Source organism: Heteronotia binoei, chromosome 4 (assembly GCF_032191835.1).
Source record: "Heteronotia binoei isolate CCM8104 ecotype False Entrance Well chromosome 4, APGP_CSIRO_Hbin_v1, whole genome shotgun sequence".
NCBI lineage: Eukaryota > Metazoa > Chordata > Lepidosauria > Squamata > Gekkonidae > Heteronotia > Heteronotia binoei.
The window spans coordinates 133,111,390-133,183,478 of record NC_083226.1 but is presented as its reverse complement, the minus strand read 5'-3'; the positions used below and the strand labels follow the sequence as shown (position 1 = coordinate 133,183,478).

Genomic DNA, 72,089 nt, shown 5'->3' with positions numbered 1-72,089 from the left:
TCTAATTGACATAGTCCTCTTTTTTTGTGGTCCAAAGGTAATTCTTATGTTAGCATGGCTCTATTCTGCCTTATAGCTGCTGTGACACAAACCAAAGTTTGTGCCCTGAACTGCTACATTATCAAGATGTAAGAAAGCGAGATAAAGACATCCATATCAGATACAGTACCATCGCTATCATCTGGAATGTAGATCTTAGAATACTCATTTAATAAATGAACAATAAAGAACTTGGATATAAAGAATATCCTGCTTCCAAATGTCATATGTAATAATAGCATCACCCTTGAAAATAGACAGACCAAAGTCTATCTAAAGCCAAGTAGACTTTCTAACACTCAGCTAGTTTAAGACAGAAATTCTGAAGCAAATCATCAAAAGTGACAGTGGGTTTTAATTGTCTCTAATTAAGAATCCATGGATGTCATTTGCACCAACCAAATACATTCCCCAAAGGCAGTATGAGCCAATTCATTTAAATGAGCACAGCTTGCAGATAGATGCCTTAATTTGCTGTGCATTTGGGTGGCAGGCAGCATCTGGATAGTGGAATCAAATGTTCTAGTTGTTCAAATCAGCAAGCCAGCCTGAGAAGTTGTTGTAAGGACTGGAGGAGTATCAAGGGACTCATTCTAGTCTATTGCTGTGAAAAGGTTTCTTTGGCTAGTATCTCTGTAGCCCTCTCCATGAGATTGATGCTGGCATTACCAGTTCAAGCCCTGGCACCAATAGGAATTATTTTGAAAAGTTCTATCCTACTCTGCTGTTTCTCCAAGTTCTGCCATGGTGGGGGTTCACAGTTACTGTTTGAGGATTACCTCTCAGTTTACCAGCCTTATTTGAATTCCACTTCTGTTATATCAGAAGTATATAAAAACACACATACATTTTAACAGTACTCATTTGCCACCTTCTCATTAACATATGAACCAATTTTGGCAGTACTGAATCTGTCATTAGACAGCCATTTAAAGTCATTTGTAATATCTGCTAAACCAACAGAGTCTTGTGGCACCTTAAATATTAAGGGAGCAATTCTAAACAGTATACTCAGAAGGAAAACCAGCACTGGGCTTGGGTGAACCCCCTCTTCTTCCTATTCTAAGAGAAACTATTTGTATAATGCTGATTGGGAAGCCTTTGTGTTAATCATAAAGCAACTTGCTTGTGTGTGTGTGTAGTGCTGTCAAGGTCGCAGCCAACATATGATGCCCCCATAGGATTTTCAAGGCAAATGATCAAGCAGAGGAAGTTTGCCATTGCCTTCCTTTGCAAAGGCTTCCTTGGAGGTCTTGCATCGAAGCACCAACCCTGCTTAGCTTCCAAGATCTGACGAGATTGAGCTATACTATACCATTCCACATCCCTCCATTCTTCTCAGAGCCAGGTCATATACAATGACTGACTATCATTTCAGTCCTGAAGCTCCCTCTTTTCCTTAAGTTTCACAAATAAAAATATAAAATACTAAACAAACATTTAATTGGTTAACCATGCAAGGGAAGGTTGTGGTGGGGAGGAAATCCCAGAACAAAACAGACTTTGCTTCTCCTCACTTGATGCAGTCATCTGTCACTTTAGAGTCAGGTATTTAGGCTAGTACAGGAGCTGCAGGAAATAACAAGAAACCACACACTCGATTTACATCTGTATGCACCTATTTTAAACAGCAAAAGGCATCTACCTCTCTGAAATTCTGGCAATGTTTAGCACTTCTTTCTTTACGACTTTATAAATAATTTATTCATTGTATACTGAAATTGTACTTAGTGGAACTGTATGTCCTTTCTAAACATCCAGATTAGGAGAGATTTTAATAAGCTTGTAGAAGTATGATCTAGGGCAATGAAACTGGTGAGGGGTATGGAGACTTTGAGGACAGGCTGAAGGAGTTGGGAATCTCTACGCTGGAGAAGAGATGCTTGCAAGGTGATATGATTGCTACCTCCCAATACATAAAGGGATGCCATATGGAAAATAGGGCAGATATGTTTTCAGTAGCATTGAATGACAAGACTAAGACTAATAGATATCAACTACAGCGAAAGAGGTTTCATCTAAATTTAAGGAAGGACTTCCTGATGGTGAGGTGTACTCGACACTAGAAGAGTCTCCTTCATGGGGTTGTTGATTCTTCATCATCTGAGATTTTAAAGTATCTATTGGATGCCTACTTGTTGGGGATCTTATAGCTGTAGTTCCTATGTTGGCAGAGAGTTGCAGCACGCTGTCCCTTCCAAGTCTGAAATTAATTAAATAAAGTATATATTCTCTAAGAAGGACATTTTATAGAGTTCTATGTTATTTCTGCAATGCATTTCTTTGAAAGAAGTAGGAATATTTTAATAAGAACATTACTATTAGAGTTGTATTATAACCTTCTCTCGCTTTGATACATTGTATGTGTGCATATAAAATGCCATCAAGTCACAGCCAATCTATGGCTTAAAAACCATAGGGTTTTAAGGCAAAAGATTAAGTAGTGGTGGTTTGCCATTGCCTTTCTCTGCAATATCTTCTTCGGTGGTCTTCGATCCAAATAGTGACCCTGCTTAGCTTCCAAGATCTGATGAGTGTGGGCTATACTATACCATTCCACATTCTTCAACACATTAGAAAAAAATATAACTATTAGTTAATTGCTCTTCAGAAACTTTTTTTTCTAAATTACAGCCACCAAAGTTGAACACTAGGTGTCACATTTAGATAACCATCAGCCTTCACTGAGGCTTGAACTCTACCTGCTTGGAGGCAGTAAGCAGGAATGCATGATTAGTAGTATAAACTAGGCTGAGCTAAATATCTGTTTCAATTATCACGTCATAAATTGCATTATTGTAAAATTAGTCTCCCCCCAAGTAGGCAATCTGTTAAAACTATTCTCTGCAGTATTTGTTTTGGGAATGGGGAAGCAGTTTCTAAGCTTTAGAGGGATGAAGTTTACAGAAGACCTAAAAAGATCATTACTGAAAAAAAGGTGAAGAAAGTTTGAATCCAGTGGCACTTTTAAGACCAACAAAGGTTTATTCAAGGCATCAGCTGTTATGTGCATGCACGCTTCTTCAGATACAATGAAATGGAAATTACTAGTCCGTACATATAGATAGAGGGTGAGCAGAAGTGTGTTTGCACACAAAAGCTTATATCGTGAATACAACTCTGTTGGTCTTAAAGGTGCCACTAGACACAAACTTTGTTCTGCTGCTTCAGACCAACACAGATACCCCCCTGAAAAAACAACAACTGTGAAGTCCCCACAGAAGCCTAAACAAGCTCTACTAAAGAGACATGGTGGAAGAAGCTACACAGTCATTGTGTTATGGGGCTTGGAACAGTTTACCAGCTTCAATAGAACTGCTCAATCCAATCTATAGCTCAGCTAAGTTTCTTTTAGTCCGCTCCCAAACTATGTGATCATCAGCAGCTCTGCCCCTCTCTACTCCTAGCCCCACATTTAGTAATCTCTGGTCTTTCCCCAGAATTCTACAGCTCCTTCAGTTGAGACCATCTGACAGCAATGAAGATCCTGTGAATTTAGGCGGAGGTATTTGTGAGTTTCCTACATTGTGCAGGGGGTTGGACTAGATGACCCTGGAGGTTCCTTCCATGATTCTATGAGGTTGCTGTAAGACTTCAACTGGCAGCACATCAAAGGCTGCAGTCACATGAGCAGTTTGTGCTGATATTATCATGGTACCTTTACGGATTTGAAAGAGGATGATCAGACAACCACATCTGCCTTCCATGCCACAGCTGTGGCCACTCTGTTTCCCAACCCAGAGCTGGCTACTCTGCCTGCCAGATACTTGACCAATCTGCACTGAGCACTTGATAAGCTTTCTCTGTATATGTCTTCTATGGAAAATAAGGACTCTGTCATTCCTATTTTATGAACCATTGCATTAAATGGGATCTTACAAAAGAACTCTAACCTTCTGATAATCTAGAATAATATTTATCCTAAGGACACTTTCCTGGGAGTAAGCACCTCTGTGTAGACTTAAGCAGGATTCTGAGTAGAGCAGTTTAGGATTGCTTTATTATTATTATAGTTTTCTACTTCCCTTCCCATCCCTGCAAGCATATTCTCTTGTTAACAACTTTTCACATCTTTCATGCAAGTAGCAACTGGGATGTTTTGTAACATTTTTTTTTTTGGCGGGGGGGGGGTGAGAATACATAATTATTGAATTCAGTGAGCTAAAGGTAGTCTAAGATCACTCTTTCCATCACTTAATTTTTTTGGAACATTATTCCATAATTATTTTTAAATACTGCTCTATTATAGTGTAAAATACTCTATTTCAGGAAATCAGAAAATACCAGAAGACATATTATTTTTAACCAAAGATCTTTCTTCTAGAACTAAATTAGGATTTTAAATAGAAAGCCAGTTTGGTGTAGTGGTTAAGTGTGCGGACTCTTATCTGGGAGAACCGGGTTTGATTCCCCATTCCTCCACTTGCACCTGCTGGAATGGCCTTGGGTCAGCCATAGCTCTGGCAGAGTTGTCCTTGAAAGGGCAGCTGCTGTGAGAGCCCTCTCAGCCCCACCCACTTCACAGGGTGTCTGTTGTGGGGGAGGAAGGTAAAGGAGATTGTGAGCCGCTCTGAGACTCTTCGGAGTGGAGGGCGGGATATAAATCCAATATCTTCATCTTCTTTATTTTGTGTGTGTGTGTTCTGAAACTTGGACAAAAGTTATTATCCTGTATGTGTTTTTACCCCAGTCTAAGCTGTAGTTTTATTAAAATATGCCGGCTTTCTAACTCTTGTGTGTGTTGACTAAGGTTAAAGTCAATAGATGGCACTCTGTCCTTGAATGAACAAGTTGTGACCTGTTGAGATAATTGTTTGCCATCAACTTTGGGAAGTGCTTTCTTTTTCCATGAGATGTTAAAGCAAATATCATAAATAACATGAAAAAGACACTTATTAGTCAGTAACATATCACTTCTCCATACTGCTGAAGTGGAATAGAAAGCAAAAGTGTTTGCTTTTAAAACAAATAAGCCTTTCTGAGCATGAGATTAATCTGAATTACAAAACACAAGCATGGGAAATGCAAAAAGTGACGAGTGAAAATGATGCATGTGATCCTGCGGTACTGTCAGGAAACAACTTGTGGCAAGTCTTAATGAAATTCCAGCCTCATTTTTTACACCCCACTGCACTGACCTACATTTTCTCCTGCAGTTTTGGAATGAATGTTAACTTTTCACTTCCACCTTCCCAGTACATGTTGTGAAGCACTGTGAATGCACTATATTGTTTTTGAGTTCCATAAGAGAGAGAAGAATCTTTTAGTACTGACTGAAATTATCTGTCTGCCTCCTGCCCTACAAGGTTTTAACTTTCAGTACGAGAGAATCTACATAAATATATATCTCCAGCAGTTGTTTGATTCCTTTCCTTGAAGGTGTGGAGTGGCTGTTTTGTTCTTCTTTAAATAAACTGCACCCACACAAGTCCCCACCTTCCCCACCCACCTCTAGAGTCTGGGTGTAAATAAATGTATGCCTGATGTAATTCATTGGAATGTACGTTAAACTGACCCTCTCTGGCAATCCAAGTGCCAAATACTAAAGGCCATTTGCATGGGGTTGTCAGAGTGCATCAGTGTGCTCTTTTCAATAGCAGTAATTAAAGTAGGCTAGCTTGTCTGCAAAATGACTCTATACACATGGCTTTATCTACATCACAGACTAGTAATTCCTTCTCTCCTAGTAACCTTGAGAATTGTAGTTCTGTGAGAGGGAGCTGGAAATCACAAACAGAAAATACCCAGAGGAAATCAGTGACAACAGTCTAATATAAAATGGATATATGTTTCTGGACTGTATCTACTATTAGTGTTCAAAGTGATGTCTGTGAAGACAGCCCAGCACTTAAAGGACAAGTAGAGGGAGACCAAGAACATTCTCAAAACTATTGTTTTTATTAATCTGAAGTACTAAATTGAAAAAGTAATGTGGTTTTGAAAAAGAGCTATGAATTAAAAAGGGATTAGACCAATTAATGGAGTGTATTATGGGTTATCCAGAGACAGCAAACATTCAGAGACAGCAAACCCTTAATACCAGTGCCAGAAGGCAACATCAGAGGAAGGTTTCAGCCTCTGCACCATGTTGTTGCTCCTTCATGTTAACTGGTTAGCCACTGTGAGAGACAGGATGCTGGACTAGATTGACCATTGGACTAGACTGATCCAGCGGGACTCTTCTTATGTTCCTAATTCTCCTTTAGAACTTGTGTTTGAGAACTAAAAGAGTTAAAGAATTCAGGAAACAGTTTCAAGAAGACCCCTGTTCAAATATGAGATCTGCAAGTGGTGACCTTGCAAGCAAGCCATTTTGCTGCCTATCACAAGCACTCTTTGCTTCATGAATGATGTTGATTAAAGTGCTTGAAAATAGACATGAAATTTCAGTCCATGATGAGCTAGGGTTACTAGTCCCCAGTTGGGGGCAGGGGATCCCCCGGCTTCAAGGCCCTCCCCCTGCTTCATGAGTATTAGAAAGTAGGGTGGGGAGGGAAATGTCTACTGGGCACTTCATCATACCCTATGGAGACCGGTTCCCATAGGGTATAATAGGGAATTGACCCATGGGGCTCTGGGGGCCTGTTTTGAGGTTGAGGCACCAAATTTTCAGCATCGCATATGACACCTCTCCTAAACACCCCCCCAAGTTTCAGAAAGATTTGTGAGGAAAAACCCCTTATAGAACATCGTAGTCACCAACTTGGTTGCCAGAGCACCTGGAGAAGTAGCTCACACACGTCTGGCCAGAGTGTGAGTAAACCTATCCAGGGGCGAAAGGGACTTATGCAGTACTAGCAGCCATAATGCTACAAAGGCACTCGAGACTTGTACAAGAGTGCCCACCAGGAGAACAGATGGCTTCCTGTCGTTCTGTATGACGTCCATCTCGGCCGTGGAGCAGAAGAGGTTGCATTTAAAAGGGAAAGCATTTAAAAGGTGTGTAGTCCCCTTAAATGTGATGGCCAGAACTCCCTTTGGAGTTCAATCATACTTGTCACAACCTTGCTCCTGGCTTTTTGCCTCCACCCCCAAAGTCCCAAAATATTTCTTGAGTCAGACCTGGCAACCCTATAATGAGCACTTTCCAAATTCTCCTGGCACTTGAAGTTTCAAAAGAACTTGCTTTCCAAAAGACATATCAATACGTTTCCAATATACTTAAGTACCTGTTTAGCTATCTTCCTCCGCAATGCTTCTCAAACAAAAGGGTTTCCCAGTGACATGATAATTGTAGCAGACAGGTATCATGTGCCAATTATTGTGCCTTTGAGGACAGATCAAAGGTTCCACAGTGTAATTCTTAAGGGATCTACAGGTTACTATGCCTGTTAATGACATTTCATTGCTAGTCTTTGTGATTATTGTCTGTCCTCCCGAGCCATTTGAATAAAGTGGAGGTTTTTTTACAAGTAGACAATAGATGTACTTATGGATTCAGAAAATGTGTGTTCATATCTGACTACTGCTGGAGGAATGCATTTTTCACCAATTAGTAGAAGTTAATTTTCCCCTCTTCTGTATCTAGCACACTGATGCACTGTAACTGTCATATTACATTTCATATATTTTCTATATCATCTATTAACCCATTCTTAACAAGACATGGTGTCATTGTTTGGTTTGTTATATTGTGATTAGTCTGTGGCTTGTGGTTGGCAGGGTTCTTCAGTACTGGGGCAAATTGGTTTTGATTACATCATGAGAGTGCTGTCATTCAGCCTCTCTTTCCTTTTTGCCTTCCTACAGGTTTAGAAATGGAAGCTGACCTAGCAGAACTACTGCCAGCTTGAGTTCTCCACATATCAGGTTACATGATACATGACCCTCTTCTTCCTTTCTTATTGCTCAGCATATTTTCTGCCTCATCTTCTTCTGAGCTTCCTCTGTCACCTCCTCTGGAAGCCCCAGCCTCATTAAATATTGAGAACTTCCCACGGCACTGGTTTTCTCACACAATAATTGCATGTTTTGATCCTGCCCATAATGCTTCATTGTTAGTGTTTTTATCCCAGGAGGTTTAGAAAAACAGTGTTGGACCATGTTGTGGCTTTCCAGATCTCCGCTAATGGAATTCCTCTCCTTGCAGCTACTGATGAACCCATAGCTCTCATTGAATGAGCTCTTACTCCAACTGGACAGGGGACCCCTGCTAATCTATAACGATGGCCAATAATAGTAACCAGCCATCTAGATAAGGTCTGAGAAGATGCTGGAGTTCCTCTCTGATAGGCTTGCCAATCCCCAGGTCCCAGCGGGAGTTCTTCCACTTTCCCAGGCTCCTTCCCGCCCCCAGTCAGCTGGCCAGTGGGGGGAAGCCCCGCCCCCAAAGCCACCATGTGACTTTCCCCCTCCGGAGGCTCCAGTCTCCGATTAGAAAGGCTTCCTCTTGGGAAGGGGGGTCTGTGTTACTTGGAAGAAGTTGGCTGCAACTCATGAGTAGAGAGGCCAATCCCTCACTTCAGAGTCACCAGAAACGGGGTGGGGGTGGGGGGAGGGAAACGTCTGCTGAGCACTTCATTATTCTCTATGTGGAGATCGATTCTCATAGGGTATAATAGGGAATTGATCTGGAGGTTTCAGGGGCTCTGGGGGAGCTGTTTTTTGAGGTAGAGGCACCAAATTTTCAGTATAGTATATAGTGCCTCTCCTCAAAGTACCCCCCTAGTTTCAAAACGATTGGACCAGGGGGTCCAATTCTATGAGCCCCCAAAGAAGGTGCCCCTATCCATTATTTCCTATGGAAGGAAGACATTTAAAAAGGTGTGCTGTCCCTTTAAATGTGATGGAGTTCAATTATGCTTGTTACACCCTTGTTCCTGGCTCCACCCCCAATGTCTCCTGGCTCCACCCCAAAGTCTCCTGGCTCCACCCCCAAAGTCCCCAGATATTTTTTGAATTGGACTTGGCAACCCTACTCTCTGAGAACCCCAATAGCACACAAATAACGTCTTTGTCTTATGAAACTGTCTTGTTTGACTAATGTCCGTTAAACGGGGGTAGTGCAAATGTAGACTGTTTAACGGTGGACCTCCAGGTATCTAGAAGAATTCTAGGCTTGACAATCAACCTCCACAGCAGGCCTGCCTCGTGGCAGTCCCAATGTGGGGATGCACAGCAAGACGGACGATGAATTAATTGTTACATGCTACAGGCATGACTTAGTATGGGAGTTAAATGTTGGCTTTTTGTGAAGATTTTGAAAAAGAGATTATGTATTTATTTAGTGCTAATAAGTCTTGGTGGTGGGAGGGGGAAGACAATTTGTTTAAATAAGCACAAGCACCAATTCAGTTACATGACAAAAGCCCTTGAAAACTGGTTTCTCTCTCTAGCTAGATAAAGAACTTTGTGGGGTAAAAGTTTCTGCACAGGTGTTTTGACCTAGTTACTGCAGTTGTGTACAACTAATATTTAAAGAGCACAGGAAGCACAGAAGCACATTCCATTTTATTCAGCAGGGCTGATTCCCAGGATAGGGCTGATTCCCAGGCCCCATAAGGATAGCAGCCTTATGGGGCCATCCTAAGCAGAGGTTATTGAAATCTATGAGTTAAAAATGGTGCAATTCTGTAACAACTATCCTCACCATTCCTACTGAAATGTGGATCCCACTAATCTCTGTGAGGTTTCCTATATCTTAAATATGTGAAAGAATGGATAAAATGTTACTGGTTAAAATTTTACTTTTGATATACCTTCATTCTGTGGAACATTTGAGGAACTTTTCCACTTAGAGAGGAAATACGAACCTATATCCCCTCACTTTAATTTCCCTGAACTTTAGGGTTGCCAAGTTCAATTCAAGAAATATCTGGGGACTTTGGGAGTGGAGCCAGGAGACTTTGGGGGTGGGGCCAGGAGCAAGGGTGTGACAAGCATAATTGAACTCCAAAGGGAGTTCTGCCCATCACATTTAAAGGGACTGCACACCTTTCAAATGCCTTCCCTTCATTGGAAATAATAGAGGATAGGGGCACCTTCTTTTGGGGCTCATGGAATTGGACCCCCTAGTTCAATCCTTTTGAAACTTGGAGGGTGTTTTGAGGAGAGTCCTTGGATGTTATACTGCCTCAAAAAACAGCCCCCCCCGAGCCCCAGATACCTGCAGATCAATTCTCCATTATACCTTATGGAAATCAATCTCCATAGGGAATAATGGAGTCCCCAGCAGACATTTCCCTCTCCTTTTGCTTCTGATGACCCTGAAGTGGGGGGAGGGCCTCCTAATGGGGGATCCCCTGCCCCCAACTGGGGATTGGCAACCCTACTGAACTTTCTGTAATATTTAGTGATGGACAGAATTTTAAAGATGCTATTTTTCATTAATCTGTAATAGTGAGACATCCAGCTTGGAAAAGCCCAGTGGTAAAACTTCCAGAATTAGTCTGAACTGCTTCCGGTAAACGGAGGTTTTTCCTGTGTTTTAAGGTTCAACAAAACACTCCTCCATTAAACAATGATGGTTTAAGCAAAATATTTATTTCAAATATACCCTCTTTTAACTCCCCTTCTCTGTTGCTTGAGGAAATGCTGCAGACCTAAGAGCGCCCCCCCTCCACAAACTATTCAATTATTCTGGCTGACTTCTTATTTTAACTACTGCCCACAACTTGGACCTCTGTTATTCCATGAACACATAACGTAGCCTAGAAGGGTAGAATGCAGTGAATTTTTTTCAAAATGTCTGCAGAAAAAGGGTGCTGCAATACACCCCCCCCCCCCGACCATCTTCAGACATGCATTCTAATAGGAAAATATATGCCTCACCATGTGGTAGAATTCCATTTATCGAGTCTGAATTGACAGAAAGTTTTTCTCTCTCAGAACAGAAATTAAATTAGCTTAGCAAAGTGAAGTAGCCCATTGGCCAAACTAGACATCATAAATATGGGTAGAAACCAGATATCAGGGAGAAAGGTTTTTGCCAATATGCTAAATTTCTAGATCCATATTTTAAATTTTTATGTCTAAGGATTTTTTTCCCATAGGGCAGCATTTATCTGTGTAACAGACTACCAGCAGGCGTCAGTGATACAATGCAGGAATCATTTTTGAAGTGATGAACTGTTTGTCAGTGTGATTTGTTACATGCCTTCCAAATAATATTTACTATTCAATTCATCCAGCTTCTTTAACTCAAATATAGGTCCCTATTATATCACACATAAAACTCCATTTTGAAATTAATGAAAAAAATCTTAATTAAGTAGTGATTACATAACATATTATTGCAAATCTCTTTGTGACAAGCTTCACAGACAGAAATTTGACAGGCAAAACCATTAGGCTTCAAGACTGATCTTTCCAGAATTCTGCCAACTTATAGTGTTCAATTCAAATTAAATATTTAAGAGAAAGACGAGGTGAACTATATCACATTGACTTGTGAAATAAAATTAGATTTCTCATTTGTTAAAGATTTTATTATGCCTTCTTTTTATATTTTAATTTTAATTGACTTTATTTATAGTTCACTGTATAGTGCCACAAGTGTAATAAGTTCAGAATACCAAGATAGCAAGATTAATCTTTATACAAAACTAGGACTAAGGCCCATTGTGAAGAAGAATACATTGGGCTCAAGAAAGAGACTGTGGGTGAGTGCCCGCCCCCACCCTTGCTATCTTCCCACCCACCCAAGTGAAGGCATTCACTCCCCCCCCCCCCGCCTCAAGGGGAGCTGATCTCTGCCATCTGGAGAACAGTGGTAATTCTGAGTGATCTCCAGCCCTCACCTGGAGATTGACAACAGTGATTCCCCAGGAGGAAATTGTATTATACATGTCTGAGGTCCCACCCCTCCTCAAACCCCATCCCTTGAATCTCCAGGAATTTCCTAACCTGGAATTGGCAACCCTGCAGCCTCTATGTAGGAAAAGGATAGTCTTTCTTCATGGGGGGGGAACCAGAGCAGCTTACATCATTCTCCTCATTTCTCTCTCCCTGCTTTGATCTTAACAACAACCCTGTGAGGCTTTCCTATCTCCTTCTCAGGCAACCATCCTGGGGTGAGGCTGATGGAAGGAGGGAGAAAGGGAGCAACAGGAAAGAGGCAGGAAAGACAGCAAAAGTGGGACAGCCATTCCTTCTGAGGAAACACCCGGTGGTGCCAGGCTCTCTGGTTATTTCAGTGGCCTTCAGAGGCTGCATGTGTGGGACATTGTCTGTGTGAGCTGTTGATAGGGTGGCAGAGGTCTGTTGCCAGTGGCAACCATGATGCCTTTCATGAGGCAGCAGTAGAGCTGCAGGCTTTTCTGAGGCCTGTTGACAGAAAGGGTAGAGAGAAGCATCAGAGATATGTCTCTCTCTGAGGTAAGACTTGTGCATCAGCTATTAGTTGTAGACTGTTTTGATGGTTTGTTCACCATTCCTGGGCCTGCAGTAGGCAAAGACAGGAGATTCAGCCAATGGGAGGTCAAAGACAGTGACAGACGGTTCATTAGTCAATAGTTGATACCCCACATCAAACAATTGAGGGAGCTGGGATTTGCCACCATGCCATGGGTTTTATATCTATAAGATAATGCAATTAAATGTCAGGGAAAAAATGTACATTATGGCCATGGGAACAAATGTTGTTACGGGTCACAATATGTAGAATACCAGTTATCCTTCTGTAGGATTCAGAGGAGAAAATACAGCATCATGTACTTTCCTTGGGCCATGCATGTCAGGAACTACCTTCCCTAGACTGGGAATAGGGTTGCCTGAACAAGGCAAGCATTGGGGCTCCTGCTGGTGACAGAATGACATTCCAGGTGATGCACTGACATAACTTCCGGTGCAACCAGAAGTGATGTCAGTGTGTTGCTAGGAATGCACTAGTATTTAGGCAAATTTATATGATTTAACCACAGAGGTTTGCTTGAATCCTGGAGCATTTCCATGAATGCACTGATAGCCCATCTGAACAACAGCAGGAAGGGTAAGCCTAGTCAGGAAAGACTCAGGCCTTCTCAGAGCTACCTTCCCTGGGCCCGGAGCCATATTTCGCAGGCTAGTGTGGTGGTTGTACCCTGAGCTGGACTGGTCCAAGTGAGGGCAGATCACCAGCCCATTAAGAAATTTCCCTGTGGTTATAATAGCCAATTCACCCCAGTTGGTCCTACTCCTTGTCAAATATTTCAGATTTCCAGTAGACCTGTGCTACAGGTATTAGCTGAAGAAGCAGCTGCAGTGAATGAAGTGCAATACCATGTGATCAACTGCTTTCAAGTCCGTTTTTACAGACCACTTCCAGTGCATCTGTTTACATATATCATTGACTACAACTGATCTATGCCTATTCTCAGTAATCCTAAATATAACAGACTCTGCACATTATAATCAACACTCAGCCATGATGCAGGCCAGTTTGGTGTAGTGGTTAAGTGTGTGGACTCTTATCTGGGAGAACCGGGTTTGATTCCTCATTCCTCCACTTGCAGCTGCTGGAATGGCCTTGGGTCAGCCATAGCTATTGCAGGAGTTGTCCTTGAAAGGACAGCTGCTGTGAGAGCCCTCTCAGCCCCACCCACCTCACAGGGTGTCTGTTGTGGGGGAAAAAGATATAGGAGATTGTAAACCACTCTGAGTCTCTGATTCAGAGAGAAGGGCTGGGTATAAATCTGCAGTCTTCTTCACATAATTTCCATCTGTGCTGCCAAATTTACATGAAAAAGTATACAGGCAGTATTCACCTGTGCTGCCCCTACCCAGGAGTGTCCTTTCAAAGTGTAAGTAAGCAGTGATTCAGTAACAGCTATGGTCAAAGGCCATCAGAAGATTGCAGTCCTCATAGGAAGAACACTACCACAAGGGGAAGATCAGCCCAACAACATCAGCCATCTGCCAGAAAACGTACCACCACAGAATGCTTCTTCCCTCCATGGCACAATGAACTCTGCTTTAATTGCCAGCTGCACAGAACTGCAGAAGCAAGGGGAAAGTAATAGTCATTTATCTGTTTATTAGTGAACTTATGTTCTGCCTCTCTTTTAAAAACTAAATACTCAAGGCAGCCCATAATATAAAATCCATACAAAACAGTTAGAACAGGGAATTGACTAGATGACCTGTGTTCCCCTTTCCAACTCTATGACTCTGTATCAGTTGTTAAACATTTATGAGGACTGGGAACAGATCTCCCTGAAAAAGTTCTTCAGGAATACTCAGCTTTCAGGTGATGCCAGACGGTCTTTAAAGAAGAAACCCAAATATCTGCTGGGGGGTGGGGGAGAACACAAATTCCGAAGAGCAGGGCTGCAAGAATAGGTCTTGAATTTCGTTGATGGAGTTCCTGCAGTAAGTCTTCCCTGATGACTGAATATTAGCCAGTGTGTATGGGTAGGGGCACTAGGAACCCATTTGGATGTAAACTCTTTAGAAACGTAAAGGTTTGCACAAGCACTTTGTATTGGACTGTGACCCAACTGTTACAAGGTAGGAATGATCCGCTTGCTGTGTACAGTTCCTGTAAATACAGTCCCTGAAACAACTAAAACTTCTAAACCACCTTCAAAGGCAGCCCCCCCCCCCCCATACAGTATGTCACAGCAGTCCAACCTGGATGTTAGCAGGGCATGTGCAGCTGTGACATCCCACCCTTTAAGACATGCCTTTTCCAGAAAAGGCTGCAGCTGATGAATCAACCCAAACTGGAAAAAAGCATACTCCTTACTATTTCTATCCAGCCAGATAAGTAAGCATAATAAAAAATTTAAAATTATTTAAAAAACAGCCAGCACAATGCAGTAATCTATATGCTGCTGTACTGCCATCAAGTCAGTAAACTGTGACTAAATGACCAGCTTTGAAGAGTAAAATTCTGCAGTTTAAATTTTTCTATGTGTCCCCATGGCAGCTTCCAAACCACATAGTGCTGCTGTAGATGGGAAATGGCAGACAGAAGGCCTGCATGGGGGTGAACTACACATTACATACCAATGCACCTTTATTCTCCTCCAAGCTCCAACCCCGCCCCCCCCCCCCCCGATAAAACATCTGACAGCCTGCGATTTAAGAAATTAGTAAAATGCCATTGGGGTTTATAAAATATTCTTATATTCACTGTTTTATTGATTTTAACTTTATTTTTTAAATTTATATCCCGCCCTCCCCACCAAAGGCAGGCTCAGGGCGGCTCACAAGGGTCGACACTAACACATTAGTGTGACTGATACAATAAACAACAATAAAAACATAGAACATAAAAACAATTTAAAATATTTGCATGTGCTACTATCATAATTTCAGGCAGCAATTTAAATTCTGGTGGTTAGCTATACTCAGAGGTCTCAGTATTGCCATAGTGTAATGCAGTAGGCCATTGGTGGTGTTCTTATGGACCAGTCCCATTGCTGCAGATGTTACCATTCATGTAAATGTCTGGTGGAAGAGTGCTGTTTTGCATGTCCTGCAGAACTGTAAAAGCTCTTGCAGGGCCCTAACCTCCTCCGGCAACTCATTCCACCAGCTAGGGGCAGCAACGGAAAAGGCCCTGGCTCTCATTGTTTTGAACTTCGCTTCTCTGATACTGGGAACTGTCAACAGGTTTTGAGACCTGAACCAAAGTGCTCGCTGGGATATGTGCAGGGAAAGGCGGTCCCTAAGGTATGCAGGACCCAGGGCTTTAAAGCTAATGACCAACACCTTGAAGCGAATCCGGTACCCTATCGGTAGTCAGTGCAGCGCTTTCAGCACAGGCTGGATGTGTTCCCGTAAAGGATCTCCCATTAACAGTCTGGCTGCAGCGTTCTGCACTAGCTGAAGTCGCCGGATTTGGACAAGGGCAGCCCCATGTAGAGAGCATTACAGTAATCCAGTCTCGAGGTGACTGTTGCATGGATCACTGTTGCCAAGTCGTTGTGTTCGAGAAAGGGGACCAACTGCTTTGCCATCTGCAGATGGTAAAAGGCTGACTTGGCAGTAGCAGCTATTTGGGCCTCCATTGTTAAAGAGGGATCCTAAGCTTTTAACCTTGGCGCCAGCGTGAGCTGGGCTCCGTCGAATGTCAGTAAACGGACTTCTGGTCCCGGAAAGCGGCGACTCAGATACAGGACCTCCGTCTTCATTGGATTTAATTTCAGTCTACTCAGCCTGAGCCACCCCTTCACAGCTTGCAATGCTGCGGACAGATCTTCCGAGGTGGAGTCAGACTGGCCGCCCATCAACAGATAGAGCTGGATGTTATCCGCATACTGGTGACAACCCAGCCCATACCTCTGGGCAAGCTGGGTGAGGGGGCACATGTAGATGTTGAATAACATCAGAGAAAGAACCGCTCCCTGCAGCACACCACATATAAGTGGGTGTCGTTGGGATAGTTCTTCTCCTAGCGCCAACCTCTGTCCCTGACCCTGGAGGAAAGCCTGTTCAAGGCCAACCCCTGAATCCCAGCGTCCACTTTGTAATAATCTTGTATTATTTGTAATAATCTTTGTAATAATCTTGTATTATTGATGCAAATCTCCATAGTCCTACACTAGTTGGGATGGGGCAATTAATATGAGGAGGAGGACGACGGCGACGACAACAACAATGATGCAAACATACTGACAGGGAGTATAATTTGAATTTTAAAAGCAGCTGGGTTGGGTCTGATGCTTCTTACACCATGAACCACTTTCCCCTGATACTCCTCCCAAGCCACTTCCCCCCAACCATGGGAGTCCAGGCAGGTATTTGTGAGGTAAAATGGTCAGTGATGATTGCAGGAGGATAGATATATACTGTCTGAACATGTGTGCCCCTTAAAAATTGCTATCTGGAATTCAGATTCTGGATGCATTCCTAATCTACATAATCATAATTCATAATTATCTGGTTTTATATAAATGTATCAATTTAAGTCACAATTTAATTTGCATATTATCTAATAAATTTATAATTTATATAATATGATGTTTCGGTATAAGTCACAAAAACCCATCTTCTTTATTATATACATGTATATTTTACAGACCTGAAGGCTATTAGTTTTATTTGTATCTGAGGAAGAGAGTGTTGGTGTGGAGAGCCAGTTTGGTGGAGTGGTTAAGTGTGCGGACTCTTATCTGGGAGAACTGGGTTTGATTCCCCACTCCTCCACTTGCACCTGCTAGCATGGCCTTGGGTCAGCCATAGCTCTGGCAGAGGTTGTCCTTGAAAGGGCAGCTGCTGTGAGAGCCATCTCCAGCCCCACCCACCTCACAGGGTGTCTGTTGTGGGGGAGGAAGGTAAAGGAGATTGTGAGCTGCTCTGAGACTCTTCGGAGTGGAGGGCGGGATATAAATCCAATATCTTCTTCTTCTCCATACTCTGAAAAATATTATTGGTCTCTAAGACTACTGAACTTGAATCTACCTGTTCTACTGCAGACTAGCACAACCAACTTTCGAAATTAGTTTCATTTGTGTGGAATCTTTGAATCTGCCTGATTCCCCCCTGCCCCCCACATGTGTTCTTTTCACTAAGGCAGTTAAATGTCTTCCGCTTTGGGCATCTTATTCTGAAAGCAAGACTACTTTTGGAACATTTTGTTTTGATGGCATTCACCCATCAAGTGACAAATTATATCTTATGAAAGCCATCACAAAGATATAATACTTGAGGAATTTCTTTTGGTTTTGTGATATTTATTTTTCCAAACATTTTGTTTGAGAGAAAACGAGATGGCTATCTGTCGTTTCCTTATTTTTCTGCAGGAAAGCTAAGGGTTGTTGACTTCCTCTCCCCTCCCTTCCTTCCTTCTTTCTGAAGGTACAGAACTTATCTGAAGGGGGAAAAAAAGAGAACGAAGTGATTGTTCCTGTTCTCTTTCTTAAGTTATTTGGAACACTGACCCTCTTCATTTTCATAATTCACTGCAGTTGCTACCCAAGAAGCAACAGAGATTGCCAGTTAGGGAGCAGGTTTAGATCTTGGTCAACCACCATTCCAGTGTCAGCAGCTGGTAAGTTTATCTTCCAAGCATACTTAATATAACATGTGAAACTTGAAAAAATGTAATATTTCCCACAATTAGTGACATTCTGGTTTTGTAGATACTAAAGCAAGTGCTTTGAAATGTGAGAAAGAGAAAGGTTGATCATAATTTGCAAAGGTGAAAGATTAAGAATTCTTGGAGTGCATTTATGATTGCCAGAGTCTCTTAATTTAAGAGATTATTCCTATTCCAGGACAGCACAGCCACATAAAACACACTTCATATTTTATTGCTGAGAATTATAATGCCATAGATATATAATGGAATAGTTGTATAGCACTAAAATATCCCTCATTTCTGAAGGTCTGATCTGGCAAATCTTATAAGAATAGCTGCTCTGCTTCTCTGAAACTCCGGGTTTCAGTTATAAATTTACTGTGTCCAAACACTGGGAAATTAGAAGAGATTTGTATGAAGTGCAGTGAATCCCCCAGTTACTTGGGGAGCCCATAAAGTAGATTTTATACATGTTCAGGGTCTTGCTTGCTACTTTTGGTATGGAAAAATGTCACTGACTAACTACAAGTTCAAGTTTCTGTGCTTTTTCATATGTTCTGCTCGTATAATATGATTTTGATAACCTTTTAATGTCATCCAAGTTTATTTCTTGGGGCAATGGGGGAGAGGGGGCTAGTCCCAGGCTGTGATCTGAATTCTGCAAGATGAACAGCAGGGTATAGGAACAAAATTGCCTTTCGATCCCTACCAATTCTAGGACAGAAAAGAAGGCAGAGGCTATATGTGTCTTAATGTATCACACATCTTCACTGTTCAGAGGACACCAAGCCAATGAATCCACCAATTTGCATTGTGAACACTGAAGGGCTTTTAGGTTTCCTTTGATTATATATATTTGTTGCCTTAGTATGCATTTATCTTCATGCACAAACAATAGCCTGCAAGTTGGTTACATTCTTAGCAAGTTCTAGCTTTAGTTTTAAAAGCCTTGAGGTTACCAGATACTCTGTGCTTAAAGCCATTAATCATGCTTCATTAAGATCTTAATTTCTACAGTTTTCAGCTAGCAAAAGCAAGTACATGTTATCAAGCCATCAAATTTCACTTCATCACAGAGGTACAATAATGCCTGATATCCTTTAACAGACTGATTGGAAAAAATGACATTATAGATGACATTATATAAAACACCTATGCCCTGTTCATGTGACACTGAAGTCCTACATTCCTCAGCTCTAAGGCACTTAGGGTGTCAGATTTACAATACAATCCTGAACAGAATTGCATCTGATTTAGAAGGGCATATCTTTATGATTGCTTTTTGGCCATTGAATACTATTGGTGTTGTGTTGTATTCTTATTAAGTGTAAATTCTCTGCCCCAGTGCAATTCTAAACAGATGTAAACCCTTCAAAGTCCATTGAAGTCACCCTTCTAATAGTATAATCCTAAAACAATTTCCTGGGATTAAGCCTCATTGAGTAAACTTGAATGGGATGCTGAGTAGACTTGGGTAGGATTGCACTGTAGAAGGATGTAATTTGTTTCAAGTAAGCTAAACTTTATGATGGTGTCTTTTGCTCTGGTATTAGATAATGCTCACATAGCTGTACAGTCAAAGGGTGGTTCGGCCACCTGGACTGGTTGCATGCACAAGTGATCAGCTTTCAAGGCTCTGTCATGTGACACTCTTAGATGCTAGGTTAAGACCTCCTTTTGTCAGCCTTTATGCCTCTCCAGGACCTCACATTTCCAAAGCTGCAGGATAGTTAATTAACAGCTCCTCAAAGTGCCACTCTTTGAAATTAGGTTTTTATAATATTGATTTTAATTATGTTTTAGGATTCTTTGAGAGCTTTGTTAACTGGGACGGAATTTTAGAAATATGAAAAATGAACCCATGAGCCATAGCTGCTGCTCAGTAGGCATCGGTGTTTTTACGTCAGTGGTTGCTTGTAGTCTTGAAGGGGTACAGCTGTGCCTCATAGGAGCAATTATACTATTGGTTTGGGCATGAGCAAGTAGCCAGGAGGGAGCAGAGTTACTCTTAGCCGTTAACAAACCATCCCATGAATCTGTTTTCCCCATAATAACCTTTTACAAACCAACCGAATGGCAAAAGTCCTTCCATTTCAGAGACTTTCCTTGGGAAGAGCAGGATCAGTGATGAGCTGTAACAGTGAAAGTTACTACTGCTGCTGCTGTAGCCAAGATCTAGAAGTGTATGTTCTGATAGACTTTCAGAGTCTTCAGATCAGGACCTAAGAGCTAAATCTTGGTTTAAAGTTGCACCTAACCTTTAAGACCAGCATCATAAGTATCCATATTTTCTGTTGCTTTCTGCTTTTCACTCTTTTGTCATTATTATCTAATAAATCTGCAAAACTCACAGATTGAACAATTGACTGGCATTTAGTTATCTTTGGCCAAGGCAATATAAAAAAAATTGCATAGATACATTGGTAATGGCACAGATACGCTAGGAAACATTATGAGACATGCATAGCTTCAAACCCATGATAAAATATGAGCATATTAATAAATCAACCAAACAATCAAAATGGGCATATCTAGTATAAATTGACATTGATAGCAAGAGCTGTGCTATACAGAGCTATTTTTGAACAACATAAATGTTAATATGAATGGCACCTTTTAAAAATATCACTTAAGGGATCTGTAGATCACACAGCTGAAATGTTTTCCAGATTGTCTCATACATTTTCTTCATTTACCAGATTTCTATTCCATTGTAGTCCTTCAGGTGGTTTACAACAAATATATAAAACAAAATCACCATAAAATAATCAATCATTCTTGAAATCTAGCAGGAGATCTCTATTACATTCACATGCCAACAATAACACCAGCCCAGCTCCAGTAACATCAATGAAAGCCACTAAACACCATTAAATGTCAGTTTTACTTATCAGTTTTACTTATCATCTAAGAGCTGTCATAGTACACACCAGCCAAATAGAGAAGCAGTTCTATAAGTGAGGCAGGAACACAGAATATCGGGGCACTAAAACAGGGACTCTGATTAATGTGTTAAAAACTGAGCATTATTGTTGTCATCAGTTCCAGCTATTATCTCTGAAACATGTTTCTGATTAATATGAATGTACTTCTTCACCCAAAGGGTGATTAACACATGGGATTCACTGCCAAAGGAGGTGGTGGTGGCTGCAAGCATAGACAGCTTCAAGAGGGGATTGGATAAACATATGGAGCAGAGGTCCATCAGTGGCTATTAGCCACATGGTATAGATGGAACTCTCTGTCTAGGCCCTGGGGCAGTGATGATCTGTATTCTTGGTGCTTTGGGGGGGGGGGCACAGTGGGAGGGCTTCTAGTGTCCTGGTCCCATTGATAGAACTCCTGATGGCGTCTGGTTTTTTTGGCCACTGTGACACAGAATGTTGAACTGGATGGTCCATTGGCCTGATCCAACATGGCTTCTCTTATGTATGTAGTATGTTCTTATGATGCTAGAGTAGAAAATTTACTCCTAAGTAGCAATTTGATTGAGAAAAGAGCTACACAAACCATAGCACAAGGTAGAGAAATGGACTTCCTTAGCTTGATTATCAGTAATCTTCTCAAGCCTGCTGGGCTGGATCCAAACTAAATTTTCCATTCATGCAAAGCATTTCTGTCAGTGGAACAAAACATTCCTGCCTCTACCCCTCCCACTGCAGCCCACTGATTTCCCCAAAATGCTCTTTCCTGGGGGACAGGGGACCTTCCAGAATAGCATGAGTGGCAATAGCAGAATAGCATGGGGGGCTGCAGCAGGAAGAGGGAACTGGTGGAATTTATCTCATCTCTTCCATTAGAACAACATTTAGACTGGATCTGATCCACAGACTTTAGAGGTTCTGCAACTCTAATGGAACTGTGACCCCAGTGTAAATTATACTTAAAGAGCCTGAGAGTGGTTAAAGGAAGAGTTCAGCCTAACCCTCTTTCCCATTGTCCATCCCTTTCTAGGTGGGGGAAGGAAGGAGGGAAAAGGGGGAAAAAAGAGGAAGAGTACAAGCCCCCTGAGGCACTCTGGGTCATGTTTAGTAGAACAAGCAGTATTTTTGTTGGCACTGGCCCTTTGAGGAGATGCAGTTGAATGTCAGCCGGTTTTGAAAAAATCTGGCTTGGGTAGACAGTAAAAAACCACACAGAAAAGAGCATGGATAATAAGGGGGAGAATGAGGGACTGATTACAAGGGAACAGGAAGATAACAAGTATTCATCCTAGCGAACACATAGAATCACAAATTAATCTTGGCAAGATATTCATAATGTTGGGAATTCTTGTGATAGCATCCCTTCCATCAGAACCTCAGACAGAGGGAGGCAGTGGGCAAACAGGCCATATATGTTTGGTTTTTTTAAAGTGGTGTTTTAAATTTGAGCCAACTTTCATTTAATGATTGAGAATCTTGGTTTCGGTACTAGAATATTTCTGATTTGAAAACCACAAATCATAGCAGTGTTACATGTACCCAGTTCTGACCAACCTTCCAGGCTGGGTTTTCAAGGTCATTATTACTCTTACCGTGTTTAAGTGATCGGGGAGGGAAATCCTTTATCTACTATGGTTTTGAGTATGGTAGAATTCTCAAGGAGTAATGTATGGAAATTGTTCTTACAGTTTAAAATAATTTTTGTTGTTCAGCTTACAGACATTGTTATAAACGTGGGCTTTGTGAGAGGATATCTGTTGTTGATGAAGGAAGCATTGATTTTCTATTAATGTCTTTAAGTGTGAATCCAATAGTACCTTTTAAGTCCAACAAAGTTTTATTCAAGGTATGAGCTTTCATGTTCACACACACTTCCTTAGATGTACACAGAGGCTCATACCTTGAATAAAACTTTGTTTGTCTTAAAGGTGCCACTGGACTCAAACCTTGTTCTGTTGCTTCAGACCAATACAGCTGCTCATCTGAATCTAAGTGTGTTTAAAGTGCTCTCACATCACAACCAATTTATGGCAACTCCATGGGGTTTTCAAAGCAAGTGATTAAGCCAAGGTGGTTTGTCTTGAAGTACTACCTGCAAATATGGCATCACACAAAGGAAGACTGAATATAGCTCTGCCTCCTCTGTAGTACATGGATGTATATTAGCAGTAAATTGCAGAATAATGTGGTTGTACTGTAGTGGTCAAACCTGCCCTTTTGAGATGTTGTAGACCAATTTGGTCTCTAACAGTTCACCTTCACCCCCATATTCCACCAGGCCTGTTACTCACAAATAAGAGCCCTCTTCTACTACTGTGGAATGCATTCAGTGTATCAAATAATTTAATTTAATTTAATTTTCCAGTTTATATCCCACCCAATCCCGCAAGTGGGCTCTGGGCAGCTTACAATATTAAAAAACTTACAGAAACATTAAACAAACCACATCCAGATTAGATAATATCATTATTACAGAATTAACAGAAACCATGATCCACATCATTGGCAACAAGTCATAAACCATCTATAGGCTGGTAGTATTCAGCATAGTACCCAGATGGTAAATATGTACACACAGTAATTGTGCCCCAGAATTTTGAGTTTTTGTAGAACGTACTAGGTGTGTTTGTGTGTGTCAGGGGGTGAACGGTAGTCACACTGGAAACTGAGCAAGTGCCTAGACTGGCATGAACTGGCAGTCTGTTCAAGGGCTTATTCAGTGATAGCCTCAGAGTTATGGCTGCTAACTGAAGTTGAGACTATACCACCCCTTTCTATATTATGCAAGATGTGTAAATCAAACCTGTTTTAATTTAAATTAACCAATTGACTTGATTGTTCTTATCTGTTAGGTTGCCAGCTGAAGTTTTAAAACTGATGTCTTTTAAAATTGGCTGTGTTACTGCAGAGTGCCTGATTTCACTGGAAGTGAAGACAAGTAGCTTATAATTATTTTAAAAAATACAAAATGAACAAGTGAGCCCCAGAAACAGAGTGAAAGCAATGTTCTCAATATTTCTGGTGTCAAAGAAATGATTTAGGGGTAAACTCCTGCTGCTCATCTTTTTTACAGCTTGTTTATTTTGTGACATTACCATGTGGCAAGTCTGCTTGGTGACATCATGGCATCATGAAGCCAATTCAAAGTGAAGGCATGAAGATGTACCTTCATTCTGAATTAGGGATGGAACCACAACATGAACATGTCCACTCCTGTTTGCAACCCTGTCACTCTCCCCCCATACCACAGGGGTGCTTTCTGTAGTGGAGGAAAGTGTTCATAAAAATAGCCCCTGTGGATTGGCCCAATCCTACTTAGAAATGAAATCCTTGTAATATTTCAGATTTGTACCATTTCATGCAGCCAATATCTACAGAGAGACGGCTAGAAACAGTAGAAGGACTGAGGTGTGTGCATTGTTTCTGGAATGGCATATACTTACTTTATTCGATTTATATCCCGCCCTACCCCACCGAGGTTGCCAACCTCCCAGTGGTGTCTAAAGATCTCACACATACTGTAGTCACAGTGGAAATAGTGTGACTATAGTGAAGCTGCCTTATATTGACCCGTAGTCCATCAAAGTCAGTACTGCCTACCCAGACTGCCAGCAGGTCTCCAAGGTTTCAGGCAGAGGTCTTTCACATCACCTCCTGCCGACTCGTAATTGGAGATGCCAGGGATTGAACCTGGGATATTCTGCATGCCAAACAGATGCCCTGTCACTGAGCTCCAGCCCCTCACTTCTTCCACTATTACAAGTGATCTCCAGGTGACAGATCAGTTCACCTGCAGAAAATAGCTGCTTTGGAAAGTAAACTCTATGGCATTGTACCCCCTTTCCAAACCCTGTCTTCCTGGGGCTGCAATCTCCCCCATATCTCCAATTTCTCAGCCTGAAGCTGGAAATCCTACATGGCAAACAATGCTTGGATTGCGTCATCCAGTTTGGTTACTCTGCTTGTATGGCACAAACAGTGCGGATAGGAGTTGTGCCTTACTGAAGTCACACTAGGTCTCTCTATCATTGTTTCCAATTCCTGATCAAACCATAAAAGGGTAGTCAAATGAAAACTTCTACTTTAGTGAAGTAGATAGTATTTAATAAAGATAGAGAGGGGTTCTCGGTAGGTATGCACATGAACCTCTCAAAAGTGGTCCAGGGCAATTCCCAAACTGAACCCTGAACTGACCTGACTCAAAAGGCCCCCACCCAAACCAAGTTGGTCCAGTGAGTTTGAGTGGAGACAGCCCTGGAAAGGACTTCCCTTCTACCTTTCTCCCAGCCATGGCTCGCTGGGGCCAGGAGAAAAGGCGGAATGCCCAGGAAGGATTAAATGGCTGCCAGCCATTTAATCCATCAGTTTTGCTTCCCCTGCTTTGAAGAGGGGATTCAAACCAAGGGGTTTAATGGCTTAAGGCCATTTAACATGTAGGTTTCACTTCCCCCTGCTTCAAAGGGGATAGCAAAACTGAAGGGTTTAGTTTGCTGGTCGGCTGTTAGGTTTAAATGGCTGCCCCCAAACAACTGAACTGGCCACAAGTCTGGTAAATGTTCGGGGAAGGCATCTTCCCTGAATATCAGTTCGTGAACTTTGAACCAGTCCAAGTTCAGGCCAAATTTTGGTTTGTGTCCATCCCTAGTTCTCAGTTTGGAAATTGCTGAACATTTTATTCTCTAGCCCTGGTCAGTACTTGATTATTTTTTCCCATTAAAAAATAAATATCAATCAGCCTTCCCATGTTGGAGGATGGGTGGAAGACTCTGCCCTTCTCTGCTTCCTGCATTCAACTCTTTAAGGTCACAGGCATGAGGAGCTGCCTGCTTGTTTCCAGTGTCAATGCTATGAATTATGAAAATAGGGGGTGGGGGAAAGAAGATCAAAATAAGCTGTCTCTGGGGCAGCACAACACATTGCTGTTTTGTTTTCATAGCTGTCATGGCACAGTTAGAAGCTTATGACCCTCTGACTGTGAATAGGTGATAATATTCAGAAACTTGGGTTGGCATGAAGACCAGTCATTGTTTGCAATATTTGCATTCAGGAGCACTGGCACTGCTGGTTGCAGGCATCTAGTGGACAGTGCTCTGGACATCGTGTCTTTTACAGTGCAATCATAAGCAGAGTTATATCCTTCCAAGTCCACTGCAGTCAATGAGTATAATTCTGTTTAGGATTACACTGTCAATATGATAAAGAATGTGTACACAAAACACTCATCTAAATGTATGTGCAACCTAGCAGGACCCTAGCTAAAAAGATGGCTCTTCTAAATTAACTTTAGCAATTGGAGAGATGGGGGTGGTTCGGCTCAATAAATGACAGCACCCTTGTAGCCTGGCAAACAAATATGAAATTGCTTTTTAAAGAAAAAACATTCCAGGTGTTATAGTTTTCAAAGTAACAAACATTAATCATGAACAAGATAACCCTTCAGTTATCTCAAACAAGTGCAGGGCTGCTTCTATGTGCTATTCAACAGTTCCTGCTACTGCTCTTTATGCTTTATTTTTCTGGCTTGGGTCTGCAAAGAATTTAGCAGTTCTTCCACATTCCTTTTCCACCAACAGAAAATCTGGTTGAATCTATCCTATAAGTTTTTTGTACAACTTCTTTTGTTAAAGGATATTGTTCCAACTTGATGAGAGTCCCTCCATGAAAAGATGCGCTAAAGTTATAATAGCCACTATACTTGAGTCAGGTTCATTTAAGGTTTTCATATGCAGTGAAAGAATAGGTAGAAAACACAAAAGAAGCTAAGTCAAGGCATTAGAATCAGTTCACTATAGGTTTGATTCCACCCAGAGTGATTTGTCCATTGTGGTTGTGTTACTGGTGCAATTATCACTCGGTTTGCACTTACCACAGAGATTCCACAGCACAAAGTAATCTTACAAACCCTTTGCCAAAGGATAAATGGGCACAGATCTGATATCAGGAATCACAAGACTGAGAAACCTGTAGGAGAACATTTTAACCTCCCAGAATATTCAATGGGTGACCTCAAAGTAGCTGTTTAATTGCAAATAAACTTCAGGAACAGAATGGAAAGGGAAATTGCTGAATTACAAGTTATTACAACACTCAGAACAAACACACAGACTCCAGGCTTAACAGGGATATTGGTTTCTTATCTCCTTACATATGTTAAACTCAATCTCACCAAGAAGGGCTATAATATTCTCTGTATTTTTATGCATTTCTTTTTTTAAATAATATATTGGAACAGTGTTTGTATTGCAATACAATATATGGGAATAGATTTTTCTGACATAACACCTCTAAAGAACAATATATTGGTATAGTATTTAGAACTATATATAGTGATTGTAATGTAATGCAATGAAAACTGAAATATAGTCCCCTACATGACACTGCACCCCACCTCAACAAATGACAAAAATGCTGTTTGTTACCTTCGTGCTTGGGAAGAGATAGATGGAGCGTTTCAGTTAACTTCCCACAATTAGAAAGAGGTTTCAGTTAACTTCCCACAATTAGAAAGCATTCTCTTACACATTAATCTCCTATTTTGACATATTTATTGCTTCAATGTTGTGCTTTCTTAATTAAATCCATACAACTGCTTACCCTATAAACTCAACTTGTTATTCCCATTTTGTCTCCCCATATCTTAAAAATATCTTCATCACATTACATGCTAATTTGCTGTTCAGACTCTGTCTATAAGTTTGACCAGTTATCTTCCATTTCATTGTATCTGAAGAAGTGTGTGTGCACACGAAAACTCATACCTTGAATAAAACTTTGTTGATCTTAAAGGTGCCAATGAACTCTAACTTTTAAAAACACTTGTTACACATGGGTTAACCCCAGGGCTTTTTTATTGAGCAGGAACGCAGTTCCGACTGGCTTGGCATCAGGGGGTGTGGTCTAATATGCAAATAAGCTTCTGCTGGGCTTTTCCTACAAAAATGCCCTATGCTAAACATTGGTGATGTCAGGGGGTGTGCCTAATATGAAAATGAGTTCCTGCTGGGCTTTTTCTACAAAAAGGACACTGGTTAACCCCTTTCATGCGACATGCAAATTGCATTCCCTCCCCCTGCTGTTATGATGCCATCGTCATGATCCATTTTTGTCTGGTTTTTAAAAAGTAGAGTTTTAGCAGGAAAAAATGAGCTGTTCATGATTTGTGCAGAAATAGAGGATGACATCATGTAGAAACAAAAGCAAGTGTGCAACTAGAATTGCTGAAAGAGACCACCACCACCATATGGAGTCAGTTCCAGGTCTGATGTGGAAGCTGCACTCCAAGAGGCTTTTATTTCTATATTCACCACAAAACCAAAAAATACTGAGGACAGATAAGTCTATGTGATATATGATGGCCAGGAACAAAGGATGAGAGCAGAGCTTCTATCCCTTCATCAGTTCAACTAGTCATGCATTTGTAAGAGGAGCTGCCCACACTGGAATTCCTGCTTTTAGCACAGCTATTTAAAATGCAGGAAGCCTGTCTTCCTTTGCTTGTGCTATCCTAGTTTGCCAGCATGGTCAGCATTTAGCACCTACTACGTATTTAGCACCTACTACATATATTTATAAATGGAACGCCACATACAGAAGCAGAGAGTGGAACTCCTTTTCCCTAGAAATGATAAACGGTGACATATTTTAAAAGAGTTAAACTCACAGGCATTATAAATAGCTGGCACTAAATTTGCTTGTGCCAGCTCTCTTCCCCAGTGATGGAGGTGGGTGATAACATGCTGTTGCCCTTTGGTATTCTCACTCCTGTAATATTGCTTGTGCTTTTTATAGCTTTCTTTGAATGGAATCATTTTATTTATCTATTTGCAGAACTCGACAACCAAGCATGAAAAGTTTTAAGCTAATTGCTGCAGCAGACTTGTACTTCTATTACTGTGTTTAACAATTCACCCCAACACATCCTAATCAATTATATGTATGCTACTTGTCCTTCTGACCTATTGGTCTGCAGCATATCTTTAGAAACTATTTCTCTTTGGCAGTCAATAGATTTGCTCTACCTATTACATTTTTAATGTGTCGAGGTAATACTCGGGTCACAACATCAAGAATGAATATTCTTTCCTTATGCTTATCCTTGTCTGGAAAACCTATTTTTCACAAGACTGGCACTTCCCTCCAAGAGAAATAGGAGCTTATAATTTAAGTATCTTCGACGATCTTCACACCTCCTACACATTCCCAAGGACTATATTATTAATAGCTAGAAGCACATTCAATTACATTAGCATACTAGTGGTTGCAAAGTCAAAGTAGATGTGGAGTCCTAATTTCATTTCATTGTATTGATGCTGGCTCAAAGATGGTGTTACCCAACAAGGTGAAAGCAATGGGAACTAGCTTGGTTACTTTGTATTCAGATGGAATTGCAACCTGATAACACATTGGTATCTATTCTGCATTTGCTTTTTCTGATCTACAATGGAGACTGTATGCAAAACCTTATTTCATAGGGGTACAGAAGTTCCCATTTAAGTATCTGTTAATATCCATTGGAAGACCAATGACAAAGTCGCTGAAATGGAATGTCATCAGGGTAAGCCAGAAAATTTTCCCATTTCTCTTTGTCATGGCTTTAAGTTTATTTTGACCTGAATAGGTATATTTTTGTGTCGTTTCCAGGACTGTGTTCAGTGACATTACATCATAAAGCGCTGACATGTTGCCAGAGAAATCTGGCAATGGTGATCTGTGCTGGAAAATTCCTGTGTACTAGGCCTGACTCTAAGAAAACCGGATTCAAACTATTCTGCAGTGATCTATAAATTAGGACTTCAGCATGATGTGATAACTTTGAGAATAAAGAAATAGACTGTAAACTATATATGCTGCCTATCCAGAGAAGCTGCTCGAAGCATCTTACAAAATATGATAAAATAATAAAACCATGAAAATTATTAGAATAATTAAAAATTAACAATTAAGAACACAGATTTTGTCAGCAATTTTGGAAACATGGTGGAATGATTAAATTTAATGTGATCATTATTAGGGGTGTGCAAAAAAAAATTCGGAATTAATCGGATTCGGAAATGTATGAGGCCAAAATATTCAGAATACCATATATTTCTGAATACCAGTACTCGGAATAGCCATATATACGGTAGATGTATGGCTATTTCCGAATATAAGGCCCCATTATACCCTATGGCCATTGAAATCAATGGCAACATAGGGTATATTGGAAGCCGCCTGGAGGAGAGGGGGTTTGAGGAAGAGCCCTCAAATTGGCAGAGGACCTACAGGGGACTCTCCCCTACAAACCCCCCAAGTCCCAAAAAGATTGGGCCAGGGGGTCCCATTCCAGGGGCACCCAAAGAGGCTGCCCCTATTCCACCATTATACCCTATGGCCATTGAAATCAATGGCAACATAGGGCATAATTAGAGGCTACTGGGGGCAGGGGGTTTGAGGGAGAGCCTCCAAATCTGCAAGGAACCCACAGGGGACTCTCCCCTACAAAACCCCCAAGTCCCAAAAAGATTGGGCCAGGGGGTCTCTGTCTTTGGGCTCCCCAAAAGGCCCATTGCCACCAATGCTGGGGAAAGCCCAATTAGCCACTTCCTCCACTATAATTGCTGTGGTGAAAGTGGCTCTGACCAGAGGGCGGTTTGAGGGAGAAGCTCCAAAACTGCAGGGCAGCTTCAGGGGACTCTCCCACATGCAACCCCACTGGCCCAAAAAGACTGCACCCATCTTTGGGCACCCCAAAAGGAACACTGTTCCGAATGGTGAGAAAAAACCAATTAGAGCCACTTCCCCCACTGTAATTGGCATGGGGAAAGTGGCTCTGGGGAGCAGAGGGTTTTGAGGAGAGCCCCCCCAAACTGTCCCACACAAAACCCACAAGGTCAAAAAAAATTGGACCAGGGGGTCCAATTCCTGGGTCACCCAAAGCCAAACCTAACTTCACACCAGCGAATCTCTATAGGACCCAAATACACTACATCCATCTATCTACTCTATGAACCCTGCTGGCCTGGAACCAATATAAACCTAGTTGCCAACACCACTGCCACACAAAACACAATCTGCTCAAGGCTGCAGCAAACCCAGATGCCAGCTCTCCAGCCCTGCCCCAAACAACACGGGGAGAGCTGGCCAAGCACAACAAGCATGCTGGTTCTGGGTCTCTCACCCAGATGCCAGCTTCCCTGCCACAGAACATGCAATCTACAGATGCCAGCTCTCCAGCCCTGCCCCAAACATCGTGGGGAGAGCTGGCCAAGCACAACAAGCATGCTGGTTCTGGGTCTCTCACCCAGATGCCAGCTTCCCTGCCACAGAACACGCAGTCTACAGATGCCAGCTCTCCAGCCCTGCCCCAAACAGCACAACTTTCAAACAAGAGAAGTGGTGGACCACACCTAGCTCCACATCTTTCTGTATCTGACACAAAGCAAGAAGCATTTAGATTTACCTTGAGTGATGGATGGTTGGCTGGTCCAGGCTCTTTTGCGTTAACCAGGGTGCACCACGAGGAGGCGAGCCAGAATTGCACCCCAAATGAGGAAGATCACTGGGAGGGCCTCAGATTATGTGAAAGGAAGGGAACCATTCCTTCTCTCTCAGCTCAGCAACACACCAACATCACTGTCCCATTAGAGGGACCTCAGCATCGGTATGGCTGCTGGCTGCCTGTCATCATCACTGGCACCTCCTTCTTTCTTCCTCCTGCCCCTGAAAAAAAAAACTGGATTATCCTGGCTGGGCCTGTGGGTGCTGTCAGTTACAGTTGGGGGCTGCAATGGCCTTTTCGGTATTATTAGGCATGTGTGGATGGGGACTGGGGAAATTTGGATTACTTTGCAGATTTTAAACCAGCATTCACTTTTGGTTTGGGGATGGATGAGGGGTGGGGGGGGTGCACTGCCAATCAATTTGTGAGTGAGTTTTTGGGCTGTCTTTGGACTCTAGTCTATGTTTAGTGGGAGAGCGTTTTACAACCACCTTCCAAGTGCGGGCCAAGAGAGGATGCAGGCACAAGTAGGTGCTCACTTCATTCACTCTCAAAGTCTATGTTTGGGGAGCTGAACAGAGGCAAGTTGACCTTCAGGAAGACCAACTGCTCAACTGTCCAGGGTTGCAGGCAATTGCAATGTGGGCAGACAATGTCACCCATATGCGAAAAGATGCACTCGCTCTGCATGCTCGTCGATGGGCGTGAGAGGAATGCTTTGGCCACGGAGGAGAGGGCCGGCCAGACCCCCTCCTTCGCGACACAGTAGTCCAAAGGAGATGTTTCCTGTGACTTGTTGAGCTCTGAAAGATAGTCCCTCACCATCTCAGCACCTGTCTCTGCTCTCAGGGGCCTACCGCTCCCAGTGGGGCCAACGAGCTGCCCGATGAGTGTCATCTCGGCACTCTTCTTGGCGTGAGTCTGGTGGGAAACACTGCCTAGCCATGGAGGCTGGGGATGAACAGCAGTGGAAGTGGCAGATGAACTGCTTCCACCCCCCTCCTCCTCAGCTACCAGCACTGGGCCCGCCCTGACTCTGCAACTCTTGACCTTCTGGGAGAGCTAGTCTCACCAGTGATCAAGCTCGTTGGCCCGCTCGGCGATCACGCCCTTAAGGCACGGGTCTAACATGGTCGCCATCATGTAGACCTTATCCTGTGTGAAAGTCTGAAAGCGGGTCTCAAGCCCTTCCTGCGGCCTAACAACCAGGGCATGCACCACTGGAAGAACGTCAGCACGGCCTTGAGCTGGCACTAGAAATGAGGCCAGGTCTTCACGGGCCATGTGGACCATGGGGATGACCAGTGCGATGCTCGCCGTGTCAGATGAGAGCATTTCTGTGTGGGTCTTGAAGGGCCCAAGAACCTCCATGGTCTGAGAAATGACCACCCAACCCTCTTGGGTGAGATGGTTCTCATCCTAAAAGACCCGCGTCTCAGAGACAAAGGCATCCAGGGCTGCTCTCTGCTCCACCATGCGCTGCAGCATGGCACAGGTGGAGTTCCAGAGTGTGCTGACGTCACCGATCAGGTGATGCCCTGGCATGCCTGTCAGTGTCTGTTTCCCATGCAGCAGATATGAGTCCATATTGCTGCGTGAGAAGTGACCCATGATGTGCTGACACTTCTGGAGCAGAAGTCAGTACTCATGGGTTGGGGCTAGATACCGACGATTCTGGCTTTTCATCTGGCCCAATGCATCCTTAACCATGAGGTGGAGAAGGTGGGCCACGCAAGGAAGGCGTTTTAGGCCCTGATGCTGGACAGCTACCTTGATGTTGGAGCCACCGCCAGTCACCACAAAGCCCGTAGCGACATCCCCATTGCCTACCCAGTCCTCTAACTGCCTTGAGAGAATAGCTCCGAGAATGTCTGCCGTGTGCGGCTCGTCGACTGCTTCGGCATACAGCAAGGCCCTGTGATAGCCAGCCTGGTGGCCCTGACTCTGCCTGCCGCTACTGCCACCCCCACCCTGCAGCTCACTGGGTTGCTACCAATGTGCAGTCAGGGAGAGATACCCCTCTAACGCATGTTGGGAACTCCAGATATCTGAGGTGAAATAAACAGTCCCCCCGGCAGCACGGGGCAAATGCTCCTTCACCACAGATCTGGTCACCCTGAAAACAGATGGCATAATGGTCCTGCTAATTAGGGCATCAGGTACTCGAGCAACCCTAGCACCCCAGGATTCTCGACCACTGAAAATGGAAGCCCATGGGCGACCGACCTGGCAAGGTTCCAGGCGATCACCTTCCTTTCGTACCTGATTCCCTCTCTTTGCACACAGGTGCCACCCCCACCAAACATCTTAAGAAGATATGGCTGGCATTCCTGCCTTGTCAGGGAACTCTCCTGGAGAGCTCTGGAGGTAGTTGCGATGGGACAGACCTCCTGGCTGGGTGGTGCTGGCCACTTGGGCACCCCAGCACCAGCCTGCTTCTCCCTCTTGAGAAGCACTGCCTGGTGGTGCTTCCGCAGGTAGTTCCACATTCCTCCCAGAGTCAGGTGGGCAGGGTCCTGCCCACAACTGACCTGGACACTGCACAGCTGGCACTGTGCGTAGCGTGGATCCTCCGTAAGTCAGAAATGCTTCTAGACTTCGGGGGTGTACAGATGCCCAAGCTGACCAGCAGCTTGGGTGTCCGGAGCTACCTCCTGTGAGGTGCTCGGGGCAGACACACCATGTCTTGGGGTGGCAGGAGGGAAGTGAGTGGTGTAAGGAAATGCCCCTAATTTCCAGAACATTGTAGTCACCCATCTGGTTGCCAGAGTGCCTGGAGACAGAGCTCTCACACATCTGCCAGAAGGATGTGGGTTTGCCTACCAGACGGGAAAGGACTTATGAGTACTAACAGCCACAATGCTAAAACAGCACTCCATGTCTCTGGAAGAGCGCCAGCAAGGAGAACTGATGGCTTCCAGTCGCTTCGGGCAAATGCCATCTCTGTCTTGGAGCGGAAAAAAGTGCGCCATTAGGAGCTATCCAGGCCATGTGGTTTTCAGCCTTGACCATAGAATCCACTTTGGGAGGCTAATACCAGTTATCTTCCAGCAGAGCCAAAACTCCATTTCAGCACAACGGGAAGCACACGTACACAACAGATGTTACCCACCCATGGAGCCATCAAGCATATCCAGGCGTGGACCCTGACAGACCGCCTAAGCCTTTGTCCAATGGAACTCAAGACAAAGACTGGTGGCAAGAAGGACACTAAAGAAGAGGAAGACCATCTTCAGCCAGAGCCAAGTTCCTTTGCGCAAACCGGCTGTTACCTAGGTAGTAATTTGGCCATCTATTGTCACCTTTTTAGATTAGTATAATAATCTTAAGCACCCCTCCACCCAGTAATTTCTCCCATTCTTCTCCCCAACTGTCAGTCTGGAGCCTCCCCCTTGGCCCATGGTTACCTGTACAGCCAATCAGGTAACCCCGGCCCAAGCTTGTTCATTGGACAGTTATGGGTACCCAATTAGGTGCCACCAATCAACTTGCTATTGGCTACTTCAGAAGTCCAGCCCTTATGGTCACTGCAGAGCCTCCCCTTTCTCCTCCCCTGTACCTCCCATCCCCTGAGGGTCTAAGGTAGTCTATTTAACCTCTGACCCAACTCCACTCGTGTACATCTAGCAGTACCCCATTTCCGCTGTTTAGAGCCATCCCCAATTCCTGATCAGTTTTGGGTCCATTTCCCCCGTCCTCTATCGTCGCCATTGGAGCCTTCTTGAAGACTATGATCGGTAATTATCACCCTGTTTGTCTACCCATGTGTGGTCTCTCTCTATATTTTTCTTAGGACTGTTTGTATAATTTTATGAGTATTTTATCTTGTATGTAAGCCTATATTTTCTGGAATAAATTTTAATTGTTTTACTTCATTAGAGTCCCTAATATTTTTAAGCATTAATTTCTGAACGTGGAATCCTGTATACACAGGTAAAAGATCCTGATTAAGCCAGGTGTCCACCTGACAATTCCCCAACTTTGTTTTGAGGGCATTTTGTCTTACAGCGGGGGGAAGTGGGTGGAGATGGAGATGAAGTGGGCAGAGATGGAGGCACCTCATATGTCTCCATTTCTTTCCCCTCCACCCCATGCGGTCTCCCCTCCTGGTCATCCCCTGAAGGACTGCTGGTGCCCGAAGGAACCGAAGAAAGGGGCTGGTCCTCCTCAACTAGCTTCTCCTCCAACTCCTGCATGACACTCTGCACCCTCCTTGGGGTGATCATTTTGGACAGAAAACTGTCCCCAAAGCTCATCTCCAAGGAGGGCTGCTCTTGCTGCCCCTCCTCCAGCTGCTGAGGCTGAGCAACATCAGCTGGAGGAGAGACTTCCCGAGCAGCAGACCCCTGCTCAGTGCCAGCACCTAATGGCACCTCTGCTGGGGACGTTCCAACAGCAGCCTCGATGAAGAACCCAAGGTGGGCCTTCTTCTTCATCACACTCCGGCCAAACCGAAAGCACCCTCAGACTCCAAAAATAACTCTATAAAAACATGAAAGTTACCCACCCCACACAGCCCACACACCAACCTCCACACCAACCAGAGGTAATTAAAAAAACCCCAAAATGTGACAGAAAAAACTTAACTTTTAACCCACCCACCTCCAAAAGCAGAACCAGGAAAGGGACAACAGGACAGGATGTAAAACCAACAACAACAGATCCAAACAGATCACTGAGAAAAGGCCAAGAAACTCAACTGTTAAAAAAGTGACCTTTTCAACAATAAAAAACCTCAGGCCAAATCAGCCAACAACTCCCACTCCCCACAAAACCAGAACCAGGAAAAGGGACAACAGGGCACAATGCAAAACCAAAAGCAACAGATCCAAATCACTGAGAAAAGGCCAACAAACTCAACTGTTAAAAAGTGACCTTTTTAACAATGAAAATTAGGCCAAACAGCCCCCTCCCCAAGAACCAGAGCCAGAAGAGAAAAGGAACAACAGCAGCACAACACAGCAGCAACCACTCAAACACAGAATCCTTTTAAAACAGTAAAAAACTTGACTTTTAACAATACAGGAACTTTACCAACCCCTCCCCCCCAAAAAACCTTCACCCTCCCCCAAGAAATCCAAGCCACCCAAATCAGGAAAAGTAAAAAGACACTGCACTTTTAAAAGTCCTCTCACTAAAGTAAGCTATAGGCAAATTGGCAACCCTCCCATCCCAGGCTCCCACCCCCAGCAGAACCCCTTAACCCTAACCCCAAATAAGCTACCCAGTACCCACCCACCCAAATCTGGATAAGTAAGGGAACTCTGAGTCTTAAAAAGTCCTTTTACTAACTAATATAAAAACAAGAACCACAAGACTGTCTTACCTTAGATGTCTTCTCTTCACCAGGCAGATCAGGCAAGGCTGAGAGAGAGCAGCAGCAGCTGAGGCCAAGGGCCAGCACAGCACACCAACGCCAACACAGCAGCAATGGAATGGAATCCAGCCAGGCAGATTCCTTAAAAAGTTTCTCTGGCCCTACACAGAGCAGTTTCAAAAAATACAACTGCTCTGTGATTGGCCAGAGAACACTGTTTACTTGGATACCCAAGTAAACAAAAGAACAACAATGTTGCTGATGGCTGGGGGATTAGCCCAGCCATCAGCTACACAACAGCCCTGCAAAGCATGCATTTGCAATATATTTTGCAAATGCATGCTTTGGATTGGCTGCTGGGGCTCCTCTCCCCCTCCCTCCCTGATCCCAGGGAGGCCATGGGAGAGGCAAGAAAAGGGTTCCAAAGGCAGGAAAGGAGGCAAGCAGCTCCCCTGAGGCTGCAGAAGCTCCTTTCCCACCTTTTCTATGGAGTTTCATATATTTCTGAATATTGATTCGGAAGTATACGGAGAGCCATATACGGCTCCCTTATAATGGATTCCAATTGGATTCGGAAGTATACGGCACCATATACTTACGAATCAGGGGTTATTCGGAGGTTTCTTCGATTCGGCCGAACCGAATGCACACCCGTAATCCCTGAGTTTAAGTTCTACAGAAATTATCTTTGCCAGATCTCCATCAGTGGCCCTGCTTTGTGTGCCCTCATCTTTAAAACTGAGAAGGGCGGCTACCAGAGACAGGAGTTTTACTGTAGTGAATTTAGAGAATTCCCTCTCTGAACTTGACAACTTCTTTTTGAAATTTCAGGTGCCAGATAAAGACATGTTCTATTTCCATGAACTTTTGATGATGGGTTGTTATTTTTGTTGGATTCTGTGATCTCCATCTATGCTGCTGCTTTTATTGCTATTTGATTGATATATACTGTTAAAATGTTATTGCTGTTCATTTTTATTTTAACATTTTTATTATATCCTAAAATGCATTGTAATTTACCATAAGAACTCATCTTATGGAGTTCAGCTGTAGAGCATCTCACCAGTCTCACCAGTCCCTGGTCTCATCAGTTAAAAAACTGTTTTATTTTTGTTGCTAAGGAAACAGTATTTCTTCCAGCCAATCTTAGCTCAGATACAGAGACCAATCAGACAAGTTGCCTTGACTAATCAATCACACAGTCTTCTCTTGGAGGGAGGGAAAACTGCAGTCATATGACAGGTTGGCCATTTGGGGCCAAGTGTGCGCTGTGTGTATGTGCATGCTCTGTGCTGTACTTGCTGCTTCTTGCATCATGGGAGTGATGCCTTGCTTGTATTATGCTAGACTCTGGCTGGTCACATCCTGTATGGACTGCCTTCTTAACAGACCTGTCTGACTAATTTACTATTACGGCTAGCTAGCCTTTTCTCCCTCCTTTCCCTCAAGCAGAGGGTTAAAAGGGGAGAGGGTGTTTGGTCTCTGAGGGTGGAGGTTGGGGGTGGTATCTTTTTTGTTGTTTTGTGTTCTATAGGGTTCAATATTTGTTTTGCTTTGATTTTATGCCTTTCTTTTTGTGTTTCTTATTTTTCATTATTTTTCTTGGTTTATTGCCTTAGTTGGTTACCTGTTTTCAACCTTTTTGCAGATTAATTAGTGATTTGGAGGCAATTCTGCATTTTTCATGGCTTAGATTTAGACAGGTACAATCTATTTCCTCCACATGACAATTGGCAGGGTAGGTGGGCACCCCATTAGATAGACGTTCTGGAAAGACTACATTTACTTGCAGTTACTAACATGCCTGGCCCTAGAGTGTGTGTCGCCTCAGGCAGACTCACTGCCCGCCCCCCTCAGCACCTGGGAACCTAAGCACGTGCGCACACACCCCAGGCCACCCCACCACCCACCGCCCCCTCCCGTTCCCTTCCTTAGCTCCACAATACTGCGATGCGCTCTGCCGCCCCCCCCCCAGTGCACTCAAAGGAGTGCTGATATTCTTGGCCCTACCTGCTTTGACGTGGGCATCTCAGCATTCTCTCTCAAGAGAGCGCCCAATGAGACTTCACTCCCTTCTTTTCCAGAACTGGAAGTGAGGGGGAGTGAAGCCTCATCGGGGGCTCTCTTAAGAGAGAATGCTGAGATGCCCGCATCAAAGCGGGTAGAGCCGAGGATGATGGTACTCCTCTGAGTGTGTCCTTGGGCTGGGGTGTGTGTGGAAGGTTGCCCGTTGCCAGCCACTGGACAAACAGCAACTGCGGCAGCAGGGGGGAAATTAGGCATTTGTCTTGAGTACCAGGAGGAGGGGAGAGACCAATTTGGCGCCCCCCTCCCAGCACCCTAGGCAAATGCCTAATTTGCCTCGTGGGCGAACCAGCCCTGGTTACTAAATTACTCCCCTTGGGTAAAAAATAACCCATGTTTCAGGAAACCAGCAGCCATTTCTGCATTCTCTCTCACTCTGCAGATGCCTATTCAAGGGACTGTAAAACTGAACTCATTTGAAAGGTGGGCAACGTCTAGAAGAGAAGTTCCCTGATATTTTCATATCATTGGTGGAAAAATATTATCTCAGATAAATCTGCCATTTTTCATGCATTGAAAACAATGGGCAAACATACAGTTTTAATGAAAATGGAAATGAAACCTGATGAGTCTTCACAACACATCATTTCCCAGAATTCTTACAACCAATATGCCCTCACTTTCTTAAATTATGATATAGAATAAAAACAATATTTTTCCAGGATGCATCCCTACTAATCATGAGGAACAAATAGTCTCTTATCAATGTGAAGCAGCTCAATGTGTGAGCCTATCAAAGGTCAAAATGTAATTTTGAGATGGAAATTATGGGCATGCCGCTTCCCCAAGCAATGCTGCAATAATTGGTAATACCAATGATCCTTTCATTTACTAGATAAGTGTACATTCATATTAGAATAAAGGCTATGGCAGCATCCACTGTGGAGGATGCTGATCTTAACCATTTAAACAGAGGGCAGAAATAAATACAAAGTAGGACACTTATGCAAAATGTTATAACTTTATAGATACAGTGATGGGGTATAAACTGATTACTAGGAAAGGGATAATGGGGTGAATAGAATATACAATTCTGTAGTCCCACATACAAAAAGATATCTTAGGTCTGAAAAAGTGCAAAAGGCTATCAAAAAAAATCCTGTTTATATGTATGTATATAAAAGGACTGAGGTTTGTGCAATTTAACCTGCCCTGAGCCTGTTCTTTGGGAAGGGTGGGTTAAAAATCAAATCAAAACAAACAAACAAAATAAGCTGCAGGATGTTGTGAGGTAAAATTTGATTTTGTGAGCAAAAAGACCGACTAGCATTAAACTTGCGAGCAAGCCTACATTTGAGACACTAAGTACACACACAACTTTGAGGGAACACTGCTACCAACTTGAATCTATCTTGAGAGAGAGAGAGAAATGGCAGGTTTGGCTAATCTCTTTGAAAGTCATTTGGTCACAGCTCAAGTTCTCTAATATTGGTTTTCCACTAACATGCATACTGTGAGGCAATCACATTCTAAGTGGAACTGGAGTGAATGTCACACAGACATTTATGATAGAATCAGGTGGGTAGCTGTGCTGATCTGAGCAAAACAAAGTTTGAATCTTGCAGCACGTTTGAGACCAATGAAGTTTTATTCAAACATTTATGATCCAACCGGTTTTCAAGGAGCATTTATTCTCCATATTTAGAGCCATTTAGCACACATTTCAAAAAAGGAAAGGAACTTTATTACTTACTTCCAAATATTACATGCACTTAAAAAAAATCGAAACTCTTAAATATTTTTAGTAGCTTCTTGTCAGGTCCTGTGGGCAGGCCGGGGGAGGGGCAGGGCCAGAATTTCAGGCTCCCACTCTGGATGGGGTACAACTGACACCAGCTTCCTCTGTCAAGAGTTTTTTTGGGGGGGTGGGGGACCCTTGATGCCCCCTTTACTTTGGAGGCACAGGTCACTAATAGGGCCAGGACAGCATTTTTCCATCTTCACCAAGACTGGAAGCTGGTTCCTTAACTGTTCCACACTGATGTAGCCGCAGTCATCCATGCAACAGTGACCTCTAGACTGGATTACTGCAACTCGGTCTATGAAGGGCTGCCCTTGAACTTGCTCCAGAAACTTCAACTTATCTAGAATGCAGCTGTGTGAGTCCTTACGGGTACCACCTTGAGGGTGCATATACAACCTGTGCTCCATCTGCTGCACTGGCTCTAGATTGAATATTGAATCAAATTCAAGGTTTTAGTACTCACGTTCAAAGCCCTAAATAGTCTAAGACCATCATCTCTGCAGGATTGCCTCTCCCTATATACCCCTCAGAGAGCTTTATGCTCAACTGGTACCAACTTGTTGGTAGTCTCTGGTCCCAAAATGGTCTGGCTGTCCTCTACCAGGTTGAGGCTTTTTCAGACCTGGCCCTAGCCTGGTGGAACACTCTTCCTAGTGAGATCCAGGCCATGGGGGACTTCTCAGTTCCACAGGGCCTGTAAGACTGAGATGATCCACCAGCAGGGCCGGCACATGGGAGTAGGCAGGGTAGGTGCCTGACTAGGGTGCTACCCCACCTACTTGGGGTGCTTACTCCCCCTTGCAGAGTGCTCCTCCTAGCCTGACTTTAAGGCAGGAGGAGCACTGCACAGTGCACTATGATCTTCGGATACTTCCAAGGAAGCCTCTGAAGAACATAGCGCAGGGGGAAAGTGGCGCTGCAGCAGCACTCTTGTGCGCTGCCTGTCACTCTCTCGTCCCTGACTCGCCACCCTGCATGAGGATGTCACTTCCAGTGACATCATTGTGCCACGTGTGCTTTGCGCATGCACGCAATGAGCTCCACAAAAGGAGTTTGTGGGATGGGGTGCAGTGCAGGAGCCTGCCTTAAGCAGCAGAACACCTAGCACCGGGGCTGTCCACCAGGCATATGGTTGAGGACAGTGATGGCTAATAAGTTTAGTGCCTTCCAGGTTTCTTTCCCCCCACCTTTTTATTTCCATACCCCATGGTTAAGAACTTTCCCGTCAGTGGTATATGATGTAACACTAGCCACCCCAGTTGCTTGCGGGACAGATATGTGATGCCATCAAATGTGGTGAAATCTGAATATATTGTATGCATTTATTATTTTATTCATATTTATTGTATGTTTTTACTCTGTACTGATATGTTGTGCAGTGCCTTGAACCCAGTTTCAGGAAATGGGCATAATAGGAGTTAAATTTGTTATTGTTTTGGAGGCAGCAAAGGATACTGGAGACAAATATCTTGAAAAAAGCATTTACAAAAAAATACTTAGAACAAAATCCTCCATTCTCCCTGCTAACCACCCTCCTCCTTAGGCTTGCCAATCCCCAGGTCCCAGCGGGAGTTCTTCCACTTTTCCAGGCTCCTTCCCACCCCCTGTCAGCTGGCCGATGGGGGGAAGCCCCTCCCCCAGAGGACCATGTGCCTTTCCACCTCCAGAGGCTTCAGCCTCCGATTGAAAGGCTTCCTCTTGGGATGGTGTGTCTGTGTTATTTGGAAGAAGTTGGCAGCAACTCATGAGTAGAGAGGCCACACCCTCGCTTCAGAGTCGCCAGAAATGGCGGAGAGGGGGGGAGGGAAACATCTGCTGAGCGCTTCATTATTCCCTATGTGGAGATAGATTCTCATAGGGTATAATGGGGAATTGATCTGGAGGTTTCAGGGGTTCTGGGGGAGCTGTTTTTTGAGATAGAGGCACCAAATTTTCAGTCTTGTATCTAGTGCCTCTCCCCAAAGTACCCCCCAAGTTTCAAAACGATTGGACCGGGGGGTCCAATTCTATGAGCCCCAAAAGAAGGTGCCCCTATCCTTCATTATTTCCTATGGAAGGAAGACATTTTAAAAGGTGTGCTGCCCTTTTAAATGTGATGGGCAGAACTCCCTTGGAGTTCAATTATGCTTGTCACAGCCTTGTTCTTGGCTCCACCCCAATGTCTCCTGGCTCCACCCCCAAAGTCCCCAGATATTTCTTGAATTGGACTTGGCAACCCTACTCCTCCTTGGCACGTACATGCTCATGTGCCACCTGCAGGAACTCGCCCCAAGGCCAGAGCAACAATGGCAATGGAGGAGGTGACCCTGGTATTAGGACACAGGTTGGAACAGAGAGTGACTTGTCCAGAGCATCCAACAGCATGGCTGGAGCAGCCAAATGCAGGGTGGACCCAGAAAATGCCCTACAATCAAGCAAAAATCTGTGCATCCCCAGCTAAAAACTTGTGCACTAGCACATGCTAATGCACTTTAGCAGGAATACTGGTTGTGTCTCGCATTAATTTGATTATGTTGCTCTTTCCCAGTGCAGCAAGGGATGTGCACGAACATATTACACTAATGTAACATTTCAATTTTGTTTCTACTTCTTAAAAAAGGCAACAGAAGCCCCATCCACATCTTTTTAAAGGTCTATTTTAAAAACACACACTCACATGCACCAGACAGCACACTGTGTCCTGAGACTATTTTATCCTTCCTTCCAGTTTTGCACAATAAAATGGTAATAGAACTTTAACCCCAAATAAGAATATGTTATATGATTTTTTTAACCTTCCCCCAACGCAGTTTAAATAATTATTTTTTTTTATTCTGTCTATCCCCTTAGACACAAATGCCTTCTGGATCCCAGACAGATGCATTTAAAGCGGAATTTGGCACAAAGGAGATGAATTAATGTAAGTACAAATGCTGCACTATTGATTCTTATGCTAAATGCATATCTGTTCAGCCAGCATAGTACATTAGGCCAAAAAGCTAATGCATAAGCCAAGATTGATTTTAAAAGCTGGACAGAAAACAGCATACCCAGTTTCTGAAGGGCATATGCAGGGGACTTCACTTTAGGGGACTGGACATTTTGTTTCAGCATCAGCCCTTGGTCATTGCATTCTGGCTTACAGAACTCACAGGAGTCCATGTGGGCTCAACATAGCCATGCTGCCTTCTGGTATCATTTGGTTTCACATAGAAGTGGTCTGGGGCTGGGACACTTCCTCCCCTTTTCTGGGAGGAATTGCTGCCGCCTTTTCCTAAGAGACCAATGAGCCACAATTATACAACCTTGGCCCGAATTCCATCCTCTTGGCTGAATGACAGAATTGGAAGGTACACAGCCTGGAAAAAAAAGTCTAGAAAAACTATTTTTGCAGTTAGAGTAGATGGATGAAGAAGCATAATCCATGCATATATGCTAAGACATCCCACGAGGTGGCTGCATTTAGCAGGCTTGTAGGCAATGGGAGTGCTTGCGCATGATGTCTCCATTTAGAGATCCAGCACCATAAGAAGCCATTCTGACCAGTACCAACATACAAGGTCATAAGGCCTATCATATTGCTTGTGCTAACCAACAGGGTTTCCAGTAAAAAAGGATATGAGCGCAAAATCTCCAGGCTGGCCCCTCCCAAGTGTTATACCTGAGACTGCCCCTATCTCAAGAAGATTCTGCACCAGCTTTCCCTGGGCTAGCACCAGTGTTTGCCCAGTGCTAGCACTGATCAAAAGAACAATCTGCCAAATTCTCATTAGATTTTGAAAGCTAAGCAGGGTCAGCCTTGGTTACTATTTGGATGGAAGACCACCAAAGAAACCCAGAGTTTCTAAACAGATGCAGGCAATGGCAAATCACCTCTAAATGTCTCTTGCCTTGAAAACCCTGTGGGGTTGCCATAAATTAATTGCAACTTGAAGGCACTTTCCACTGCCAAGATCTATGCCTTGATCTTATCCAGGACTTTTTTTTGTCAATAAAGCCCCACAGGGACTCATTTGCATATTAGGTCACACCCCCTGTCACCATTGTTTCACACAGGGCTTTATTTATAGAAAAAGCCCAGCAGGAACTCATTTGCATATCAGGCCACACCTCCTAATGCCAAGCCAACTGCATTCCTGTGTGTTCCTGTTAAAAAAAAAAGTCCTGATGTCTTCAGATCTCAGAAGCTAAGCAGGGCTGTCCCTGGTTACTACTTGGCTGGTAAACTATCAAGGAAGTCCAATGTTGCTAGGCAGAAGCAGGCAATGGCAAATTACTTCTGAACACCTCTTGCCTTGTACCCAACAGGCTTGCAATAAATCAGCTGCAGTTTGATGGTACTTCACACCCACACAGGGCACGGAGCCTGCTAACTTTGTAATGCCACTGTAAAGGACCGTGCAGTTAGTAAATTAGTTCGGTTTATGAGTTACAGACTCAATATATAGATTACAAGGTATTCAAAAGTACTAGATAAACCTATATAACAAAGCTAGAGTCCAGTGGTACCTTTAAAACCAACAAAATTTTATTCAAAGTGTGAGCTTTCATGTGCCAAGCACACTGTGGGCGTTTTCGCACTGACCTTAATCAGCAGCGACGCCCCTCTTCACCGTGCAGGATCGGCGCGGATTTCGCACTAATTGCCGCGGAGCACCCGGAAGAGCCGGAAAGTCCCGCGGCTTTTGCGGCACAAATGGAAACCGCCAAAAACCAGTTTCCGCGCCGATCCTGCGTGGTGAAGCGGGGCGTCGCTGCTGATTAAGGTCAGTGCAAAAATGCCCTGTATGTTGCACAAGACTGGGCATCAGTGCTCAAGTTTGTACTGTGGAAGTGGTGTAGCGGTTAAGTGCACAGACTCTTATCTGGAAGAACCAGGTTTAATTCCCCACTCCTCCACTTGCACCTGCTGGAATAGCCTTGGGTCAGCCATAGCTTCCGTAGGAGTTGTCCTTGAAAGGACAGCTGCTGTAAGAGCTCTCTTAGCCCCACATACCTCACAAGATGACTGTTTTGGGAGGGGGGGGAGGTAAAGGAGATTGTGACCGCTCTGAGACTCTGAGATTCAGGTTATAGGGCGGGATATAAATCCACTATCTTCTTCTTCATCAACAGACTCCCTTAAAGCAATGTTTTCTGGTCAGGAAACTTTTCCTCCTAATCTATGCACAGGGCCTTCTATGGGTATGTAATAGAAGGATCTCTGTACATTTTAGGACTCAGTCCTTTGATTCATAACAGACTGAAATTCTGGGAATTCCAGTTAACACTATAAAGCAGTAAACAATTGGTATATAGCTTAGCAAGCAGGAAAAAGACAGCATTAAAAGATTATTGCTTTTTATTTAAAGGATGCAGGAGGAATTAAATGTGATGAAGAAAGAGGATGCTCATTTCAATACAGACAGTATACAAACTTTCCCTTTTTTCCACTGCTTGAATCCTGTTGCCAAGTCAGATATAGCTTCACCACTTGATGAAGAATTCAGATTCAGAACTCAGCTTGCACAGTTTGGATATGGCCCTACATCAGATATACAGAGCTTGCACGGGTCATTAGAAGGAGGATCCCGTAAACGTAAAAGCATGCCTACAAAAATGCTTTCTGCCATCCCATCAGGAGATGCTTCATCCCCAGTGCTCAGTTCCAAAGAAAACACCACTGGAAGTTCTCCCAGCCTTCCTTTAATATTCCAGCACCACACACAGCCAAAGTACAATTCCCACATGATTGACCTGTGTAACATTAGATTTCAGTTCTACAGGACTCTGGAACACTTTAGAGTGAAACCTGTAAAGGAGGAACCAATAAAGCCCAATGTGATATGGCCCCAAACCACTGCCTTTCTGCAGTCTCCCTATCCATACTATCCCAAAATTCATCCTGGTCTGATGTATCCTTTTATTATGCCTCCAGATTTTCATTTCAGAAGTCCCTTCCCACTGAAAAGGCCCCCAGAGCCCCCTTTCAGGAGCCCCGAGTCAGGAGAACAAGATGAAAAAGAAAAGGTGGAAAGGGTGGATGTCAACATTCAGATAGATGACAGCTATTATGTTGATGTAGGAGGAGAACAGAAACGCTGGCAGTGTCCTATGTGTGAAAAGTCCTACACATCCAAGTATAACCTGGTCACTCACATCTTAGGGCACAGCGGCATCAAGCCTCATGCTTGCTCTCGGTGTGGCAAGCTTTTCAAACAGTTGAGTCACTTGCACACCCATATGCTGACCCACCAAGGCACCAGGCCTCATAAATGCCAGGTGTGTCACAAGGCCTTCACCCAAACCAGCCACCTGAAGAGACACATGATGCAACACAGTGATGTGAAACCCTACAGCTGTAGCACCTGTGGGAGAGGTTTTGCCTACCCCAGTGAGTTGAAAGCCCATGAATCCAAGCATGAGAATGGCCGGGAGAATATTTGCATTGAGTGTGGTCTTGACTTTCCAACCTTGGCTCAGTTGAAGAGACACTTAACAACCCATCGAGGCCCTGTGCAGTATAACTGCACGGAATGTGATAAAACTTTTCAGTACCCAAGCCAACTGCAGAACCACATGATGAAGCACAAGGACATCCGCCCTTACATCTGTACTGAATGCGGCATGGAGTTTGTGCAGCCTCATCACCTCAAACAGCATTCTTTAACTCATAAGGTAAGTCTGCCTGGATTCTCAAAGGGTAGGCTGAGAGAAATCTCACTGGTGAACAAACATGTGGACAAAGGAGACCCAATAGATGTTGTTTACCTTGACTTCCAGAAAGCTTTTGATAAAGTTCCTCATCAAAGGCTCCTTAGTAAGCCTTAGTATGTCTTAGTAAGTCATGGAGTAAAAGGACAGGTCCTCTTGTGGATCAAATACTGGCTAATTAATAGGAAGCAGAGAGTATAAATGGGCAGTCTTCGCAGTGGAGGGCGGTAAGCAGTGGGATGCCGCAGGACTCAGTACTGGGTCCCATGCTCTTTAACTTGTTCATAAATGATTTGGAGTTGGGAGTGAGCAGTGAAGTGGCCAAGTTTGCGGATGACACTAAATTGTTCAGGGTGGTGAGAACCAGAGAGGATTGTGAGGAACTCCAAAGGGATCTGTTGAGGCTGGGTGAGTGGGCGTCAACGTGGCAGATGATGTTCAATGTGGCCAAGTGCAAAGTAATGCACATTGGGGCCAAAAGTCCCAGCTACAAATACAAGTTGATGGGTGTGAACTGGCAGAGACTGACCAAGAGAGAGATCTTGGGGTCGTGGTAGATAACTCACTGAAAATGTCAAGACAGTGTGCGATTGCAATAAAAAAGGCCAACGCCTTGCTGGGAATTATTAGGAAGGGAACTGAAAGCAAATCAGCCAGTATCATAATGCCCCTGTATAAATCAATGGTGCAGTCTCATTTGGAATACTGTGTACAATTCTGGTCACCGCACCTCAAAAAGGATATTATAGCATTGAAAAAAGTGCAGAAAAGGGTAACTAGAATGATTAAAGGGTTGGAACACTTTCCCTATGAAGAAAGGCTAAAACGCTTGGGGCTCTTTAGCTTGGAGAAACATCGACTGCGGGGTGACATGATAGAGGTTTACAAGATTATTCATGGGATGGAGAAAGTTGAAAAATAAGTACTTTCCCCCCTTTCTCACAATACAAGAACTTGTGGGCATTCAATGAAATTGCTGAGCAGTCGGGTTAAAACGGATAAAAGGAAGTACTTCTTCACCCGAAGGGTGATTAACATGTGGAATTCACTGCCACAGGAGGTGGTGGCGGCTACAAGCATAGCCAGCTTCAAGAGGGGGTTAGATAAAGATATAGAGGCTGCATTGGTTACAGAAACAGACAATGCTTGTGTTTCTTTGTTCTGCAAAATGTTTCTTCTAAAATGCAATGAATTTTTACTAAGTTGTATCCTACTGCTTTTGTGGAGACAACTATAGTGTCTCTTCCCTCCGTTGTACGTCATATCAACATACCAGATTGGACTGTTAGTCTGTCTAGACCTCTGATCTGACTGGCAGCAGTGCTCCAGGCTGTCAGGAAGAGAAAGGTCTTTCCTAACAGTATGACTAAAAAGCCTTCGGGGCTTTGGCCTGGTGTCTTTTGCATGTGAAGCCTGTGCTTCACCAGTGATCTACAACTCCTATAGAAATAATATGTCTAGAATAATATTTTTTTCATTTGTCATTATTTTTTCCTAACCAACTTAAATGGTGGTGGTTGTATGCATTCCACAAACCACTACTAATGGATTTATATGAACACAAAGACACAGGGCTGTACTTGTCTGCATGATTGCTTTGGTCCACTGCAGACATGTATGTTAACCTTGTATTTTTAGTCCCATTTTTTTTTCTATACTAGGAAGCTTTATGCCATATAGGGGAACCTTTCCAGGCTTAATATCTGCTATTCAGACATGTCTATATTTAATTAATCAAAAATATCCTCCTTGTAATTATTCTGTAGCCTCTGATAGAACTAGATTTATTTATTAATTGAGGTACTTTTAAAAAACAAACAAAGCAGGAATCAAATTCTCCAGACTTTTTAAAAGAAATCTTTGTACCTTCATATTTCAGCCATAGGCAAAAGGTTATATTGGCTAACATTTTGATAGCCACCACAGGTACAGGAGTTATGCAGTTTTTAACGAGAAGATAATGGTGTGATTGTTGGCCATTCCTTTTAGAATGACTACTACTTGCACTACTGATATTAGAAATAAATTGCCAAGATAACCATAATCCTCAGTTTCCTTATTTTTCTGTCCTTCAAGGGTGTGAAAGAGCACAAGTGTGGGATCTGTGGGCGGGAGTTCACACTACTTGCCAATATGAAGAGACATGTTTTAATTCATACCAACATCAGGGCTTACCAATGCCACCTGTGCTTCAAGAGCTTTGTGCAGAAGCAGACTCTCAAGGCCCACATGATTGTCCACTCAGATGTCAAGCCTTTCAAATGTAAGGTGAGTGCTTCGTATGCAGACAGCCAAGTGAAACAAAATGGTACCCAAGTATTTATAAGGCAGTATAAAATTAAAAAGGAATGTAAAATTCCTCATATGTTGCTAGATACAGTCAGAAAATGATATTATATAAATAACAAATATTGTATAGTAATAGAGTATCTCTAGTTAAATCATTGGTGCATTGCTATCACTTCCACAATAGGGCATGACCTATTGTACATTTAGTGCGGGTCCAAGTAATTTTGTTGTCTAAAGTGGAAAGTTCAGCATAAAAATTGCATGGTTAAACATCTGCCATCCTTTAATGATGCTAGGCCTTGCTGAAATGTAAAAGAGTAGACTTAACCAAGGAAGAGCTAATCATAGCTGTTAGCAGGGCCAGCCCTACCACTAGACAAACTAGGACCTATTTTGCACTCACCTTACTCCGCTGTCACGTTTGTCTTCTCAGTGCGGTGTCCTTCAGATTTCCCATTATCTGCGCCAGGGCTGCAGCAAACATCACGGTTTTCATGCAGCAAACAGAAACTGGTTTTTAGCGGTTTCCATTTGCCATGCGAAAACCATGATGTTTGCTGCAGCCCCGGCACAGATAGTGGGAAATCTGAAGGATGCTGCACTGAGAAGACGAATGTGACAGCGGTGTAAGATGAGTGTGAAATCAGGCTAGGTGATTGCCTAGGGCACTGGTTATATGGGGGCGCAAAATTGGGCACCCCCCATGTGACTTGGTGACATTATCAGTGCAGGGGGACTGCTAGCATGGTCATTTTGTGAAGTGCATGCATATGTATTTTATCTTCCTGTGCAAAGAAAGTATTAAGAGTTTTAATAAAGTGGCTAACTACAACTGCATCAGCACATCCAGCCTCTGCTCTGCTCTCAAACATCTGACATTTTTCTATGTGGCTCTTACGTTTAGCGAGTTTGGCCACTCCGTGATAGACTTATTCATTTCTTTTTGGTTTAATCCCTCATCTTAAGATGCACTTTCTCTTACACAGCACTTAGAGTAATTGCTAGACTGCTGATGATAAATATATCTGGCATTTGCATAGCAGGTTTCATCCCCAAGGGGGTCAAGGATGCTTAACAACTTGATACCAGCTAGATGCCTGAATTGATCCATATATACTTCGGGGGGGGGGGGGGTTCCATCAGTGCACAATACAAATGATGCCCACATATTATGGCATGAATAGCTTTTAGCTTGGACTGTATTAGACTTCACTGTTCCAGGGATACATTTGTGTCTTTTGAGGGAAATGTTCCAGGGATACATTTTTTTGAGGGAAATGTTCCAGGGATACATTTGTGACTTTTGCTTCCATATAATGTCAGTGACCTGGTGGTGCTGGGCTGGCAGTTGTGCCAGAAATAGATTCACCTGTGGTATTTTCTGGGCAAAGGCCATGCACCTTGGCACTATCTGCTGTGTGGCACAGCATAGCCTGGATTGTTTCAGTCTGAGAACTATAGTTGGCTCAATTCTGTTGGTTCTGTTCATCATGAATCTGCCATGGATGGCCAACTGGTGGACTGCAGGATTAATCTGGCTCACTAAACATTTTTCTCTCACCCCTACCAGTAATTCTACCAAATTTTAATAACGGTATAATTAACCTCCACCTCTAGTTACACCTGTAGGGGGGGGGGGGAGAGAGAATTGGCTTCAAAGGTTGTGACAGAATCAGTCCTGATTCACTAGTTTTAAAATATCCTACAAGATGCAACCCATTATTTATTTACTTTATGTGTTTTAAGGGGGGGGAGATGTATACCCCACAGTCTCCACCTTTCCAAAGATACTCAAAGTGGCTAACTACAACTGCATCAGCACATCCAGCCCTCTGCTCTGCTCACAAAATTTCTCTCCCTCAAAAAAGGGAAAGTAGCAGTTTCACAATTGGTCCTTCCACCTGTTAGCATGGATATTCACATCCAACTCATATATTACTTCCTCCAAGTGACATTGGTAAATAGGGTCACTTCCAGTATATTATTTTTGAATATATGTGAATCAGGCCATATATATTCTGCATTGTAATTATATTTTGTATTAAATCGCCCTTCCAGTTGCTATTCAGGAGCTTTACTATAAAGACCTGTGACAAGAGCAGGAATGGTTGCCAGTTCTGGGTTGGGAAACACCTGGAGATTTTGGGAGTGTAGTCTGGGGAGGGAAGGGTTTGGGGATGGGAGAGACCTCAGCAGGGTACAATGCCATAGAGTCTAGCCTTCCAAGCAGCCATTTTCTCCAGAGAAACTGAACTCTGTGATCTGGAGGTAAATTGTAATGATAGGAAATCCCCCGGCACCACCTGGCTAAGATTGACTCCCATAATTGGTCTGTTTTGACACTCAGTGCCACAATATACATGCCATGTTAAAATAACAAGGGTTATCAGAAAAGTGTTATCAGAAGTTAGACTTCAGCTCTGTACTGTTCCTTCATGTTGAGAAAATGTTGGAGTTGAAGTTTGGGGAGGGCAGAGCTAGGAGAGGTGAGGGACCTCAGCAGGATATAATGCCACAGAGTCCACCCTCCAAAGCAGCCATTTTCTCCATGGGAACTGATCTTGGTTGTCTGGAGATCCTTTGAAAATAGTGGGCGGTCTCCAGATGCCACCTGGAGGCTGGCAACTCTAGAAGAAGGTAGTATGCAAAATATACTTGTGACTACTGAGAATATAAAAGTTGGCTGTCCCCTTATGGCTCTTTAGTCCCTTCCAGTTCCACAATCTTCTCGTTAGATGATTAATGCTACAAATAATGGATGCCTCATTTTGCTGGAATTTACTGAAAAGTTACTTTGCATTTAGAAATTTTAATCGCTGTATAATTAGGGTAATTTGTATGTTGTGGTTGTAGTTAACTTACATACACCTCTTTGGTCATTCTGGGTAAAAGCAACACAGGAATTTAATGGGGGTGGGAATAAAAATTGTTCCTGAAAAAAAGGAACTGACAATTTCTGCTACGGTCAGTAACTGGAACGTGAAGAACAAAGCAGTAGACAAGTTGTCTACTGCTTTGTTCTATTGCTTCAGACCAACACAGCTGCCCACTTGGAACTATCTACATGGAATGTGAAGAGTGCCTAAAATCTCCATTATTGGGGCAGAATCTCCAGTGTTCCCTGCCGTGTATTCCCATTCAGTCTAAAAGGAATTAAGTACACTTACTAGGTTGAGGATGCCAAGAGTCCAACTGACTACCCTTTTTTGCCTAATGTTCAAAATTCCCTGAAGAGCTTGGTCTCAATCGAGTCCCCTTGGCTGGTATTCAATAAGTTAAGGCAATGACCAGATAGCCTCCATTTGGCACCAAGCTCCTCTGGAGCAGAAGGAAGGATATAGCTGTACGAACTGCTTGCTTCACAATGGCCTGCATGTCTCTAGGGAATGGCCTGCAAATAGATTTCATCTTGATTTCTCTTGTACTTTTTGGAGTTTCCTGTTTTCTCACGGCTCTTTTGGACAGTTTACAGTCTCTCTCCCTCTCCCTCTCTCTTACTTTCAGGAAAGGAACACCCTTCTTATTAAACTTTTTTTTTTAAAGAAGAATGCAAGGGAAGGACAGCACAGCAGTGGCCTTTCTGCCTCACGGCAGGCTGCAGCTTTCTTTGCCTTTTTTTCCCAGACTGAAAGAACAACAGGGCTTTCCTACAGGGCTAATCACAGCTACACAGAGACCATCTGTGGCTGGAGAGCAGAAGAAAGCCTTTGTCCCTCACATTTCCTTACTGATTTGGTTTGTCTCTTTATAAGGCTGATGTTACCTGCTGTCTATGCTGGTAAATTCCAAACATTTCATTTTCTTCTTTTAAGAAGCATTCCTGCAGATTTTACTTCCAAGCATTGTTATTTTACGGGTGTGTGTGTGTGTGTAAGGTGTCATCAAGCCACAGCTGTCTCATGGCAAGCCCATAGGGTTTTCAAGGCATGGGAGAAGCAGAGGTTGCTTGCCATTGCTTTCTTTGGTGAAGTTCTCCTTGGTGGTCTTCCATCGGAGTACTGACCCTGATTAGCTTCTGAGATCTGTGAGATTGGGATGTACTATACCATTCCACATCCCCTGTTTTACTAATACAAGTGTATAGTTGAAGGCAATTCTCACCTACAAGGGTTTTTTAAAATCCCCGTTATTGGCTGTCTGGCCTCTCTCATTCTTGTCAAAATTTGGAGGCCTTTTCTTGTACGCTGGAAGAGGTTTATATTTCACCTAATGAGGGTGCTTCTGTATTCTCTATTGCTTGCCAAGGTTCTGTCAGAGGCTGGCCTCTAGAAGCCATAAACTCCCAAGCAGTCTCACTGAAGTTTGGTTAGAGCTCATTGAGCAGCTCTGGAATGTTCAATACATTTGTTTTGGGTTTTAGCTATGGTAGATGTCCTTTTTAGCCAGAAGTGCTGTACAGCTTTGCAGCTTACAATAGTACAAATATGCCTTATGTTATCTTTGCAGGACTTTATTATATTTGACAATCTAATTAAAAAGATTCTGCAGATTGGTAAAGAATTCCATGCCAAAGAGACTGACTGTGGGCACCAGTCTTCTCAATCTGATTGGTGGGGGCTTGGCTTGTTTGCCACTATAGCAGACTCAAAAAGTTACAAGATGAACAGGGGACTATCTTATTCCATGATCCCTGCATTATCATGGGCTGTATTACCAAGTTCCTGATAAATGACTGTCTCATCTTTAGCCTTCAACAAAAAAGATATTCAACAGCTTTCTGAGGCAGCTTATTTATTCCTTTTCTGAATTATTTTATTTCATATATTTCTAAATCTTTTGACCCTAGAGTCTCAAGGAGTGGTTTGACTTCTTTCCATTAAATATGTTAAACCTGCCCCCCTGTCTTTTGAGACAGCCCTGGAGACCAAACCCTACGAGGAAAGGCTGAGGGACTTAGGGAGGTTCAGTCTGGAGATGAGGAGGTTGAGGGGAGACATAATCGCTCTCTTTAAGTATCTGAAGGGCTGTCACTTAGAGCAGGGCAAGGAGCTGTTCTGTTGGCAGCAGAAGAGAGGACTCACAATAATGGGTCTAGATTAAGGGCAGGAAGTTACCAGCTGGATATTAGGAAAAAAATTTTTACAGTAAGACTAACAATGGAATCAGCTATCTTGTGAGGTGGTCAGCTCCCCCTCACTGGCAGTCTTTAAGCAGCAACTGGGCAAACACTTGTAAGGGATGCTCTGGGCTGATCCTGCACTGAGCAGGGGGTTGGACTAGATGGCCTGTATGGCCCCTTCCAACTCTGCAATTCCATGATTCTAGATGGCCATGATTGGTTAAGCCCAGGATTTCTTTTGGTGTCTGTTTCTGTTTCCATCTTGGAACCTTTTGGATTTCTTCTGGCACCATCCACCCTGTTCAAAGTGGTGTTACCTCTTGGCTTAGAGCAGCAGTAGCCAAACTGAGGCTCGGGAGCCACATGTGGCTCTTTCACACATATTGTGCAGTTCTTGGAACCCCCACCCCCAGCCCACTGGCCAAATTGGAGAAGGCATTTCTCTCTTTAAATCCCATCTCCAAGCCAGCCAGCAGCTTGGAGAATGCATTTTAAAGTTAAAATTGCTTTCTTTCTACCTCCCCCCCAATCTATTTTCCTTCCTTCCTTGTGGCTCTCAAACATCTGACGTTCATGTCCTGTGGCTCTCAAACATCTGACATTTATTCTATGTGGCTCTTATGTTAAGCAAGTTTGGCCACCCCTGGTTTAGAGCAATGCATTTTCTGGTAGGGGCCATAACTATTCCCAGCTCTTGTCAGTATTGATCCTGTCACAGAGCAGCTACTTTAACTCATTACACAGGATAGTCATATAGCTTAGTTTAGTTAGGGTAGAACTGCTTGTATGGAGGAAACAAGGACAAATGTGAGGGTCAGACACTGAATGTGAGGGGAGAACTGAAAGGCAAATGTGAGGTGAGAACTTGCTTCTGTCTACCAGTTCTCTCCTGTAAATGCTTCTTCTGCCACTCCATTAGCATTATCTTGGTAAGCTCAAGTTCAAGAATTTGCTTTTGCTAGCATGTCATTGGCCTAGGAATCATCACACCAATCTGAAGCTGTGCATGGTGTGTCATTCTTTGTAATGACAGGCTTGTATCAATCATGGGTTACCTTATTAATTAGATTATTCCCAAAGAAGGACATATCAGTCAAGAGACACACGCTGTTGTTTTGTGGTTTACAATCTCAAAAGACAAAATTCATTAGGCCCCCATCTCTGGCCTGTGGCAGAAGCATGCGTCTCTCCCCTCCCTTCAGGCAGCTAGCCATTTACATGGAGTTGCTCTTTGGATTTGTCTCCCCTTAACCTCCTCATCTCCAGACTGAACCTCCCTAAGTCCCTCAGCCTTTCCTCATAGGGTTTGGTCTCCAGGACTGTCTCAAAAGACAGGGGGCGGGAGGAGAGAAAAACATCACTGCTGTTGCTAATCTCTAGCAGATGGCCAAGGCCAGACTGAGGTGGTAACCTTCCAAAGAGGGAGGGGAAGGGATGCAACTCTTTCTTTGGCTTCTGCATTTCTGGTCAGCTACCTAACAAATGCTGCTACCAGTGAGGGTGGATGCATTTTCTGTGTAAATGATTTTCATAAAGAGAAAGTGTAGTGTGTCCTGTTAAGTTACTCCGTTAGACATTTTTGCTTGCCACTAGATATGTAGTTGTTATACACAAACCATGCCAGAAAATGTATGGTCTTGCTGCTAACATGGTGGCAAGGGCAGAAAGAATGGAATAGCATGCCAACAGTAATGCTTGCTTGCACCAGTCTTTTCCCATTCCCATTACATCTGACAATTTTGTTTCAAAACTCAAGCCAAGAAGCACCAAAAAATATTATATTAAGGACTCTTAGAAATATGCTGGATAGATTGTGGAAGAATAGGTCTGGGTGGGACTACTTTGGGACACAGAAGACAGAAGTATGACCAAGTCAGAAGGTGAGGTGTCGTTTTGCCTGAAGAGGAAATGCACAACCTTCTTCTTCATCCTTTTTATATCCCTGCAGCATCCCAGGCATTCTTTCCCTTACCAGGATGGGTTCAGTATAATACCATCCTGGAAAGAGGTAGCAATGCTCTTAGTGTGAAATCGTGCCTGAGTTTCTGTATGAGCTGGCAGAGTTTTACATACATACATAAGATGGCTTTGCCCCAGAGTGTGAACTCTACAAGATGCTGCAGCCAGCCTTTTAAGAACAATATACCTGCATAATACGGATGCTTTCAAACATCTGTTTGTTAATACACTTTAGTGCATGCCTTGAGTTTCAAGAATATTTGGTTTCAGAGTCAAAGGCAAAGAAGACCAATTCCATATCATTTAGGCATAGACTATCCCTCTGTTTGGGGACTTATTTAGCAATTATGGCTAAGCTTTAGCTTATTACAGAATGACTTCCACAGGTTAATACCCACCTACACATTGCTATTTCTGACTATCTGAGGAAGATGGAAGGCATCTCCTAATACAGTTTGTACCTGTCTAATAAAGTATAACTCTGCTGTTAGCACTCAGATGCATAGCTCCATTCTCCTTATTCCTGGATCTTACTCAGCTTTCTTTTCAGGGGCCCTGTGCCTCCTGGAGGAACACTTTAAATGAGATGGCAGCTATGTGGCACACCTACCCAGGAACATGCTTTCCCTGTGACCTCATCTCACTTAAAGTGGACTTCAGTTTTTATCTGCAGAGGCCTTGTGTTCCATTTCTTGCCCTGTGCTTATTTGATTTGGGATCAATTCATTCACATAGAAGCAATAGGATGTGTATATATGCAGAAGCAACTATTCAGATTTTTCTGTAAATTCAGTTCAAAATGGTAAGTCACAGACCCATTGAGATACTGTCTTGACTGCAAAAGACTGTCTCAGTGAAACAAATCAGTCTCTTCTGGAAAGTGTTTCTTCCATATAAATCATTTTGATTGTCATTGGTCTTTTGACAGCTGTGTGGAAAGGAATTTAATCGAATGCATAATTTAATGGGACACATGCACTTGCATTCAGACAGCAAACCCTTCAAATGCCTCTACTGTCCCAGCAAATTCACCTTGAAGGGGAACCTTACCAGACACATGAAAGTCAAACATGGAGTCATGGAAAGAGGATTTCATTCTCAAGGTAAATGAGTGACGGGAAACCAGGTGGGTTTTGCATTAGATTCAATAAACTCATCTATATAGCATCTTAAAGGCATTTTGTGCAGCACAGAGTCAGCATCCTGTATACCTAATTGTCAAATCCAGCTCTCATCAAATAATAAGATTATGCCATGTTGGGTAGCAAACAGTAAGGATAGGTTGGGGTGGGGCACAAATGACAGAGCAGGTCACATACCCTCCACTGATCTATTAGTCGTTACCTGGTGCCTGACCATTAAAGTGTTAACGTTCAGAGGACAGAGCTTATCATATGGCTTGTTCTGGCCTATTAGGTGTTCCTGTGCCTCTTACAGGGCTAGCTGGTCTTGTCAGAATTTATTGAATAAATCTTGCCTGACATCTACAGCTTTCCAGGTTCAGGGACACTGTGGTTTTTATGCCAAGATTTAGTAATAACCTACATTTCCCATTCATTCAGCTAATGCTACCATAATTGATTTGATGTATGCAACTGAATTGATGTAAACCAACTGTCCAGTATCTCCCTGTATTTGTTTGTAGGTTAGGCTACTGATGCAATCATTTTAAAGTAGATGCCTTGTCTAAAAGCATCCATAAACTTTGAAGAGTCAGAAATATTTACAGTGATTATAACTCTCAAGTACAGTTTACCCAATCCATTAACCACAAAAAAAAATACTTGAATTGCAGACCAGCAGCTTAAAAATTAGTCTCCATCATATCTTATTTGGTAAACATGAGTCAAAATTAACACTTTGCTTTTAAATTGAAAGGGGAAAAAAAGATGGAGGGGGAATCTCCAATTAAACAGTGGCAGATTATTTTATGGCAAGAGCATTGGTGTTTAAGTGTGTTTGAGCCCAGACATCTAAGTTAAAGTTCTTCTGAATAAAGGAATGAATAATAGAACAGACTACAAAGGCACTGATTTGAATATTTTAGAGATAATAACATTAGTCTTGCATCAGTCCAATCCATGAGGTTTCAGGCTTGAAAAGAACTGGAAGAAACCTCAAAGAGTATGTTCCCTCTGCAAAGAGGCAAAATGCTTATAGAACAAAACCCACAAAGAACAAGGTGGCAGTCATTCTGAGAATTAAATATCTTCTAAATTCATCCACTAACGCAACCACCATATTGTTACTCTCTTGGCCTCCCTTCATTCCCTCCTGCCACCTGTGTCTCAAACTTGGACCAGGCCTAGAAATCCCCATGGCCAGTACTGCAGGAATGAGTGCATCTTGTCAGTGGTGATGATGCAAAATGAACCAACAAAATCCCCCTTATCTTCCCTACCATTTACTGCCAAATAAATAGTTTAGAAACCATGGGACTCAAACTGTAATAGGTTTGTTTCAGTTACTAAATTAGAATGGAGCTATGACTGTCTCAGATAATATATAAAGATTTTTTTTTAACTTTCCAGGCCTTGGTAGAGAAAGGGTGAGAACATCACAAGCAAATGCTACACAAAGCCTGGAACAGGAAGAACCATTTGACCTCTCTCAAAAAAACCAAGCAAAAGTACTTTCATTTCATTCTGATGGTGAGTGTGCTAAAGGAAGCTCATGTCCTGAGGAAGAGGAAGACAGCTGCTACAGGGCCGAGAGGCAAGGCCTTGGCATGTACCACAGTGACAATAAGGCATATCGACTACAGGAGCTTTCAAGCCTTCCGGGACAACAGATTGAAGAATCATCCTGTGGTGGTAAAGAGAAATCCCTGAATGGAGAAAGAGAAAAGAGGAAGGAAAACAAAGAGGACGAAAGCCAGCAAGTGGAAGACTTTAAGGATAATGACAAGGAACACTTGAACTTTAGACACTTTGAAAATAACAGACTCACTCAGTCTCTCTCTGAGTATCTGTATTTTCAACACAGAAACAAGACTTTAAAGGAACTGCTGGAAAGGAAAATGGAAAAGCAAACTATATTTCTGGGAATATGAATGGACACTTAACCCTTGGGGTTAACCCTTGGGAAAGGGTTAAACTCTTTCACAGAAGTGAGCTATATACCAGGTAAAAGAGCACAGATAATCACAAATAACTTAAGATAGACAAAAAAGTCATTTGTCATTGGACTATTATTTCATTCTTATTTTATGCAGTTATGTCAGAGCTATTAAAAGGCAATTCTCGGCATTCCATCCCATTCTCTCCAGCAGACTGTCTCACCCTAACATGACCAAGAAGCAGCCTGGGGATGGGCTATGTGGTCTTGGTTGTCAATAGCTGCCACTGAATTCTGATCTGTAATGTGGGACACTATGGAGAGCTACCCTTCTAACTTCAGATATGGGGTTTTGGGGACCAGAGAAACCCCAAGGCTTCTCAACTCTGAGGGGATCCAAGGAATCACCCTCTGCATCCACTCACCAAGCCAGCAACACACATGGTGCCTTTAAGTTAGTTGCTTGGCAGTGTTTGACCCTTTAACAGTCAATTGCCTGACAATCAGCTGGGAAGCAACCTTGAGTCAGGGATGGGGAAACAAGGGAGTGAGTCACAGCTGAGATGCTGGGGTGATGACAGCTTGCTGTGGGAATTGCTCAGATCCCATGGGAGTTCCAGAGGGGTGGAGCTTCTGAAGGGTTCACCTCAGGATGAGCCAGACACTTTGTAAGTCAAGGGAATTTGGGCGAGGAAGATATGCCACCTCTTGGTCCTCAGATTGAAAAGAACAAGGTTAGGAGAGAGAGAGAGCACAAGGGTGAAGGAAACTCCCTCCCTCTTTGAAGCCTGTGGAGGTCACGTAGCACCCCTTTTGGCAAGGATCTGCCAAACTCACACATAGTGTCTACATAGGGATTGACAGATGACAGGGTAGGTTTAGCCTTCATTCCTATTGTGGCCCTTAGTGCACCCTTTGCTATAGGTGAATGGCTACCACACATACTAAGCACAAACACAGGTTTCTCTATTTCAGGGGCTCTTGCAATATATAGGCCCTTCTTCTATAGAAACACTGAATATTTTGATAGGTATTTTGTTAATTTGATGGAGGGAAGACATGGGAGGATGGTCGTGTAATGATTTTCCTTTGATTAAGAAAGGCTAAGTATGATTTCTTGATACTCACCAAAATGGGAAATACAATAGACTGAGAATGCAGACTGAAACTGATTGAACATTCATTCCTTTCCCCTCAGAAGCCTTGGAACTGTAGTTCTAGCTGTAATAAAGACTTCTCGCAGTTGATGCCAAATATTACTTGGGGAAGTCATGACAAGTTATAGTGACATAAAACCAATATAAGTGTTTAGGACAAATATACTCCAAATAATAGCTAACATATAAAGAAAAAGCATTAATATAGATCTGCCAAGATTAGAACAATCAAATGATGTTGAAACATATGCAGATTAGTTGTTAAATATGCATACCCCAAAACAATCTGGAGTCTTCGGGGCTCTTTCTGTAGAAAAAGCCCAGCAGGAACTTATTTGCATATTAGGCCACACCCTGATGGCACCATTGTTTCACATAGGGCTTTTTCTAAAAAAAACCCCAAGAACTTATTTGCATATTAGGCCACACCCCCTGACACCAAGCCAGCCAGAACTGAGTTACTGTGCATTCCTGCTAAAAAAAAATGTCCTTGATGTCTTATATATGTTCTGCCAACTCATTGGATAGCACTGCAATTAAAGGCTTTAATGCCCCATTCACATTGGGAGGTGAGTCTTAAAAAGCCAATCATTACATGAACAAAAATATTGACAGCATATGGAAAGTTTGGAGTGGCTTAAATTTGCAGAGTTGAAGCTGATACTATTCTGCTAATATTTCATTTGGGGAACATTTAACAGTTTTTCATATGAAATGACATAGAAAACTCTTCAAAGGAAAGTTTAAGGATTGAGCTGACTTTTCAGTCCATTACTTGTTCAGGCCAACACAATCCATCATCTTGTTGAATGTCCATAGGTGCTGTTCAAACTGATAAAAATGCACTTTCTGGGAAAAGCAGGCAGAATTAACTTGGTGGTGATTTTTTGAAGTCCCATATCTGAATAGTGCTGTCAAAGTAATGTTTTCTTGAAAAGCATATCCACAGCAACTTTTGCCCTGATATATCCGCAGTACAAACCCAGTGCTCACCATGAGTAATTCCATTTTCCTCAGAGCAGCCTTCTTTGTGTGATGCTGGGAATGAGAAATCACACACACAAACCAATCAACACAGTCGTGTGTTTCTGCACAAGCAGGATTGCACTGGCAAAAATAAAAACTGCAGATGTCTTGAAGAAGAGCAATAGCTGCAAACACTCAGAACGCTAGATTTTTCAGAATAAATATTTTATAACACCTGCAGCATTTTTATGAGGGGGGGCGGGAATGGAGGTCTTACACATGGTCATCACCTGCTTCTGAACACCAACTGGCATAACCTCATTATATTCTGCACACTTGAACTCCAAGACTGACATCAACTCCAATCATTTTAAGCAATGGCTTTTTAATAATAAAGCTTTGCAGAGACTTTGGTGACCCAAGCTGATGCATGAGACAGAACTTGGTGTATTAATTCAAGGCAGAAAGGTTTCTCATGTTATGCTGAATAATACTTTGGTGAACCACAGCCCAGTGATGAGTACTGATATCTGTAGTATTTTTTCAGGGATGAAATCAGGTGTAGTGATTCCACAGCTTATCCCTTGAAGCTGGAAGGGCTGTCTGCAGCGACAAGGTTCAAAAAATCTAAAAGCTAGGAAAGTCTGCATAGCAAGAAATGTTGGAAATATCAAGTGCTTTTGATGTTCAGGCCAAAGAAACAAGCCTGACATATGATGGTGTCTTAACATATGATCCACTGTAGCCTATTGGTTCAGGAAGTAACTCTGAGGGACTTTCTTTCCAACAGTTCCTTTCTTTGATCTGACCCCAGTGGTAGTTCTACAGTCTAAGCAATCCATCACTAAGAACAATTAGTATGCAAGAGAAAATCTCTCACCTGTCTCTCTTGTTTCAAATCAATCCTGAGGATGTTTACTAAGAAGTAAGTCACACTGAGTTCAACTGTAGTGAAAGGAGTGTACGTTTTGAGCGTTCATATGTTAGCTCCTGTAGTTATTTAACAGCTTGATATTGTAGCAGGATCTGATATTATCTCCTCTTTCAAAAGAAGAAATATGTACCACTTAGAGCAAAGAGGTCCACAAAAGTCTATGTAAAATAAAGCATCCCAGGATTTCTCATAATTTATGACAGAGCAGTTTAACTTGTGTTCACAAGGGTAATAGTGCCTATTAAGCATGCCATAAGTTTGGCATGTGTAGTTGGGACGATGGTTTATATGAGCAACACCAAGCTTATTTCACTTATAAATTTCACTTGTAAGAAACTGTTTTAAAATTTACTTAACAGATAGTATCTTAATGTAAGCTCCTTCTTGGGTTTTCTGTGGAGAACCCTAGTCATGCCTCAGCTCATGACTATGAAACTTTCAGTCATATAGGGATAGGATGTCTACTTCTCTCTGTCTGGAAAACAGAATGACCCCTGGAAAATGAGGATATTGGACTGTCCTGATCTATGCTACAGATCTATGCTATCTATGATCTATGTCCTGATCTATGCTATCCTGCAAGGGCACCTGGGAACTGTAATCTGTAGACTTCTAAGTGAGCTTGTATTCCCTAGCATTCTCACAAATGGTAGTTCTCAGTGCTGGGATGCCATGACTGTATGAGACCATTTTAAGGCTGTAACACACGTGTGGCCTTAGAAAAGTATTTCAAGGACTCAGCAGTCAATATACTTAAGAGAAGGCAGCTCAGCAACAAGATTCTGGGAAGCTGACAAGTGGAAACTTCAAAGAAAATATTGATTTCCATTCATGGTGGAAGGATGTGCTTAGACTTATCCAGGGTGTCTGTAACATGACAACCAATAAACAAATTACTATGTCCTTGTGGCCACTGGCTCAGGAGCCAGTATAGTGTAGTGGTTGACTGCATGGACTCTTATCTGGGAGAACTGAGTTTGATTCCCCACTCCTTCACGTGCAACTGCTGGAGTGACTTTGGGTCAGTCATAACTCTCTCAGAGCTGCTCTGCTCAGGACCAGTTCTAGGAGAGCTCTCTCAGCCTCACCCTCACCTACCTCAAGTCACAGGGTGTCTGTTGTGGAGAGGAGAAGGGAAAGGAGATTGTAAACCCCCCTGAAACTCCTTTGGGTAGTGGGGAGGAGAAGGGAAAGGCGATTGTAAACCCCCCTGAAACTCCTTTGGGTAGTGGGGAGGAGAAGGGAAAGGAGATTGTAAACCCCCCTGAAACTCCTTTGGGTAGTGGGGAGGAGAAGGGAAAGGCGATTGTAAACCACTCTGAAACTCCTTTGGGTAGTGGGGAGGAGAAGGGAAAGGCGATTGTAAACCTCTCTGAAACTTCTCCTCCTCCTTCAAGTTAGTAAGTGGCTACAGACTGCTAAAGACATTCCTGGCCCCAGCGTGTCCTTCTCAATATGGAGCTGCTTCTGGTGACTTGAAGCATATTAAAGCTTCTTGGAATCTCTCAGGATAAAAACTACATTAGAAGTTTCTGCATTTATATAAAAAAGGATCAAACTCCAATACTATGAATTATGACTTCCAAACTCTTCATCTGAGATCTTTGTGCAAATTTTCTGTCTTTTGCATCTCAGTGTTTCCAAAATATTGCTGTTTTTGTCCTGGTGCTTCAAATCTAAAAAGTGCAATTCCAAATATATTTATTAAGCCAAAGATAATATTTAATAAAGTATTGCCAGGTGTTTAGTTACAAACTGTTTCTGCTTAGGTGAATAAGAGGTAACAGTATTAACTATTTGCATTCCTATATCTGTGCACTGATTTGTGGTTACCCTTGCTTGTGAAATCTTTGATTTGTGGTTACCCTTGACTTTAGCTCATCTGATAATTATATATGTAAAATGGATTTTGTTAATTTAAAATGAATAAACTTATACTAAAGATACTGCCAGAGTGTTTGTTTCAGTTGCCTCTGATTAAATATCTCAGTTGTCCCAAGTGCTTCACAATTTTATTCCTGAAAGATCTCTCTATTTGTTGTTTTGGCTGTAACCAATTAGAGTCTGGTGACACCTAACATTCTTTGTGGCATAAACTTTCCTGGGCCAGAGTCCTTCCTATGAAATTCAGCAGAAATGGTTTGTGCCAGTATATCTATTTCTGTCGACTTCGTGTATCTGAAGAGGTGTGCTTTGGCTCACAAAACAGTATATACTAGTATAAACATATTGTCTTGGTTATTATTAATCATTTGTATTGCATCCCCAAAGTGTATGACACTTTACAGAATATAATCTGTTAGTCTTTAAGATACTACAAGATGCTTCTTATTCTTTTTTTCAGATAGGTTCATACTGAAGATACTTTGTTTGTTAACTGGCTTACTAAGGGCATAAATACCACAGATATAACTGCAAGCCTGAAATCTCCCTAGAAGCTAAAATGACTAAACTGAGGCTATTGTACTTTGGTCACATTACGAGAAGACAAAAGTCACTGGAAAAGACAATAATGTTAGGAAAAGCCTAAAGCAGCAGAAAAAGGGGAAGGCCCAATTCCTCTCAGTCAAGGAAGCAGCAGTCCTCAGTTTGCAAGACCTGAGCAAAGCTGCTAACAATTGGACATTTTGGAGGATATTAATTCATTGGGTCACCATAACTTGGAAGCAACTTAACAGCACTTCCCACACACACACACACACATATGGGGGATCTGTTAAAGCCAAAACAAAAGACTGGGTATATTAAAGACTAACAGGTATATTATGGCATCTTTTTGTGTATGTGGAGCAGTGCCTATTTTATCAGATGCCTCTGATGAAGACGTGTAGTCCATGAAAATTTGTACCATAATAAGATATCACGTTATATTGTTTTGTGAAAAATACAGTTTTTATTTGGCCATTTTGTTTTTTTCCCCTTTGAGGGTAATTTACAATGTAAAGATTTTCTACATGCCAAGGAAATCCCCCAAGGACAATGAAACTCTTTCTTTGTTTGTGGATGGTCTGGTTTTGTGACTGATACTATTAAATGAAGTGATGTCATGGAAAACCTTCCTACATTAGCACAGTCAGGTCCATCTGGCCTAGTGCATGCAGCAGTTCCACAGAATCTCAGTTTGTCACAGTTTTGCAACTTGAGGTCCTTTAATAGGAAGGAAGAGGCATTAAGTATTGGTCCTTGTTTATGTAAAACATGTGGTCTGTCATACTATGAGTTGGATCCCACATTGCGCAGGTGCAAAGATTGTGGATCTTCCCCCCTTCCCCTGGAGCCCTTTCTGATCCAAGATAAGTTATTGCCAGGTTTCAAGGACTCGCATGTACTAATAGCCATGCAAGTTGGGTAGCTAAGGTAGGAAAGAGGAAGAGGGCAAAATTTCTCCTTTCTTTCTCTTCTTTGAGCAGAACGTCTGTTCCACAAGAGGCAGAAAGGGTCTGTCACCTCTCCACTACAGGTGTCCAGCCTGTGCAGCCATCTGACATGTGCATCCTTGACCCTGGTAATACAATTTCCAAAGTTTGGAAAGGGCTCCAGTGGGGAGGGGATGGTAAAGAAGATCCAGAACTGTAAACTTTTCCCATGGATGGTTCACAAGATCCAAGCCACTATTTCCTACTACACTGCACTGGCTTCTGTGAGGTGGCTGCTTTTGAGCAGTAAGTAGTAGATAGGGGGCCCCTATCATCATCAAGCTGCATTCCAAAGTGACAGCTGCCCCGCCCACACATGCTTGCGCACACACAAAAATGAACGCGGTATGTTTCCTCATGGGGGAGTGATGCAACAGTCCCCGAGGGGGCGGCTAGGGATCCACCCCCCCAAGGAATGCCGGCTGCTTCCTAAGGGGGAAAGGAGGGTCAGCCACTGGTGTAGCAGGCTTCATATTGTTTGGGGGAAAGCGTGTTTTGCAATACAGACATTATTTAGAGAATTGTGGAGATGCAACAGTTCTAAACGGCCATAGTTTGGAGAGGAGACATACCCAACAGATAAAATGATGGCTTTAAAACTGAGCACGGCTAACCTTATACATGTAATTAACGGGGCAATGTTATTAGAATGAGTTGCAGAACTAGTCATGAATGTCTTTGCAACAGTTTCCCTCTGACTGAGAACATAAAAGCATAAGAGAAGCCATGTTGGATCAGGCCTATGGCCCATCCAATCCAACACTCTGTGTCACACAGTGCCCAATATAGTGGGTGTACATACACACACACACGCACACATATATAAACTGTGGCTAATAGCGGCTATTGGACCTCTGCTCCACATTTTTATCCAATCCTCTCTTAAATCAGGCTATGCTTGTAGCTGCCACCACCTCCTGCGGCGGTGAATTCCACAAGTTAATCACCACACATTGCCAATCCTAAAAAGGGATCAAGTAAGTAACAGTGACTTTAAGCGTGCACCAAGTTGTGAAACACAAGTTCCAGATCATAAGAAGAACATGAGAGAAGCTGTGTTGGATCAGGAAACTGTTGCAAAGACATTCATGACTAGTTCTGCAACCCATTCTAATAACACTGCCCCGTTAATTATTAACTGCAAACACCTACAGTTTCTTATTAACATTAAAACCTATCTTTCTAGCAGCTTCAGCAACCTGTTCTCAGACGATCATGAAAACTGTCTCTCGTCCTCTGCAAGCACAGGGAGGTTACCAGTCTCTAGGCTGGAGAATCTAGCTCTGGCTGTCAAAACAAAACGCACAACCTTGCAAATGAGTTCTCACAGAACCGTGTCTGGGGAAAGTGAATTCCAAGGTATCGTTTCCCACCTTCTAAGTTGATCGATCTTATATATTGCTAATTGTGAGACAAAAGTATTTAACCCCACAAACTGTCCTAAAAGGTCAAGTGCTTAGACTGGTCAAGATAAACAGAGAGAAGCGAGGAAATTAGGTTCTTACGCAATATATTTTCAGAGTCAAGTTGCTATATATTTTCTGAGTCCCCCACCCAAACAGATATAAACAGAAGCCAAAGCTAGGATCAGGTTCAACAATACATCCAAAAGAATCTTGGCAAATTACAAAAAGATTTCTGTACATTGCACTAAACAGGAAAGCCTTATAATTCTTATTAAGGATCTCCAAATATATCCAGCTCAGAGAAATCCACTGGCAGAATTTCTAGAGTCAGCGTGTCATAGTGGTTAAAGACTGGAACCTGGGAGACCCAAATTTGAAACCCCCACTCTGCTAAGAAACCCTGCTAGGTGGTAATTTTGTTTTTTATTTATTAAATTACTTTGGCTTTATATCCCACCCTCTTCGCAAATGGACTCAGGGCGTAACCTGGGGCTAATCACTCTCTCTTTCAGCCTAACCTTACAGGGTTGTTATGAGGAGAAAATAGAGGAGGGAAAGTTTTTATAAGCACTGTTGGCAACCCCGGTTTGTATTGGCTGTGTCTGTTTGTTATATGTTTTAAAGTAATTAGTTTCCCTCACACTTCAAAGCAATGGACATTTTTAAAAATTTTTAATTCTGTGGTCTGAGAGTGCTTGCCACAATATGAATCACCCAATAAAGAAATTTTTATTTTTTACACAATGTATAGTACTTATTAAGCAGTTAGGCATTCACAACACTACCTTAGTAATATTTGCTTATAACATTGCAAATTAATAATTAACAAAGGAAAGCATAATTCCAACTTGATTGTTGCAGCTGACGATCCCGAAATATGTGAAATAAGAGATGTCACCCATGCTCCGGATGGAGGAAAATGCTCATGACTGTCCTCGATGGGAATCACTAACAAACCTATTGAAATTTTGTCATGGAATGTGGCAGGATGGCTAAGATGTATCCATTCGTACATAGAGGTTCCTTTTTTGCAGAGAGATTTTGATATTATTATATTGCAGGAAACGTGGATGGCAGAAACTCTTTGGTTGGATGGTTATTCCTCCTATAATTTACCGGTAGTTCCAGGAAAGGGCCCAGGGAGGTTAAGGGGAGGCCTGGGTGTCTTCATTTCTAATGCCCTTAAGGTTCAATGCGTGTTGAAACCCTCGCTGTCCCATTTAGCTATGGCTCTATTGGTGAGATGGGACAGGGGAAGCCTGATTATCATAAATGTATACATCCCTCCTCTAACAAAACAGTCATCTATAGAAGAAAATTGGGCATTACTAGACCAATTTATAATAAATCTTGCCCTGGAACATCCAGAAGCTCAAATTTTAGTGGCAGGGGATTTTAATGCCCGTATGGGAATGAATGATGCCTTTTTATTAAACAAATATAATTCCCTACTAGATGAGCAGGAGCAAGGCCAGAATGGACTCCCCTTCACACGAAATTCTAAAGATTGTAAGGCAAACTTTGCTGGCCTATGTTTAGCTAAACTAGCAGGTAGACGAGAGCTTCATATTTTAAATGGGGCATTCTATGGCGATTATCCAGGCGAATACACTTTTATGTCTGGGAATAGAATGAGCACTATTGATTATATGCTGGTATGCAATTCTCTATTACCTCTGATTAAAAATTTCCAAGTATTCCCATACTTGGAGGGTGACCATCTACCTCTATGTTTGCAGATAGCGCTCCCATTAAATACTAACCAAAAAGAGGCACGTTATACAACAAGGATAGGAATCAGGGGGAGAAGAGTACGGTGGGGTGGGGAACTGGATAAAAAAGTGAAAGAAATCTTAACTCCAGAAAATTTGCTGAAGCATGTGTCAGTGTTTACAGCTTTAGAGAAAAACCAAGACCCACTAATAGTTTTCCAAGATATAATTCAGGAGATTTACTCTATTATGACAGTACCAATAGGGAATAGATTACATCAGCATCATAGGAAAACCAAACCTTGGTTTGATTCTGAATGTGTTCAAGCAAAAAAAGAACTAAATCGTTTGTATTACCTTGCAATGAGAAGTAGCATAGAAAAAAGGGTAGAGACACAAAATTCCCTAGTGAGATATAAAAAAACCTATAAAGACATTATTCAAAGGAAGAAGAAAGAACATACTAGGCACCTATGGGAGGAACTGATACAGGCTGTCAAACTAAAAAACTCCACATTTTTTTGGAAACTAACAAAGATTGGGGGATTTAAGACGACCTTTCCCCTGGACACATATATCCCAGTGGAAACATGGACTGCTTTCTTTCAGAATTTATATGATGACAATGTTCAACCCCCTTTTTCAGATAACATAGAGAACCTCCCTCAGTGGCCACCAGTTAGTACGCAAGAAATAAAAGCCCATATAACGCAACTGAAAAATAGGAAAGCCCCAGGTATAGACGGCATACCAGCTGAGGTGCTTAAAGAGAATGTAAATTGGTGGGCACAGTTTCTGGCATCTTTTTTTTACTTATGTTGATCAAACAGGTCGAATTCCAAAGCAGTGGGGAACAGCTATAGTTGTCCCTATTTTTAAGAAGGGCAATCAAAATAATCCTGCCAATTATAGGCCCATAAGTCTTTTAAATATTATAAGTAAGATTTATACAAGACATCTTTTAGAAAAATTAGAAATATGGATGGAACAAGAAGAAATTATCCCCTTGGAACAGGCTGGATTTAGGAAAGAAAGGTCGACAACTGAGCATTGCCTCCTATTGCAACAGCTAATTGAGAAGTACTCTGGCAAAGGTACAACCGCTCTATATGTGGCTTTTATTGATTTAAAGGCAGCATTTGATTCCATCTCAAGGCAACGATTGTGGCAAAAACTAGCGGCTTCCAATATTGATAAAAGGCTCCTATTTCTTATTCGTGGCCTCCATGAAGAATCATTTCTTAGGGTAAGATGCAATACGCAAGGATTACTCACAGAACCAATAAAAATTAAGAAGGGTGTAAGACAGGGTTGTCTTTTGGCCCCCATCTTATTTAATTATTACATCAGTGATATGGTGGAACATATGACTGATATTAAATTACACCCCCCAAAGCTGGCTCTTCGCCACCTTTCAGTACTGCTAATGCAGATGACGTGGTACTGTTATCTAGAACAGCTATTGGGTTGCGGAGGGCATTAGACAGCTTTGTTAAGTATTGTGAAAACGAACGTTTGGTAATAAATTTTGAAAAAACAAAAGTGATGGCATTTGGTAAAAAAGCCAAGAAGAGGTATTGGACTATGAAAGGGGAGAAAATAGAACAAGTAACAAAATTTACTTATTTGGGAATGGTAATTCAGGATATAGGCGCCTATACTGAACATTGTAATATGAGGGTGGAGAAAGCTGAGAAAACAATGTACACTATCCTGAGATTTTTTTCATTCCAAGGGGGGCTTTTATGTTCCTGCAGCACTGAAACTGTTCCAATATAAAGTTTTAACACAACTGCTCTATGGTATTAACCTGGGCATCTCGGCTAAAAAATTACAGGCTCTTGAGAAAGTGCAATCTAAATTTCTCCATAACATCTTGCAGCTCCCACCAGGTCTGCCAAATGCCCTTTTGCGACTAGAAACTGGGCAAATGAGAATTGAGGCCAGAATTATGTTGTCTTCGGCATACCAATGGCTAAGAATCTATACAAACAAAAAAGGCCTCTTTCCTCTAATAATTCAAGACCTCTATAGGCCAAGGTGGCTGCAATTGGTTGAAAGCAATTTGGAAAGTATAGGATTCTCACTTGAAAACCTCTTGACGCAGAGTAATGCCAAAGCAAAAAGTATTATCAAACAAAGAATCTGTGATATAGAGAGACAAAGGGATCTAGAACAGGCCCCTTCTTTCTTGGCATCTACCGAGACCAAATATGTTATGAGGATGGCCAAGTACTTTTCTTATTTGGAGGTACCAGCTCACAAAAGAGCCTTTACATTGGCTCGATGCGCAGCCATGCCCTCAAAAGTGTTAGAAGGGAAATATAGAAAAGTTCCGTATGAAGATCGACGCTGTTCTTGTGCTATGGGAGAGGTGGAGTCGATGATTCATATGTTTTTTCGATGCCCATTCCACCAAGCATATAGGGACAGGTTTGTTTCCCCGTTTGTAGTCAAACTAATAGCAGATGCCGACGGGGCGTGTTTGGAGAAACTTTTGGTGGATGCAAGTCCATCTTAGACAGATAGCTAAATTCTGCCATTACCTGGTGAAGTTCCATACTAAGAAACAAGAAATGGTAGGTTTTGTATGATCTGTTTGAATTTTAGGTTATAAACGATTTTATATATTCGGATTTAAAGGATTTTATTTTAATTTGAACTGATTCTGGATTTTAAAATTGGTTAAATTATATTTTAGTTATCCCCGACCTGTATAGGTGCGGAAAAGTTTTAATGTATTTTATTGTATTTTACGTATTTTAGGAGGGGTTTTACATGATGTGTTATAATTTTTATATTGGTCTATGACCGTAATAAAAAGTTTATTCATTCATTGCAAATCATTGTGACTATCTGCATATCATAAATGGCATTACAGCTTCAATTTTTTATTTTGTATTAATGCTGGCTTCTCCCCTCCCCTTAAATA

General features: G+C 42.6%; 1 protein-coding gene across 1 annotated transcript; it reads left to right on the top strand.

Annotated features, from left to right (window-relative positions):
* Nucleotides 1-17,895: 17,895 nt before the first annotated feature.
* LOC132569573 (zinc finger protein 366-like) lies at nucleotides 17,896-59,757 on the top strand. Its single transcript, XM_060235787.1, has 6 exons — nucleotides 17,896-17,953; nucleotides 43,360-43,429; nucleotides 45,861-47,166; nucleotides 49,279-49,470; nucleotides 57,438-57,612; nucleotides 59,041-59,757. Coding segments are annotated over exons 2-6 (2,196 nt in total). The 5' UTR covers nucleotides 17,896-17,953; nucleotides 43,360-43,427; the 3' UTR covers nucleotides 59,562-59,757.
* Nucleotides 59,758-72,089: the final 12,332 nt, after the last annotated feature.

What these genes read in the sequence shown, in the direction of transcription:
- LOC132569573 (XM_060235787.1), top strand. An exon ending in AGCATTCTTTAACTCATAAG is followed by an intron (nt 47,167 to 49,278) that starts GTAAGTCTGCCT and finishes CTGTCCTTCAAG; the next exon opens with GGTGTGAAAGAGCACAAGTG. An exon ending in TCAAGCCTTTCAAATGTAAG is followed by an intron (nt 49,471 to 57,437) that starts GTGAGTGCTTCG and finishes GTCTTTTGACAG; the next exon opens with CTGTGTGGAAAGGAATTTAA.